The sequence below is a fragment of the Siniperca chuatsi genome, linkage group LG5 (assembly GCF_020085105.1).
Source record: "Siniperca chuatsi isolate FFG_IHB_CAS linkage group LG5, ASM2008510v1, whole genome shotgun sequence".
In the NCBI taxonomy this organism is placed as follows: Eukaryota; Metazoa; Chordata; class Actinopteri; order Centrarchiformes; family Sinipercidae; genus Siniperca; species Siniperca chuatsi.
This window is the reverse complement of record NC_058046.1, coordinates 17,048,774-17,103,476: the sequence shown is the minus strand read 5'-3', so window position 1 is coordinate 17,103,476 and position 54,703 is coordinate 17,048,774. Positions and strand designations below refer to the sequence as shown.

Below are 54,703 nucleotides of genomic sequence, written 5' to 3'. Positions count from 1 at the left end.
TCACTAAATATACATAAACAATTTCCATGTTTGCACTGAGATCCATTCTGGTTTAACCACAGATAGACAATAAATTGGATTATTCTGTCTAACACTCTGTATCAGACATATTCAAATTATTTTCTGTTCACTTAAGACAAACCGGAAGGGACACGTCTTATCCCACACTGCTGAGAGTTATAATCACTGCCAGACAGGAGATTACCTACCCCACAACGAACACACACACACACACACACACACACACACACACACACACACACACACACACACACACACACACACACACACAAGCTCAGCTAAGCCCTCCTACCTATCTAACAGTAGCCAATCGAGGTGATTATTAGGCGAAAGTTGATCAACTGTGGTCCAGCCTCTCCCCCGTGTGGAAAAGCCGAGCACAGAGGTTCCAGTTAACCACTGTTTGTTGATTTCCCTCCGTATCAGTAACCCATTTCCATTTGAGATGATCAATTTCTCTAGGCTTCTGTTCTGTAGATGAACTCACATTTTTTTTATTCTTAAGGCGCACTTTTTTGATACCCCCCCCCCTCCGTGCGCATCTCGAAATCCAATACACACGAGAGTTGGGCTCTGTGGGGTGGATGGAGTGAACTCCCTCACAATATTGACAGCAATGTGTTGTTGGAACAAACAGTAGGTTGTGACTCAAATTCAACCAGAGACATGTCTGCACCACCCCGTTTCCATTGCGCACCCTTGGATATGACTGGTGTGCTCTATGCATGGCACCAACGTGAGACTTAATTATCAAGGGTAGTTGATTATATACATTGCTTATACAGCAAGCGATATAAACATGACACTTCTAAAATAAAGGTTTGAATTTGGTATAATTCATTTATTATTTGATTGCTTTTATGCTAACTATATAAACACCAGATTTGGAGGTCTGAAGTGAAGATGCATTCACTCTATAATGACAGATGTGTTTCCTGCACAAATGATCCGCGTGATTTCGGAACAGTCTGATTGGATGAGAGTGTACCTCTCAGGCACAGGGCCAAATGAAGTCGCCCCCCCAAGGTGTCTCATTCACTTTTCGGATGGGCACGCTGCTCCTCCTCTCTCACACTGACGAAATAACAGTGTGCGTTTGGCAAAATTTAACTTGTTGCTTGCCAGCACTTCACGGTATCTGTCGCTTCGTTCAGAACCGGATCATCCCAGAGTGAGACCCTGCATCTCTGGAGCGTCAAGGAGAAGAGAAAGGCGCGCCAGGGAGATAAGTGCTGTTGCGCCCATTTGGAGTGGAAATTTTTGGGCACTTTCTACGCACGCATGTTAAGCACTGGGACTAACTGGATTTAAAGACATATATCAATATTTGTACATTTTATGGAATAAAACTCCTTTAAACGTAAGTATTTTTCTCTTCTAAGAGTTTGAACTGAACTATGAATTAAGACTATTGCCGTAAACAAGATAATTGGCTATTAATGCAATTGTTGGCTTATTTATTTCTCAATATGCAACATTTTATTATGATATCGAGCAAATGTTTGACAAATAAGACAAATCAGTCTATGTAAGTTAACTTCTCAGTCTCCAAATTATTCAACATGAACGCACCCAGTGATGCCGGGTTGTCCTTAGATAACCTACACTGGTATGTCCCTCTACTGAATTTGGCTATTACTCCACCGTTTTTTAAAATCACGCTTTACAATTTGAAATTAGAATAATCCATAGCATGTTATCCTGTCATAATTTCTGTTGAGCATCCACAAGCAACAGGTGTTTCTGTGAAGAAAAGAGAAAGTCGTAGAAACTGCACCAAAAGTCAAAGTTTTAATCAACTCCTTACTAAATGATAATATCAATATTTTTCGCCCAGTAGCAGATATTTCTGTTTCATAGTAGGGAGCATCTCCGAGCTGCACATAAAGGACCACTGGCTCCAACAATCTGATACCAATTATACGCCTGTGTGATGCTTAAGTGCTGAGCTTTCTTTGAATGACTTTTTTTCCCTAGAAACCCTTCTGCGACTGCCTGTAGTTTAGCACATCATTCTACAAATATGTATATATATATATATATATATATATATATATATATATATATATATATATATATATAACGTAAATCAGAAACAAATATGCACTGGGGGATATAAGATTATTAGTCCTGGATTTTTTCTTCTCTTATTGTCTCCCCAAAGTTTCATTTCATTATTTTCCATTAGGGTGGGTCCGCCGACTCGGGATAGACTTGTGGGAGTGCTGGCATTAAGTCACAATCATACCCACCCTGAAGTATTTTAGATGCTGATCTTTTGCCAGTTTCCAATATATAGTGAGTGTCTCGTTTTTATAGAGAACAGTTTGCTGCTCCCACTGCAACACACCACTTGTGTTTACACAGTGGGGTGGAAGTGAGGGCGGTGGGCTCACTGCTCCTGTCCTTCTGTCTCCATAAACTCTGCAGTTGGAGGAACTCAGGAAGCTTTTCCTCTCACCCCCACCACCCACAATGTCACTGAAAACATGAGCCTGGGTCATTATATATCATTTTTTGCCTCCAAGTCTTATTTTTCATAGGAACAAATAAGGGCTTTTCAAAGTGTCAACATATTTAAAAGAGGGACATCAGTCCATTATTGTCTAGAAAAAAATACTTAAAAATAAAATTTTAGATTATGTAATTCTGGTTGAGTATTAATTTGATTTGATATTTGATATTTTTGCAATGTTTAGATGAGGAACTAATATTTACACCATTGAATTTTTCTGAAACCCATGCATGACAGAAAAGAAGCAGACGACCTATTATGACTCAACAAACGTGGAAAATGTGGATGCACCCAAAAACTAAAATAAATGACATCTAAGACCTTGTATAAGTTGTTTTCTAATGCACCTTTTAAATTTTTCCAACAGATGATACAAAATATAAAGCATATCCTGTGGTTATATTTCCTCTGTGAAGCAGCAGCTGCAACAGGTAAGTTTTGAATGAGTAAATGTTTCTCCCTCTACCTTTCTCTCTTTTTCAGTTACTCCTCTCTCCTTCCCTCCTGCACCCCCATCTCTCTTCATCTTCCTCCCTCTCTCCCTATTCCTCCCTCCTTCTCTTCCTCTGTCCACCTCTGTGTGTTGCACCAAACACAAAGTCATTTGACATGGTCACATTCAGCTGGCGTCCGTGCTCTACAGCTTATCTGCAGCAAACTCAATGATGTGTCAGTGGTGCCTCGCAGCATTACAGTTTCACTCTGTTCTTAAAGTAGCAGACTGTGATAAGCCCCTTCCTGTCTTCTTCCTGTGAAACCTGCAATACTTTACTCAATGGTGAAGGTGACAGTGTTGCCGCTGAGATTTGGATCTCGAGCCCCTCCGGCCCCCCTGGCTCTCCTGGCCCCTAGTCCTGGTCTTGTCTCTGGGTATGGATGGACACCTTTCAATTAGCTCCCAGTCTGAAAATAACAGCTGGTTTCACCCCTCATCCTAATAAGGCCTTCTGTTAAAGCACACACACTCATGCCTCTGGGCTGTCCCACCACTGTTTCCAGAGCATTCCCCACATTGTTCCCTGTGAATGCCCCCCCCCCCCGCAAGGAATAAAAAGGTAAATCTTCTTCCTCTCCACTGGGCTAAGTGCGATTCAGCCTGTTGTCATTCATTTGAGTCTGGCATCCTGTCTGACATCCCCTTTGCTTTGCCTCATCACATAGAAGTGGAGTGAGACTGAGGTACAGTCCACAGCTTTAACTGTGGACAGACCTCAGTGGGGAGGGGGGCATTGTAACTGTTAACCTTGTCTGGTTTATCAGTAGAGTAGTTCTTTACAGTTACAGCATATTCAAGATTAAATTAAACATCCTTGCCCTGTGCTGCAATGTAAGTGTGTAACATTAGTAGTAAGCTACTTTTCAGCTTAGAATAGAGTAGGAGGTCATGAGGAGGGAGATATATTGTCCAGTGTGCAGCATGCTGATGACATATTTTACTTGTTTTGTGTGGGTCTACTTGTCATCATCAGTTAGTTTTCATGTAGGTGAAGGAGGGATTATTTGAGAAGGAACATGCACAGAACTGAGCAGTGGCATTACATGCAGTGATGCAACCATGACGCTACTATTTAACCAATTATCTTTAACTTCATACAAACATGCTGTACATACACTACAGTCAGTGTTAAATGGGTTCCCACACCCATCATTTTAGGGATGAGGTCTGACTTTCCAAAAGCCATTTTCAGGCAATGATGCATGTTTTTTTTCTTCTTTTTTTATTAGGCTGGGTGTAGTTGTCACTCCCTATCAATGTAAATGAGTTGTGCAGTTTATTAGTGACTACTTGCATCTGTTAGAATGAAAGTAAACAGAAGAGACATGTATTTGTCTGGAAGACAAAAAAATGAAGAACAGCAAAAATTAAACAAAAAATACAGTAGTGAATGAATTAACATGAATTGAAAATGAATTTAACCCTTTCACATTTTGCCTTTCAGCCTCCAACACATTATCGATAATCAGACCAGTCACTGGGTCCCTCTCAGGGAAGGTAAATCTTCCCTGCTTCTTCTCCACCATCCCAACTTCAGCACCAGTCATCAGTCCCAATGGAACAGCCATTTATAGCAGAGATTATTTGCGGATCAAATGGACCAAAATAGAAGGAGAAGTAGAATCCACAGTGCTAGTGGCACAGAATGGGGTCATCAAAATAGGTTCCAGCTACAGGAACCGTGTATCAGTGCCCAGTCACCCTGAGGATGTAGGCGACGCCTCACTGACAATGGTCAAGCTGCGTGCCAGTGACGCGGGCACTTATCGCTGTGAGGTCATGTACGGCATTGAGGACACCCAGGATACAGTTAACCTCGATGTTAATGGTAAGAGATTCATGATATGCTTCCCACGTCACATTGGAATCAGACAAAAGACTCTGAAATTGCTTCAACCAAGATACTCCCTGAATGTAGAGGGGGGTTGCTGCAAGGGCTTAATAATAGTGAAATGCGATACAAGCGGTGATAGAAATGTAAACGGTATGAGAGAACTTTGGGCGCCCTTCTGCTTACTTTGATAGCAACAGCTACCCAGTAGTTACGCAGAGTAACCACAGTTTTCAGTTGTTCTTATTTTAGAGGCGATGCACTCTTAGAAAGAGTCAGATGAGACTTTGGGTCCTTGTCCATATCAAGTACTGCAATGTTTTAATTCCAGTGTTCATCCATCTAACCCAATCCGCCATCAGAGCCCAAATATGGATGGTATTCCACATGTTGGTATGGGCAGAACAAAAGCTACAGAATGTTATAACCTCATCCACCCCTGTCATCTTGGGTTGAGCACTGAGCAATAACAGTATTCCCCAATACCCCTCATCAAATTTAGTTAAGTGTTAAATGCGGGGGTTACCAGTCCTCACCTTTTGTCATCATCTACATGTTCTCACTTGTGAAGTATTCTGGGAGATATAACTCATGTTTTGGGGATGTAGAAAACATGGGTGGGGGGTTACTGGGATAATTTTGGTTTTCACTGGTTTACAATCTGCGCAACCTCTTTTCCAACTATCTGCAATGTTAATTAGGACTATCAATCATATTATCTGCGTGTGTTTACTGTCCACAAATATGGGGATTTCAGGCCCATGGCATCATCTGCAGTTATCTTGTTCATTTGTGGTGAACTGTAGAGTATTTCGCTTATCCTTTTGGTTTATTGCAAAGTTCCCCCTTTCCAAAGACTCAATTATTTCACTCATGGTGTGTGCTTTATAAGACATTTGTCATGATTTATTGCACTGAAATTATGCTGATAAATTCCAGATCACTGTGTTCATGTTTATATACAAAACTTAATTATGTTTCAATTTTGGATAGTCATTTTTTTTTTTACAATTTGTTGCCAGGTGTTGTGTTTCACTACCGGTCAAGCACCAGCAGGTACACTTTGGACTACCAGAAAGCCGTCCAAACTTGCCAAAATATTGGAGCAACCATTGCTACATATGATCAGCTGAGAGCAGCCTATGAGGATGGCTTTGATCAATGTGATGCAGGCTGGATTGGCGACCAGACAGTGAGGTTAGCTGCATTTTAATTCTTTGTCGTAAAGTAATTTCTTTTAAACAACCCTGCTGTTCAGTGATATATATTTGACTGTATATATGTATGTAAAATACTTTTGCACAAAGGTAAGATGATATGACCTATGTATTATAATGGCTCTTTGTTTCTGTATCTGTACAGATACCCAATTACAAAGCCAAGGGAGGGCTGCTATGGCAACCTTAAGACTAAACCTGGTGTTAGATCATATGGAACCAGGAAACCCACGGAGACCTATGATGTATACTGTTATGTAGACAAACTTGATGGTAAGTCAGCCTTTTCTAGTTAAGTAAGTAATGAGGTGTCGTTTAGAGGCACTGACACACCCTCTGGCTGAAATGACGAAACCTCCAAATTATCACAGTGCTGAAGCAAATTACTTTTACAGCTTATAAAACTGCTGTGAAATTATTTTATTTGAGTACGACAATAAGTGATCTTTTATATTTTTTGTTGTGCCAAACAATTTCACGCATAGTAGGAAGGGAGTTAGGGTTAGAGAGAAGTTCCTAATAATTTGACTCTACAGCAGGAATCGAAATTCTCCAACATAAAAATTCACCAACAAAATGTGATAATGGGGTTTTTAAATGTCTTTGGCACTGCTTATGGGAAGTCTTCACACTTCACAGCCAACAGTCTTTTTCTGTCTGTTCATTACCCAGCCTGTTGCTGCTGATGGACTCCATTCCACTCGGAGTGTTTTATGAGTGTTAACATCCCTCTTGACACATCTAAACTCCAGTCAGCCATCTGTAGTTGCTCTTCTTATCTGGGATTTGTACAGTGCAGCCCTGCTACAGTACATAATATAAGTTTCAATTCTTTTGGCACAAGTTGCAAATCAATTAATTGTGAATATGAAGAGATCAGTCAGTATTGTTACATTTGTATTTTTACTGTTATGAGCATATGTAGACAATGGTGTCAGGGAACATCACCCCTGCCCCACAGCCACCAGGGACATGCACATACATCTTCCACTTAGCTCTTCAATCTCTCCAAGAGACTATATATGCATCTTTCACCTCACTGTATTCTGGGCCAGTATATGACGGGTAGGTCTGTTCTTCACACACATCAAACACTCTACTTAAGAGTTAATTGCTTTGATTTACTAAGTGTATGTTGGATAATTATTGTGTGTATTAATTGGCGATAGAAAGTAGCATAATAGTAGGCATTTTTTCTGGCATGTTTGCCTTTTTTAAATAGTTTAAAGTAGAGAGTTACCCAAAACATGCGGTGGAGAAAGAGAGGGGTGAGATGACATGCTACAAAGGTCTTCCACTGGAACTGAATTGGGGATATTGTGGTTATATCAGTATGTGTTTTAGACTGCTGGCACACCACAATGGCTTGGATATTCATTAGTATTATAATGTTAATTAATATCATATCAGTTTTCTGCCCTTATATATGTTCTAAGAACACAGACATGTTTGGCTGGTGTGGTCTGACATGCTTTAAAGTTGAATGGAAATGGCTAATGGTTTAAATTAACCATAAAAATTCATCATATATATTTTAAAGAGCAGACAATGTCCAACACAATTACAATGTAAAATAGTGATGTTTGGTTGTTGAAAGTGACTGTTTGTGGAGGATTTCATGTCTCTTGTTTGCTTTAAAGAGGGAAGAGGGATATTTCTGGGTGGAAAGCATCTCCTAATCTCAATGCCATTGTAAATCAATGAGATTAAACCAACATGGGACATTTGAAACGTTACGCCCAAGACTAACTGAAAACATGTAGTCAGTCAGTCATCCTCTCTAGTAATGTTTGGTTTCAATTAAGCTCTTGCTTTTCTGTAGTCTTATTATCCTGTAGGCAAAGACAAGTATTCATAATGTCATAGTGCAGTGACCTTTCTGAAGGTAAGATCCTTAAACAAACTACATGAAGGAAGGAAACATAGAAGGTGTAATCTAGTTCACTCACCCCGAGGGGAAACCTAATGTTCTGAAGTACAGACGCATTCATTGACAGGCCAGGCACATTGTCTGCATTGTTATCCCACCTCAGATTAATATAATGAATGAACTACTGTTGTCCTAAATATGATCGGTGGGAGATGTTTTGGGTCTGTGCCCCGCACAGCTGTGTCAGCTGGTTTTGGGCTATGTCTCTTCTGAAAGGTCAAAATTATCTAAAAATGTGTAGTTTGGGATTACTACAAATGATTTTTAGCTCTGTTTTGAGTTTAAATAATTAATAATGAAATATGAAAGGACTGTCCATCTGTTAGTGATACAGCACTGATTCATGCCAAAGTTTGTGGAATTTGTTAAACAGTGGCTGCTTACTTAGAGTAATCAGATTTTGCTATGATCACTGATGATTTGTTGCCATGTTGCCTTTGAGTTAGTGCTTTTTGTTAAGTCTTCATTGCACTTTGCCATCTGTATTTCAGGTGAAGTGTACTATGCTCCTGTGACCCGTAAAATGACGTTTGAGGAGGCGAGAGGAGAGTGTATGAAGAGGAAAGCTGTCCTGGCAACCCCTGGCCAGCTCCATGCTGCCTGGCGTCATGGTCTGGACAGATGTGACTATGGCTGGCTCTCCGATGGCAGTGCACGACATCCTGTTGCAGTACCCAGAATGCAGTGTGGGGGAGGCCTGCTCGGTGTCAGGACCATGTACCGCTACAGAAACCAGACTGGCTTCCCAGAACCAACTAAGAAGCTTGGAGCTTACTGTTTTAAAGGTAAACTCACCTACAGGGTCTTGTTGTTAGTATTTAGTATATTTACATTATGTAATGGAACAAAGTGGTACCTGCATATGGTGGGTCAAATGGTGTATATGTTCATATTTTGGTTTAGACAGGTAGACAGTGATTGAAGGCACAGACCATTCAGACTGTGAGGAGCTATGATCTCATCTCCTATTAGCCTCTGCCCCCCCACCCTTTGATTTTCTGCTTCTTTGCACTGCTGTACACATTCCCACATCTGAACCAGACCAACATTTTAAAATGTTTACAGCCTGTTTCATCTTTGGTCCATTGTTCTGTTCCTTGTGTCTGTTTTTTTTGCTTTATGATTGTATAGTTTTGATGACAACAAATACATGAGCAAAAGAGAGGGATGATTCTCTTATGAGCATTGCGTGTTATGTGCCAAACTAGTCATACAGATTGCCGTGTCCAGTTGACCTCAGTGCCTCACATTTTAGTTTCCCGCCCATTTCTGTGGCAACAAAATTAGCCAAGTGGAGAGTAAAATCATAATGGTAAACTCTGTTTACTTTAAAAGCAATGGACATGGCAGTTCTTATTCCAATGGGGAGATTAATGACCAATAGTTTGCTTGAGTTTGTGAACAGTCAGTTTCTGTCTGTTTTTTTATCTTTATTACTTCCAGATGGGCTAATCAAGGCACCTTAAGCTATATCTTTAAACAACCTCACAGATGAAACAAACTATAACAGTTTATGTACTTGAATACTACTCAAAATATTCAAATTTTTCATTCTAGATAATATTATCACATTTTTTAAAGGCCACTTTAATTGTTATTCCATGCATAACAAGTCCAAGATAAATCTGAGTAGCCAAGCTGTTGGGGATGTGGAAATTCATCAATTGTGACATCTGTAAACTTTTTCACTTTCTGTGGGCTTGTAGGACATACTTGCATGCATGGAAATGACTCCTTGTTGCCAACCATGGTGATTACTGACCATGGAAAGACAGGAGAATATAGCAATGGATCCCTATAAATAGTGACACTTCATGGTTCACTGGAAGTTAGCAGAATTGGGCTAATCCCTCAAAATGTGAGTGTTCTTTACTAATCAGTATCCCCAGGGCAAAACCAAATGACAGATACACACCATTTAGAGAAGCAGCGAAAGTAACTAATACCACACCTGTCAGCCTTTTTAGACTCACTATCTAACTCCCTTTTCGCCTTTCTCATCTGATTTTCGCTGTCAGAGTTTGTCCTCCGTCATTCTCACTTGTACTTATCAGAGCAGACGTTTGGATAATGGAAAAAGCTACTGGTGAACTTCTAAATTCAGTCATCCTCAGTGACCCCTGACCTGGCCTTTCCATCTTTACAAATGAGAGGTTGAACAGATAAGCTGGCCCCTGCCTAGCCATTTACTGCCCCTGAGCTATGCTAACTGGGGTGATAAGTCCCCATGGAGTTCAGAGGGCACACAAACAGGCCACCCTCACCTCCTGCTCTGTGCATTACATGTCAGCTCTGTTGTATATACGCCCTTGTCTAAGTGCATTTCAAGTACACTTGTTTGTTGGAGTCACTCCATCATTTCCTGCTTTCCCACTCCCAATTATATCTCAAAAATGAAATATTATGTAAACCTACATCAGTCAGACTACACGGAAAGAAAGACAGATTGAAAGGAGGTTGATGCAGAGGGAAAAGGGGGATAATTGGTCTCTGATTGGTCTCTGGATTGGCCCGAAAAAAAACCAAAGTTCTCAGTAACAGCAACAGCTCAAATGCTTCAGTGAGATAATGCACTCCCTCTGAGACCAGGCGATATTTTTCCTGTTAGGGAAAAACGTGTCTCACACCTTACATCAGAGATAGTTTGATGAAGAAAGAGGGCTAGTACGTAATGGTCAACAGCTGGTTTTACATAATCTGTCTGCGCCAGCGACGAAAGCTCTCTAAAGCTGTAACACTGCTTTTTATGGGTGTGAGTAAATGAGAGAGCATGGGAGGACAGAGGGCCAGGGAGGAAGAGGTGCATTCAAGAGAAACATGAAGGAGTTAAAGGGATTTACTCATTAATAAAACCTTAAGAATAAATAGACAAATTCATTAGTGAGCATTTGAAGACCATCACTGAGAGATGAAAAGACGAAATCAGGGACTGCTGCTTAATGACAGGACAAAATATAAGTAAACACTCAGATGAACTGTTGGAGGAGAGAACGGGGTACAAGAGAGAACAAAAATAGTCAGGGTAACTCTAACAAAACCACAACACTAGATTCCTCAAAGTTTATATGCTGTTTAGTTCCTCTGTTACAGTCATGTGAATCCTTTCAGACAGATCAGGAAATGTTTAGAGAAACATTCAAAGTGCACTTGGTTTTTCACAGAAAATAGAACACTTTGAAAATTACCTCATCTGCCATGAGCTGATGACAAATGATCCAATTTCATGGTACAAGAGACAGACTATTAAATGGAAAATGAGCATGATAATATTGGCCTCGCTGATACGTTAAGATAATTGAGTTTATTTGCCAGCAATTCTTGTGCAGATAAAAACTTTGTTTCCACAATTTAGCACTAGTTCCTCTGTTTCTATGAGAACATTGTGTGAATGAATGTTAGTGCAGGTTATAAACAGCATTAAGAGTTAAGAGAGGAAGTTCTTCACACTAAGGGTTCTAGGAAACCTTTAACTCTGGGTACTTTAATGTTAAGTGTCACACTGTTATTGCAGCTGTGGCATATTGCTCCTTGACAGCCATTTGACTCATAAGGCTTGTCTCACAAACTGCCTGCTTCGTATACTTACAAGGTATAAAAAACACTGACACTATAACACTATATCACACTATAACTATAATTATGTTTTATATTTAAAGGAGTAATAGTCAGACAGGTGATTTTTGTATTTTTGTATTTTTGTATTTTTTATTTTGTGTGCTTATGTGTGTTTCTTAGGAAGGAGCAAGGTGATCAACCAGACTTCCTTTGTGGATGTGTCTGTGGTAGGAATCACCACCACCACCATCAGCTCCACTACCTCCATCCCTTTACTGGAGAGTAGCACCACTATGTTAACCCCAATATATGAAACAGAAGAGTCTCCAGACCCTCCAGTTCCTACAAATCCTCCATCTATGTTCTCTACCAGTATGACTCCACCTCGCCCCACTCTAGCAGGTCAAGAAGAAGAGTTAATCACCACAGTCGCACCCACCATCAAAGAGGAACATGAGGACACTGACAATGTAACAGCCGCACCAGACTTTATAACCAATGTGAAATTCGTTCCCCACCATGGTGACACATTCCAAGAACCCCAAGACAAAACAGAAAGCACTGATATCACAGAGTCAGTGTCCAAACCCTTCAGGGAGCCAGACGATCACTCAGTAATTGAGATCAACACAATCCAACCAGATGTCCCCATACCAGACAGCTCTCTCATCACAGAACCCATGTTTGCTCAGGGGATGACTGAGGAAACTATTCTGGATTCTGGGATCACCACAGCGATTGCTTCTGACCTCACTGACACTTCAACAGAATCAACAGAACTGATCAGCGAAGAAGTGTTCAGTGTCTCAGAATCAACACCTTCGACTACTGGGCTTCAATCAACAACACCATTCCCCGATTATGATCTTACCGATGATAAGATTATGACTGATTTTGCTGTAGAAGGACAGCCTCCTTCTCAACCATCCCAACAGGACCTCTCAGTCAGCACTTTTACTATTGATGGAACAATAATCCCCACAGACACCACCTTTATGTGTAACACCCAACCGGGCAGTGAGGTGGAGATCGACACCTCAGCACTGCCAGAGACTACCAGCACTGCAAGACAAACCACACCTCAAATGCAAGATGTAGAGACACTGGCTGTTATGTACAAGCAAGAGACCACATCTGCAGCTGTGACAGCCACCACTGTCCTGATTGACAGTGGAACCTCAGCCGAAGATGTGGCATCGTCAACAAGTGTAAACGTATTTGATGAGCCCACCACTGAGTTGCCAGAGCACAGCAGTGACACCCTGACAAAGGGCGATGACACAGCAACAGAGACTGGCACAGAGTACTTAACATCCCCTCCCATTGCTTCAGCTGTGGTTGACACGACTGTATCAGGTAAGACATACAAACAATAACTTAATAGCTTAATTTGACGTCTTTGTATTCAATGCAAATTATTCTAATTTAAGATTAGTTCAGATTTGGTTGTGCAAATTGGAAATGCTTTACTTGATCTTTATTTGGCCACAGTAATAAAAAAGAAAAAAATATGAAGTGATGTCACAACAATCATGTGGTATACACTGGTATAGCTAAATCTTTCCCCAGCATTGTTTTAGGGTGGTTTATAATAATATTGTTGCGCTACAGTAGCTGGGAGTTGGGGGACACTGTGCTGGGTGCTGAAGTGAGAATGTATAGTGGTGGGAGCAAACTGAGGTCATGTATGGTGACTCTGCTGTTGGCAGTTGGATTTTTGTTTTAAATTTGCATCCAGCCAGCTCAAATCAAAGGTTCAAACAAAAGTATTGTCTTTTTTTACTAAAATATTTATTTATTTTAGTAAATAATGTACTAGTACTCATGTTTGCATGGTGGTCAATTTTAAGTTCTTCCACGATGAAACGAGTTGAAGTGCTTTGTATTCCGGTTCCCTCAGGCTCATGTTTGTGTGTGTTCTCAGTGTGGACTGCAGCTGAAAGACTGCTTAGCCTTTTAGGACCTCCTCAGTCAGTCCAGCTGAGCAGAAGTCTTCCTGATAATGATTTTGACATAGACAAGAGAGAGAAGGTGGGAAAAAGAGATGGAGAGAAAGAGAAAAAAAAGATTGCAGCAGAGAGAGAGTGGGATCAGGATCATATCATAAATAAAATATTTATAAGTTTTAAAACTTAACATAAAACATAGTTTACTAAGGTTGTTATAACCTTAGTATCAAACTTCCTTCTTTGAAATATCAGATAGCCAGTCAAAAGTGTCCAAAGCTTTTGATCAGTGGTTAATACTGTAGCTCTGTATACTAATACTTTAATACTGTATACTCAGCATAAAGACTAGCTAAAAGTTTAATTTAATTTAGATTTTAGATCTCAAACCTTGAGAGTGGGTGATTCTAGATTACTGGTAAATATAAATACATTTTCATGTTTCAGATAAATATCTCTTACAGTGTCCTTTGTGTTTCTACTGTGATTTTTATGGTGACATTATATAATATGTATTTGTTGCTTACTTGGAGGGACACAGGGAAATGATCTGGGAAGGGAAATGTTCCTTTCTGAATTATGTCAATTATGTTATTGTACACTTGAGTTAAATAAATTAGTTTACAGCAAACTGAGAATTTTGAAATACAGCCCATAACTATCTGTTCAACAGCACATGCAATCAGCAGCTGCATAATTTTTTGCTCTCCATCTCAGCTGCTAACATTGCCACAGTGACTCATTCCTTGTCCCTGAAGAGAAGCTCATTTTGGAGTAAAGGGATCTGGTGAATTAGAAAGGATACAAGTGAATGAACAGGTCATTTGGCAGTTTTTGGAATTTGGTCTGGATTTGTGGTACAGTAGGTGCAAAGCCTGCCTTAGAGAGCAGCACTCCAGGTTATACACACTCAAACTGCTGGTGTGTCCATCAGCATTATATGTACTGTGGTCAGTTCAGTTGCCAAGAGTACATACTAAATAGCCTGTATATTTGCGTGTGCATCTACAGCACTGTATGTGAAAGAAACAGATACAAAATCTGTGCCTTTTGCATATTTGTACTGCAAATCATTATGCATTTGCAGTATTTCTCTCCTTGTGTGTGCATGTACCAGCTTACTGACAGCCAGCCTGGCAATCACAGTGTGTTGGCAGTCTACCTGAGTAAGCACAGATTTCTGTCTTCAGCATAGACTGGACACCACCACAAGAGGTGATGTCATTGTTAATGCAAAGTCTCCCCTCTCTGTGAGAACAGCTAGAGGCTGCCTGACCAAAGCGAGTGATCATAGCTACTTTTACTGTTACATCATGTGATGTGGCTCAGCTGAGACACTCAAGCTCTCCTTCTGCCCTCCCAGTTTGTGTGGGAAGACCTTGTTGAAAATATTGTGGCACAGGGAGAAGTGTGTTGTCTGGCTGCATGGTAACAAATTGTACAATAATATTAGGATGTTAAAAAAAATCGGTGTCCCTGTGTTTCTGATTAATTGAAGACAATTACATTTACTGTTTACAAAGTGTTTATATGATATGTTATGACTTGTAATATTGATACTCTGAGGCGTGTCAACCACAAATGTCACAAAACAATGCACAGAACCACCAACAGTACATTCTTACTGTAATAAAATATTTATTTAACTTTCAATTCACTAAGGCTTGCTAAAATGCTTAATTGCATTGAGTTGTTTGACATTTTGGATTATTCACTTTGGCGGAGTGTTAGATGAGCAGACATACTACTCTAATGTCTTTATATTAAATACAAGGCTACAGCGAATGAATCTGTTAGCTTATCTTAGCACAAAGACTGGAAACAGTAGGAAACAGCAAGCCTGGCTTTGTCCAATAATAACAAAATCCACCTACCAGCAACTCTAAAACCCCTAATTAATATGTTATAACTTTGTTTAATTGGTGTAAAAACTGAAGTGTAAAAACTAGTTTGTCGTTTTTTGGGAGATGGGGGGTTATTATCCGGACTACTTCTTGGCCAGGAGCAATAACTTCCTGGAGTCTCCACTGTTGCCTGGCAACCAGTCCCGGCCAAGAAATAGTCTAGCATGTAACCCCCAATAAAGCAACAAATTGTTGTTTTCACGCATAGTTTTTTATGCAGATAAAACAAAAGTGATACAACGTGTTAATTAATGAGCTTTAGAGGTGCCGGTAGGCAGATCTTGTATCCGTTGGACAGTGCCAGGCTTGCTGTTTCCTACTGTTTCCAGTCTTTATGCTAAGATAAGCTAACTGGCTGCTGGGTGTAGCTGGGTGTAGCTGCCAGACAGACATATGAGAGTGGTATCCATCCTCTCTTTTAACCCTCCACCAGAAAGCAAAAATGCGTATTTGCCAAAATGTAGAACTGTTTTCTAGCCTACAGTGTTAGACCTGAACACACTGGTTGTCGGTCATTTGCTGATGTGCTGTGAGAATATCAGTGAAAAGTCGGGCAGAGCATAGGTAATTGCTGTTTCTGTAAAATCTAATGATACACCACAAACCTTAATTTGTGCCATCTTCAATTAACTAACTTAATCCAGTTCTAAAATATACTGTATATATTGATAAATTAGTCACAAATACTGTGTGGGTGATTATAAACTCATTGCTTTATAGTTAATTCAATTCCATAAAGTAGTTTTGATAAAGATGATACTGATTATGACACTAGCTTATTATATTCTCTTATTAGGGGGTTATGTCGATTGGCATAAATAACATTTGGATTAAATAACACATGAAGTTTTAAAAAATCCATCAAAATAAAAAAGGATAGTTAACCAGGTGTCTTTCTGCAGAGCTGAGCTGGTGCAGGTGTTTTTGTTTGCAACCAATAATCTTTCTCAATCACCATTTGTGGCAAACAGAGAGACGGGGGACAAGGGGCGGAGAGAAAGAGAGAGGGGGTGGGGAGGTAGAGAGAAGTAGTAAAGATTGTATACCAAAGGATTTTATGATTTGTGTGTTATAATATTTTCCTCCTCTTTGCTTGTACTCCATTATACAAACACTGGTAAGCAATTAAGGCCAAACAGGATCAAACTGTTCATTTTAGGATTAACCATGGCACTGTTCCATTTGCCACCTGCCTGATGCATAATATTGGATTTGTCAAAAGCTTGACACTATGGCTCACTTTCAAGGCTTTTTTTATTATTTTAGAACATGCCAAACAAAACTGGAATGCATGTTCTTGTAGGGAGGAAAGCCTCATGAGTCAGAGAGATGAAGATGATTTCCAGAGATGAAGGGCTGTTGTTTGGACCAGTCTTCATATGTGACATGTTCCTTTCAACAGGCATGTTATGTGGACATTCAGTGGGTGTCATCAGGGTTTTTTCCTCACACCAATTCTTATTTTTCTTAAAGAGAGAGGCAGGGACTCAACCTCTTTTCTTAGCTTCAAAGGTTATAATTGGCATCTATTAGTTCACTAAATTGAGCTCTAATATAACAGTTTTAATATCTTGATAGTTGGGTTTTGTGTAGTAGTTTAAGGCAACTATCTTTTAGAGGAGGTAGATTATTTCCAGCCAAACAACATCTTGTTTATTTATATAGAGGCAACATAGTCTAGGTGGATGATAATAAAATTGTAATATTCCATGCTGTAAAGGGAATTGAACGCTGCTTCTGTGTTAGACTTAAAATTAAGAACAGACAGCTGCTGACATCTGAAATCACTTAGTCTGTGGACCTCTATTTAGATAATATACAGTGAGTGGACACTGAACACTTCTACAGTATAATGCTATCCGAATTAATAGTCCTACTATAAATGTTACCTTTGTGAAGGTTATAATGTTTAATTAATTAAGAATTAGACATAAATGTTTTGATTCAACTCCTCTAACTGTAGATTGTGATTATGTTGTTTTGGATTGTATTATATGATATGTTGTTAATAAGAATATGTTCTGAAATGTCTTGACAAAACGTTGAACAGTCACAACTATAGTTGCTTATTCTGATATACTACAATTTGTAATTTCTGTGTTGAATGGGTTATCCTCTTTCAGTGAAGACAGGACCGTTTTACCTTCCATGTCATTTATTTTGTAAATAATATTAGTAGTATCTTTAGTAAATCAACAGATGCAGACTTTGTTAACTTTGTTGAAGGACTTTTCTGTCTATGTTCAAGTGGCCTCTTGATAATATTTTCTTTTTACATCAGTTTAGAATATAAATCTTTGAATTATGGTTTGGATGAACTTCAAACACCAGCATGGCCAAGGCTTTCAAATACTGTATGGTGGAGAGATTTACTTGCAGTGTTTAGCAATGTTTGTTTATTCCGAAATTTTTTTAGGTTTAAAATAATCATTTTGTGGGAATACTTGAAGTCTTTGTTTTTTTAATCCACTGACTCATTAGCAGATGTAGCCTAAGAAAAAGTAGTTCATACAGTGTGTTTCAGTGTTTGGACATAGAACTCCCCAATCCAACTTTCAGAGAGAATGTTTCTGATTTTTTTCAATATTCCAAACATTACTTTGTTTAACATATGTATCAGGTTTTAGTTTCATGAGTACACTGGCTGTATGAGAAAGTGGAAGATGCAGAATTGACTGATGATTATACTGGTGATTGATGTATTACAATATTATTGATGTGTGATAAATTCTTTGTACATTGTATTTAGAGTGTTTAAAGGGGTACTTCACTACTTGCAAGAGACAGATAAAAAAAAAGAAAAGATATTCTGACTATTAGTTCCTTTGTGCGACAAGCTCCAATATACTGGATCCTACACTTCCATAGATTATTTTGATAGACCATCTCTGCCTGGTAAACATCCATGTATTTTAAACTCCATGCTCCATTCTTTGTAACACTGGCTTTTGGTTAAAAATGTGTTGTTTCCTAGCCCAAGCCGAGATAACCCTGGTGACATCAGGGTTATTTTCTTAGACTTGACAAAGCTTCCTCCAGAGTGACAGTCCAGAGCCACCAGAGGCCTGTAGTGTTATTAGTATTAAACTAAATTTGATGTGTAAAAATGGTGGAGTTCCCCCATAAAATGAATGTTTAAATGAACCTTTCCCAAAGCTGTAAATAGGCTTGTGTCCTTTCTCAAGTGATGTATTTTGGTGTTTTCCGACTAACAATGACAGCAGCACCTCTTAAGTGTGATGTGTGTGATAGTGTGACTATCTATAATAGAATGTCATACCTACCACTCTCGGGATTTTATAAAAATAAAATGTTAATGTTGTTTCTTAGAGTTTTTCTTAAATCCATAAGCTAAACTTTCAGTTGCTTTGCAATCAAATTGTCCCAGTCTGTCCTTATTTTTTTTTTATTTTCTTCGCAGTTGACAAGGCTCTACAGCCACAAGATTCTCAGTCTCGTGCCATTCCAGTTGTGCCTGACCATCCCACCCCCTCGATAGCCGATGGTGAGCCCATACTGCAGAGTGGAGACCCAGACCTTTTCTCCCAAGCTGCTGCAACCATCACTCCAACTGTTAGCTTTATAAATGGTAAACATGAGATTACACTGGAGCCACAGATTTCAGAAGAAAAAGAGGCCAAAGGTACCCAGATTTTGAAAAATGTGACGACTCTGGGAACAAGTGATGAAATAACCACGGTGTTTAATTATAGTTGGACTGATCTCCCTGTTGATAGCATCACTGAATCTACAGAGGAACCTACAGAAATACTGACCTCTACAGAAATCCCAGATGTTGATGAAAATGACCCTGATACAATCCCAAAAGTTGAATCAACACTTCCTCACATCCCTGAAGTAGATGAGCTGACAACAAAAGATCCCACACAGAAAGACACAATCTCTGTTCCTGCCTCAACAGTGGAGGACACGGCTCCATCAAAAACTACACAAAAAACTGAAGCTGGTCCATCTGCCACAGATGCCACAGTGAGTGATGTCACAGCTACCTCTGCTGACTTTGTTCCTACAGTAACACCAGCTGAACCACAGATCACCAAAGAAACCCAAACAACGAAGGCTGATAAGGAAATCACTGTCATCACCACATCTGTGCAAGAAGAGGTAGGCGAGTCAGGGAGGACTCCCACGTATGTGAAAAGTGACTCCGAAGTGACTCAGACAGAGAAGGCTGAAGACCAATTCCCTGTTACTTCATCAACCAAACTTTACACAGCCAGAGATAAAGCTGAAACCACAGAGGAAACAAAGAGCACATCTGCCACTCCAGCTGCTGAAGACAGCACTCAGTCTAAGTTACAGACTGTGTACACTCCCTCCTCTGATGACATTGATGGGAAAACATCAACAACTAGTGACTCACCGAGCTCCACTCGAGATGTGGAGGGAAAGAAAGAAAGCAAAACCCCAAAAGAATTTGCCTTCAGCACAACGGCTCCTTCAGTACCTAGTAGTTCAGGCTCTCCTGAACAGACAGACAAGACTGCGATAACACCAGCTCTAGATGTAGGCAGCACTGAATCATCAGCATCTGTAGCATCTTCCCTGGCTGAAACTTCAGAGGGTACAGTCACAAGTCAGGGGGGTAGTACAAACAATCAAATGCCTTCCATCTCACCTACTGAGAAAGTTGTGACTGATGCAATGTCTACACCAGAAGAGGAGGGTTCTGGGGTTCAAAGAGTAGACATGTTTACAACCACCCCACCATCATATACCTCTGCATGGACTGTGAAATCATCTTCAAATTTAAGCGCAACAGATCAAGTTATATGGGAGAGTGAAGGAACATCACAAACAGTACAAACAGTAGGCAGAGATAAAACATTAGTTCCTGCCACTGGTGAGTCAGAAAAAACGTCAACACCCACCGCTTTGCATGAGGTGTGGAAACAAGATGAGACAGCAACTCCCCCCTCTCATGAATCCATTGCAACCACTTCTTCCCCATTATACAGTGCTATTGAAATTATCAAGACAACAATGGCCTCATTCACTGAATATTTCAGTCAGTACTCATCACAAAGTGCATCACTATTGACTGAATTAACTGACCAAAAAGTGTATACAAGTGAGGAAACTGCCACTAGTGTCACAGATAAGGAGATTTCAATAGATCAAACTTCCTCACCTGTGGTCACCTCTACTTCTCCAGTCAGTAGCACAGTCAAATCAGATGAGTCTATTTCAACCGCAGTTTCAAGAGTGGAAATCTCAAGTATAACTGAGGCCACAAAACAGATACAAACTCTAACAGTGAGCCCACTAAGTGGCATTACAGAGACAGGTTCATTGCATCCTAGCACTGCTGGACAAATTACAGATGACCAAACATCTGGTATGACATCAACAGGAGCTACTGCAGCAGCTACCATACACAGCACAGATAAAGTTAGAGTTATAGGAACAACACAATATGAAACAGCTCATGGTTCAACCACAGCTGGTACTGTAGCTCCTTCTGCTTTCAGCACTGAGATACCAACATCAGTATCACAAGAAATGTCAGAAATCACAACCACTGAACGGATATCTGTTGCTTCTGAAGTTAGTTCCATTTTCACACCCACAGATGAGGTGAGTTCTGAGGACCAGACAATATCACCTGGAACATCAAAGAGTGGCATTACAGAAAGAACAGTAAAACCATCAGAATCAGAGGTAACATTAAAGACTTCTGTTTCTTCTGACATCAGTGTGACTCCAACTCCCTCTACATTTAGCACAGGAAGTGAAGTGACCAGGAAACAAACAGAAAAACCATCCAGTTCACAGGAACCAGCAGTTAGTGGCATCACTGATATAGTTACAAGCACACTGCCCACTTCAAAAGCAGAGGTGAGTTCTGGAGGTCAAACAACTACATCTTCTGTGTACAGCACTGAGAAACCCACAACATTGTATGAAGGGACAAAAAAAACAGCAGCTCCGGTACAATCAAGCACAACTGCTTCTACTGGCGTGGAAGAGACAGTCTCAATACCAACTTCTACACATGAAGAAAGCTCAGGCAAACAGACAACTGGCAGATCAGGTACAGAGTTTGTAACAACTACAGCCTCCTCATTGTTTAGCACTATGAGATCGCCAGTTGAAGAAAAAGACAGTACTGTCACAGGTCAGACAGAAAGGCTGTCAGACATAACTATGATTGACAAGACCGAGGACAGTTCTGTTTTCACTTCAACAAATGAAGATGGGTCGGGTCAAAAAATCCCAGACATGTCTACTCAGACATCTGTTGTCCCAGAAACATCTTCTCTGTACAGCACTGATACACCAAACACAGCAATGTTGCCTAAAACAACAGAAACTGCTGAAACATATGAGACCAAAACAATGTCACCTTCAGGTGAGCCGTCAGTTTCTTCTGATTCTGATATGACATTAAGCACAATAACAATTTCTCCAAGTTCAGCTCCAGTTATGTCCTCTGCTGTTTCAGACATTGAGGATGAAGTCATTAGCACTGAGCCTTCAATGGTAGAATCCATTTCTTCCTCCAGTGGATCAACCATAAAACTCAAAACAACATCACTCTTCACTTCCACAGATACAGAACGTCCTGGAGACCACGCTATGGATTTCATTGTAGCTTTCACTGTCTCTTCAGTGTCGAGCACAGTGACTCCAGCAGTGACGACAAAACATGAAACTACGAGTGATGCTTCCGAGTCAGCTGTTTATGCAGCTTCATCATTCTACAGTACTGAAAAACCAAAATCAGTGTCACTTGAAACACAAGAGATTGTAATTACAAGTCAAAGAGAGGAAGCATCAGTTACTGCAGACACAAGTTTTACTCTCCCAACAACAGATGAAGAGAGCTCAGGTGAACCAAAAACTGAGATTTCCACTAAGGAGACTTCGAGTGTAACGGCTTCCTCTATATTCAGCAGTGAGAAATTGGAATCTGAAGCATCTGCTGTTGCAATCTCTGCTTTTACAGTAACTTATTCTCCATTCAGTTTTGAAAGATTGACTGAAAAGACAAGTACATTGATGTCCCCAGTCACTCCAGAAACAAGTTCTGAACTCACCTCTACAGATGAAGAGAGTTATCAAAAAACTGCCAAAGAGACTCCCACAGCATCCTCACTGTTTATCACTGAGAAGCTAACAACACTTCCAGTTAAAGAACAAGACAGTGCTGTCACAGGTCAGACAGAGAAGCCCTCGGTTACTTCAATTGCTTATCAGACTGAGAAAAGTTTTGTTCTCACTCCAACCGATGAAAAACGCTCAGGTGACCAAACCCATCAAATGTTCTCTCAGACCTCTTCTGTCACAGCTACGTCTTATCTGTATAGCACTAAAAACCCAAAAGTTATGTCACCTGAAACAACAGAGGGGGGGGAAACAGAAGAGAAAAAAATGTCATCACCTTCAGGAGAACCATCAGTTTTTCCAGTCTCTGACATGATCACATCAAGCTCAATAACACAGTCTGCTATTTCAGCCTCTGATATATCACCAACTATTTCACACATTGAGAATAAAGATGTTAGAAGTGAGCCCTCAATAGTGGCATTGATCCCTTCCTTTAGTGGCTCAACCACAAAACCTGAAACAACATCACTCTTCATCATCACAAACACCGAAAAAGAAACTGAAACAAGTGCAACAAAAAGTCCCTCAGTAACTAATTTTACTGATGAGAAAGTGCAAAGTTCCATTATCACTCCAGCAGATGAAGAAGGCTCAGGTGACCAAACACAAGACATGTACACTCAGACCTTCACTGTCAAAACTAAAATGTCTCTCTATAGCACTGAGGCACTGACAACAAAGTCTTCTGTTTCAGACATTGAGGATGATGGTATTAGTACCGAAACCGCATTGCTGGAGTCCATTCCTTCATTCATTGGATCAACCGCGAAACCTGAAAAAGAATCATTCCTTATTACCACAGATACAGAGAGTTCTGGAGACAGCAATGCCGATGTCACTGAGGAGTCAATCATCACAGCAACTACTGTCTCTTCAATGTTGAGTACAGAGTCACCATCAGTCACAGCATCACGTGAAACTGAAACAAGTGATACTATAAAATCAGCTTTTACTGCAGCTTCATCACTCTACAGTACTGAGAAACCAACATCAATGTCACCTGAAACACAAGAGGCTATAACCACAAGCCAAACTGAGGAAGCATCAGTAACACCAGAGAAAAGTACTACTTTCACAAGAATGGATGAAAAAACAACTGAGCTCTCCAGCGAAGACACTGCAATTCCTACAGCCTCCTCATTGTTTAGCACAGAGGAGCAAACAGAACTGCCAGTTACCGAACAAGACAGTGCTTTCACAAGTCATACAGAAATTCCCTCAGGAACTCCTTTTACTGCAACGATGGAGGAAAGCTCTGCTCTGACTCCAACAGATGAAGATGGCTCAGGTGACCAAACCCAAGACATGTTCACTCAGACCTTCACTGTCACAGCAAAATCGTTTCTCTACAGCACTGAGGCACCAACAGCAAAGTCTCCTGTTACAGCATCTGCTGTTTCAGACATTGAGGATGATGGTATTAGTACCGAAACCGCATTGCTGGAGTCCATTCCTTCATTCATTGGATCAACCACGAAACCTGAAAAAGAATCATTCCTTATTACCACAGATACAGTGAGATCTGGAGACAGCAATGCCGATGTCACTGAGGAGTCAATCATCACAGCAACTACTGTCTCTTCAATGTTGAGTACAGAGTCACCATCAGTCACAGCATCACGTGAAACTGAAACAAGTGATACTATAAAATCAGCTTTTACTGCAGCTTCATCACTCTACAGTACTGAGAAACCAACATCAATGTCACCTGAAACACAAGAGGCTATAACCACAAGCCAAACTGAGGAAGCATCAGTAACACCAGAGAAAAGTACTACTTTCACAAGAATGGATGAAAAAACAACTGAGCTCTCCAGCGAAGACACTGCAGTTCCTACAGCCTCCTCATTGTTTAGCACAGAGGGGAAAACAGAACTGCCAGTTACCGAACAAGACAGTGCTTTCACAAGTCATACAGAAAGTCCCTCAGGAACTCCTTTTACTGCAACGATGGAGGAAAGCTCTGCTCTGACTCCAACAGATGAAGATGGCTCAGGTGACCAAACCCAAGACATGTTCACTCAGACCTTCACTGTCACAGCAAAATCGTTTCTCTACAGCACTGAGGCACCAACAGCAAAGTCTCCTGTTACAGCATCTGCTGTTTCAGACATTGAGGATGACGGTATTCGTACCGAAACCGCATTGTTGGAGTCCTTTCCTTCATTCATTGGATCAACCACGAAACCTGAAAAAGAATCATTCCTTATTACCACAGATACAGAGAGTTCTGGAGACAGCACTACCGATTTCACTGAGGAGTCAATCATCACAGCAACTACTGTCTCTTCAATGTTGAGTACAGAGTCACCATCAGTCACAGCATCACGTGAAACTGAAACAAGTGATACTATAAAATCAGCTTTTACTGCAGCTTCATCACTCTACAGTACTGAGAAACCAACATCAATGTCACCTGAAACACAAGAGGCTGTAACCACAAATCAAACTGAGGAAGAATCAGTAACACCAGAGAATAGTACTACTTTCCCAACAACAGGACAAAAAACAACTGAGCTCTCCAGCGAAGACACTGCAGTTCCTACAGCCTACTCATTGTTTAGCACAGAGGAGCGAATAGAACTGCCAATTACCGAACAAGACAGTGCTTTCACAAATCATACAGAAAGTCCCTCAGGAACTCCTTTTACTGCAACGATGGAGGAAAGCTCTGCTCTGACTCCAACAGATGAAGATGGCTCAGGTGACCAAACCCAAGACATGTTCACTCAGACCTTCACTGTCACAGCAAAATCGTTTCTCTACAGCACTGAGGCACCAACAGCAAAGTCTCCTGTTACAGCATCTGCTGTTTCAGACATTGAGGATGACGGTATTCGTACCGAAACTGCAATGTTGGAGTCCATTTCTTCATTCATTGGATCAACCACGAAACCTGAAAAAGAATCATTCCTTATTACCACAGATACAGAGAGTTCTGGAGACAGCACTGCCGATTTCACTGAGCAGTCAATCATCACAGCAACTACTGTCTCTTCAATGTTGAGTACAGAGTCACCATCAGTCACAGCATCACGTGAAACTGAAACAAGTGATACTATAAAATCAGCTTTTACTGCAGCTTCATCACTCTACAGTACTGAGAAACCAACATCAATGTCACCTGAAACACAAGAGGCTGTAACCACAAGTCAAACTGAGGAAGAATCAGTAACACCAGAGAAAAGTACTACTTTCCCAACAACAGATGAAAAAACAACTGAGATCTCCAGCGAAGACACTGCAGTTCCTACAGCCTCCTCATTGTTTAGCACAGAGGAGCGAACAGAACTGCCAATTACCGAACAAGACAGTGCTTTCACAAGTCATACAGAAAGTCCCTCAGGAACTCCTTTTACTGCAACGATGGAGGAAAGCTCTGCTCTGACTCCAACAGATGAAGATGGCTCAGGTGACCAAACCCAAGACATGTTCACTCAGACCTTCACTGTCACAGCAAAACCGTTTCTCTACAGCACTGAGGCACCAACAGCAAAGTCTCCTGTTACAGCATCTGCTGTTTCAGACATTGAGGATGACGGTATTCGTGCGAAACCGCATTGTTGGAGTCCATTCCTTCATTCATTGGATCAACCACGAAACCTGAAAAAGAATCATTCCTTATTACCACAGATACAGAGAGTTCTGGAGACAGCACTACCGATTTCACTGAGGAGTCAATCATCACAGCAACTACTGTCTCTTCAATGTTGAGTACAGAGTCACCATCAGTCACAGCATCACGTGAAACTGAAACAAGTGATACTATAAAATCAGCTTTTACTGCAGCTTCATCACTCTACAGTACTGAGAGACCAACATCAATGTCACCTGAAACACAAGAGGCTGTAACCACAAGTCAAACTGAGGAAGAATCAGTAACACCAGAGAAAAGTACTACTTTCCCAACAACAGGTCAAAAAAAAACTGAGCTCTCCAGCGAAGACACTGCAGTTCCTACAGCCTCCTCATTGTTTAGCACAGAGGAGCGAACAGAACTGCCAATTACCGAACAAGACAGTGCTTTCACAAATCATACAGAAAGTCCCTCAGGAACTCCTTTTACTGCAACGATGGAGGAAAGCTCTGCTCTGACTCCAACAGATGAAGATGGCTCAGGTGACCAAACCCAAGACATGTTCACTCAGACCTTCACTGTCACAGCAAAATCGTTTCTCTACAGCACTGAGGCACCAACAGCAAAGTCTCCTGTTACAGCATCTGCTGTTTCAGACATTGAGGATGACGGTATTCGTACCGAAACCGCATTGTTGGAGTCCATTCCTTCATTCATTGGATCAACCACGAAACCTGAAAAAGAATCATTCCTTATTACCACAGATACAGAGAGTTCTGGAGACAGCACTACCGATTTCACTGAGGAGTCAATCATCACAGCAACTACTGTCTCTTCAATGTTGAGTACAGAGTCACCATCAGTCACAGCATCACGTGAAACTGAAACAAGTGATACTATAAAATCAGCTTTTACTGCAGCTTCATCACTCTACAGTACTGAGAGACCAACATCAATGTCACCTGAAACACAAGAGGCTGTAACCACAAGTCAAACTGAGGAAGAATCAGTAACACCAGAGAAAAGTACTACTTTCCCAACAACAGGTCAAAAAAAAACTGAGCTCTCCAGCGAAGACACTGCAGTTCCTACAGCCTCCTCATTGTTTAGCACAGAGGAGCGAACAGAACTGCCAATTACCGAACAAGACAGTGCTTTCACAAATCATACAGAAAGTCCTCAGGAACTCCTTTTACTGCAACGATGGAGGAAAGCTCTGCTCTGACTCCAACAGATGAAGATGGCTCAGGTGACCAAACCCAAGACATGTTCACTCAGACCTTCACTGTCACAGCAAAATCGTTTCTCTACAGCACTGAGGCACCAACAGCAAAGTCTCCTGTTACAGCATCTGCTGTTTCAGACATTGAGGATGACGGTATTCGTGCGAAAACGCATTGTTGGAGTCCATTCCTTCATTCATTGGATCAACCACGAAACCTGAAAAAGAATCATTCCTTATTACCACAGATACAGAGAGTTCTGGAGACAGCACTGCCGATTTCACTGAGGAGTCAATCATCACAGCAACTACTGTCTCTTCAATGTTGAGTACAGAGTCACCATCAGTCACAGCATCACGTGAAACTGAAACAAGTGATACTATAAAATCAGCTTTTACTGCAGCTTCATCACTCTACAGTACTGAGAGACCAACATCAATGTCACCTGAAACACAAGAGGCTGTAACCACAAGTCAAACTGAGGAAGAATCAGTAACACCAGAGAAAAGTACTACTTTCCCAACAACAGGACAAAAAACAACTGAGCTCTCCAGCGAAGACACTGCAGTTCCTACAGCCTCCTCATTGTTTAGCACAGAGGAGCGAACAGAACTGCCAATTACCGAACAAGACAGTGCTTTCACAAGTCATACAGAAAGTCCCTCAGGAACTCCTTTTACTGCAACGATGGAGGAAAGCTCTGCTCTGACTCCAACAGATGAAGATGGCTCAGGTGACCAAACCCAAGACATGTTCACTCAGACCTTCACTGTCACAGCAAAACCGTTTCTCTACAGCACTGAGGCACCAACAGCAAAGTCTCCTGTTACAGCATCTGCTGTTTCAGACATTGAGGATGACGGTATTAGTACCGAAACCGCATTGTTGGAGTCCATTCCTTCATTCATTGGATCAACCACGAAACCTGAAAAAGAATCATTCCTTATTACCACAGATACAGAGAGTTCTGGAGACAGCACTGCCGATTTCACTGAGGAGTCAATCATCACAGCAACTACTGTCTCTTCAATGTTGAGTACAGAGTCACCATCAGTCACAGCATCACGTGAAACTGAAACAAGTGATACTATAAAATCAGCTTTTACTGCAGCTTCATCACTCTACAGTACTGAGAAACCAACATCAATGTCACCTGAAACACAAGAGGCTGTAACCACAAGTCAAACTGAGGAAGAATCAGTAACACCAGACAAAAGTACTACTTTCTCAGGTCAAAAAACAACTGAGCTCTCCAGCGAAGACACTGCAATTCCTACAGCCTCCTCATTGTTTAGCACAGAGGGGAAAACAGAACTGCCAGTTACCGAACAAGACAGTGCTTTCACAAGTCATACAGAAATTCCCTCAGGAACTCCTTTTACTGCAACGATGGAGGAAAGCTCTGCTCTGACTCCAACAGATGAAGATGGCTCAGGTGACCAAACCCAAGACATGTCCACTCAGACTTTCACTGTCACAGCAAAATCGTTTCTCTACAGCACTGAGGCACCAACAGCAAAGTCTCCTGTTACAGCATCTGCTGTTTCAGATATTGAGGATGACGGTATTCGTACCGAAACCGCATTGTTGGAGTCCATTCCTTCATTCATTGGATCAACCACGGAACCTGAAAAAGAATCATTCCTTATTACCACAGATACAGAGAGTTCTGGAGACAGCACTGCCGATTTCACTGAGGAGTCAATCATCACAGCAACTACTGTCTCTTCAATGTTGAGTACAGAGTCACCATCAGTCACAGCATCACGTGAAACTGAAACAAGTGATACTATAAAATCAGCTTTTACTGCAGCTTCATCACTCTACAGTACTGAGAATCCAACGTCAATGTCACCTGAAACACAAGAGGCTGTAACCACAAGTCAAACTGAGGAAGAATCAGTAACACCAGAGAAAAGTACTACTTTCCCAACAACAGGACAAAAAACAACTGAGCTCTCCAGCGAAGACACTGCAGTTCCTACAGCCTCCTCATTGTTTAGCACAGAGGAGCGAACAGAACTGCCAGTTACCGAACAAGACAGTGCTTTCACAAGTCATACAGAAATTCCCTCAGGAACTCCTTTTACTGCAACGATGGAGGAAAGCTCTGCTCTGACTCCAACAGATGAAGATGGCTCAGGTGACCAAACCCAAGACATGTTCACTCAGACCTTCATTGTCACAGCAAAATCGTTTCTCTACAGCACTGAGGCACCAACAGCAAAGTCTCCTGTTACAGCATCTGCTGTTTCAGACATTGAGGATGACGGTATTCGTACCGAAACCGCATTGTTGGAGTCCTTTCCTTCATTCATTGGATCAACCACGAAACCTGAAAATGAATCATTCCTTATTACCACAGATACAGAGAGTTCTGGAGACAGCACTACCGATTTCACTGAGGAGTCAATCATCACAGCAACTACTGTCTCTTCAATGTTGAGTACAGAGTCACCATCAGTCACAGCATCACGTGAAACTGAAACAAGTGATACTATAAAATCAGCTTTTACTGCAGCTTCATCACTCTACAGTACTGAGAAACCAACATCAATGTCACCTGAAACACAAGAGGCTGTAACCACAAGTCAAACTGAGGAAGAATCAGTAACACCAGAGAAAAGTACTACTTTCCCAACAACAGGACAAAAACAACTGAGCTCTCCAGCGAAGACACTGCAGTTCCTACAGCCTCCTCATTGTTTAGCACAGAGGAGCGAACAGAACTGCCAGTTACCGAACAAGACAGTGCTTTCACAAGTCATACAGAAATTCCCTCAGGAACTCCTTTTACTGCAACGATGGAGGAAAGCTCTGCTCTGACTCCAACAGATGAAGATGGCTCAGGTGACCAAACCCAAGACATGTCCACTCAGACTTTCACTGTCACAGCAAAATCGTTTCTCTACAGCACTGAGGCACCAACAGCAAAGTCTCCTGTTACAGCATCTGCTGTTTCAGACATTGAGGATGACGGTATTCGTACCGAAACCGCATTGTTGGAGTCCATTCCTTCATTCATTGGATCAACCACGAAACCTGAAAAAGAATCATTCCTTATTACCACAGATACAGAGAGTTCTGGAGACAGCACTGCCGATTTCACTGAGGAGTCAATCATCACAGCAACTACTGTCTCTTCAATGTTGAGTACAGAGTCACCATCAGTCACAGCATCACGTGAAACTGAAACAAGTGATACTATAAAATCAGCTTTTACTGCAGCTTCATCACTCTACAGTACTGAGAAACCAACGTCAATGTCACCTGAAACACAAGAGGCTGTAACCACAAGTCAAACTGAGGAAGAATCAGTAACACCAGAGAAAAGTACTACTTTCCCAACAACAGGTCAAAAAACAACTGAGCTCTCCAGCGAAGACACTGCAGTTCCTACAGCCTCCTCATTGTTTAGCACAGAGGAGCGAACAGAACTGCCAGTTACCAAACAAGACAGTGCTTTCACAAGTCATACAGAAAGTCCCTCAGGAACTCCTTTTACTGCAACGATGGAGGAAAGCTCTGCTCTGACTCCAACAGATGAAGATGGCTCAGGTGACCAAACCCAAGACATGTTCACTCAGACCTTCACTGTCACAGCAAAATCGTTTCTCTACAGCACTGAGGCACCAACAGCAAAGTCTCCTGTTACAGCATCTGCTGTTTCAGACATTGGGGATGACGGTATTCGTACCAAAACCGCATTGTTGGAGTCCATTCCTTCATTCATTGGATCAACCACGGAACCTGAAAAAGAATCATTCCTTATTACCACAGATACAGAGAGTTCTGGAGACAGCACTGCCGATTTCACTGAGGAGTCAATCATCACAGCAACTACTGTCTCTTCAATGTTGAGTACAGAGTCACCATCAGTCACAGCATCACGTGAAACTGAAACAAGTGATACTATAAAATCAGCTTTTACTGCAGCTTCATCACTCTACAGTACTGAGAATCCAACGTCAATGTCCCCTGAAACACAAGAGGCTGTAACCACAAGTCAAACTGAGGAAGAATCAGTAACACCAGAGAAAAGTACTACTTTCCCAACAACAGGACAAAAAACAACTGAGCTCTCCAGCGAAGACACTGCAGTTCCTACAGCCTCCTCATTGTTTAGCACAGAGGAGCGAACAAAACTGCCAGTTACCGAACAAGACAGTGCTTTCACAAGTCATACAGAAATTCCCTCAGGAACTCCTTTTACTGCATCGATGGAGGAAAGCTCTGCTCTGACTCCAACAGATGAAGATGGCTCAGGTGACCAAACCCAAGACATGTCCACTCAGACTTTCACTGTCACAGCAAAATCGTTTCTCTACAGCACTGAGGCACCAACAGCAAAGTCTCCTGTTACAGCATCTGCTGTTTCAGACATTGAGGATGACGGTATTCGTACCGAAACCGCATTGTTGGAGTCCTTTCCTTCATTCATTGGATCAACCACGAAACCTGAAAATGAATCATTCCTTATTACCACAGATACAGAGAGTTCTGGAGACAGCAATGCCGATGTCACTGAGGAGTCAATCATCACAGAAACTACTGTCTCTTCAATGTTGAGTACAGAGTCACCATCAGTCACAGCATCACGTGAAACTGAAACAAGTGATACTATAAAATCAGCTTTTACTGCAGCTTCATCACTCTACAGTACTGAGAAACCAACGTCAATGTCACCTGAAACACAAGAGGCTGTAACCACAAGTCAAACTGAGGAAGAATCAGTAACACCAGAGAAAAGTACTACTTTCCCAACAACAGGTCAAAAAACAACTGAGCTCTCCAGCAAAGGCACTGCAGTTCCTACAGCCTCCTCATTGTTTAGCACAGAGGAGCGAACAGAACTGCCAGTTACCAAACAAGACAGTGCTTTCACAAGTCATACAGAAAGTCCCTCAGGAACTCCTTTTACTGCAACGATGGAGGAACGCTCTGCTCTGACTCCAACAGATGAAGATGGCTCAGGTGACCAAACCCAAGACATGTTCACTCAGACCTTCACTGTCACAGTAAAACCGTTTCTCTACAGCACTGAGGCACCAACAGCAAAGTCTCCTGTTACAGCATCTGCTGTTTCAGACATTGAGGATGACGGTATTCGTACCAAAACCGCATTGTTGGAGTCCATTCCTTCATTCATTGGATCAACCACGAAACCTGAAAAAGAATCATTCCTTATTACCACAGATACAGAGAGTTCTGGAGACAGCAATGCCGATGTCACTGAGGAGTCAATCATCACAGCAACTACTGTCTCTTCAATGTTGAGTACAGAGTCACCATCAGTCACAGCATCACGTGAAACTGAAACAAGTGATACTATAAAATCAGCTTTTACTGCAGCTTCATCACTCTACAGTACTGAGAAACCAACGTCAATGTCACCTGAAACACAAGCGGCTGTAACCACAAGTCAAACTGAGGAAGAATCAGTAACACCAGAGAAAAGTACTACTTTCCCAACAACAGGTCAAAAACAACTGAGCTCTCCAGCGAAGACACTGCAGTTCCTACAGCCTCCTCATTGTTTAGCACAGAGGAGCGAACAGAACTGCCAGTTACCAAACAAGACAGTGCTTTCACAAGTCATACAGAAAGTCCCTCAGGAACTCCTTTTACTGCAACGATGGAGGAAAGCTCTGCTCTGACTCCAACAGATGAAGATGGCTCAGGTGACCAAACCCAAGACATGTTCACTCAGACCTTCACTGTCACAGCAAAATCGTTTCTCTACAGCACTGAGGCACCAACAGCAAAGTCTCCTGTTACAGCATCTGCTGTTTCAGACATTGAGGATGACGGTATTCGTACCAAAACCGCATTGTTGGAGTCCTTTCCTTCATTCATTGGATCAACCACGAAACCTGAAAAAGAATCATTCCTTATTACCACAGATACAGAGAGTTCTGGAGACAGCACTGCCGATTTCACTGAGCAGTCAATCATCACAGCAACTACTGTCTCTTCAATGTTGAGTACAGAGTCACCATCAGTCACAGCATCACGTGGAACTGAAACAAGTGATACTATAAAATCAGCTTTTACTGCAGCTTCATCACTCTACAGTACTGAGAAACCAACATCAATGTCACCTGAAACACAAGAGGCTGTAACCACAAGTCAAACTGAGGAAGAATCAGTAACACCAGAGAAAAGTACTACTTTCCCAACAACAGATGAAAAAACAACTGAGCTCTCCAGCGAAGACACTGCAGTTCCTACAGCTTCCTCATTGTTTAGCACAGAGGGGCAAACAGAACTGCCAGTTACCGAACAAGACAGTGCTTTCACAAGTCATACAGAAATTCCCTCAGGAACTCCTTTTACTGCAACGATGGAGGAAAGCTCTGCTCTGACTCCAACAGATGAAGATGGCTCAGGTGACCAAACCCAAGACATGTCCACTCAGACTTTCACTGTCACAGCAAAATCGTTTCTCTACAGCACTGAGGCACCAACAGCAAAGTCTCCTGTTACAGCATCTGCTGTTTCAGACATTGAGGATGACGGTATTCGTACCGAAACCGCATTGTTGGAGTCCATTCCTTCATTCATTGGATCAACCACGGAACCTGAAAAAGAATCATTCCTTATTACCACAGATACAGAGAGTTCTGGAGACAGCACTGCCGATTTCACTGAGGAGTCAATCATCACAGCAACTACTGTCTCTTCAATGTTGAGTACAGAGTCACCATCAGTCACAGCATCACGTGAAACTGAAACAAGTGATACTATAAAATCAGCTTTTACTGCAGCTTCATCACTCTACAGTACTGAGAAACCAACATCAATGTCACCTGAAACACAAGAGGCTGTAACCACAAGTCAAACTGAGGAAGAATCAGTAACACCAGAGAAAAGTACTACTTTCCCAACAACAGGACAAAAAACAACTGAGCTCTCCAGCGAAGACACTGCAGTTCCTACAGCCTCCTCATTGTTTAGCACAGAGGAGCGAACAGAACTGCCAGTTACCGAACAAGACAGTGCTTTCACAAGTCATACAGAAATTCCCTCAGGAACTCCTTTTACTGCAACGATGGAGGAAAGCTCTGCTCTGACTCCAACAGATGAAGATGGCTCAGGTGACCAAACCCAAGACATGTCCACTCAGACTTTCACTGTCACAGCAAAATCGTTTCTCTACAGCACTGAGGCACCAACAGCAAAGTCTCCTGTTACAGCATCTGCTGTTTCAGACATTGAGGATGACGGTATTCGTACCGAAACCGCATTGTTGGAGTCCTTTCCTTCATTCATTGGATCAACCACGAAACCTGAAAATGAATCATTCCTTATTACCACAGATACAGAGAGTTCTGGAGACAGCACTACCGATTTCACTGAGGAGTCAATCATCACAGCAACTACTGTCTCTTCAATGTTGAGTACAGAGTCACCATCAGTCACAGCATCACGTGAAACTGAAACAAGTGATACTATAAAATCAGCTTTTACTGCAGCTTCATCACTCTACAGTACTGAGAAACCAACATCAATGTCACCTGAAACACAAGAGGCTGTAACCACAAGTCAAACTGAGGAAGAATCAGTAACACCAGAGAAAAGTACTACTTTCCCAACAACAGGTCAAAAACAACTGAGCTCTCCAGCGAAGACACTGCAGTTCCTACAGCCTCCTCATTGTTTAGCACAGAGGAGCGAACAGAACTGCCAGTTACCGAACAAGACAGTGCTTTCACAAGTCATACAGAAATTCCCTCAGGAACTCCTTTTACTGCAACAATGGAGGAAAGCTCTGCTCTGACTCCAACAGATGAAGATGGCTCAGGTGACCAAACCCAAGACATGTTCACTCAGACCTTCACTGTCACAGCAAAATTGTTTCTCTACAGCACTGAGGCACCAACAGCAAAGTCTCCTGTTACAGCATCTGCTGTTTCAGACATTGAGGATGACGGTATTCGTACCAAAACCGCATTGTTGGAGTCCATTCCTTCATTCATTGGCTCAACCACGAAACCTGAAAAGAATCATTCCTTATTACCACAGATACAGAGAGTTCTGGAGACAGCAATGCCGATGTCACTGAGGAGTCAATCATCACAGCAACTACTGTCTCTTCAATGTTGAGTACAGAGTCACCATCAGTCACAGCATCACGTGAAACTGAAACAAGTGATACTATAAAATCAGCTTTTACTGCAGCTTCATCACTCTACAGTACTGAGAATCCAACGTCAATGTCACCTGAAACACAAGAGGCTGTAACCACAAGTCAAACTGAGGAAGAATCAGTAACACCAGAGAAAAGTACTACTTTCCCAACAACAGGACAAAAAACAACTGAGCTCTCCAGCGAAGACACTGCAGTTCCTACAGCCTCCTCATTGTTTAGCACAGAGGAGCGAACAGAACTGCCAGTTACCGAACAAGACAGTGCTTTCACAAGTCATACAGAAATTCCCTCAGGAACTCCTTTTACTGCAACGATGGAGGAAAGCTCTGCTCTGACTCCAACAGATGAAGATGGCTCAGGTGACCAAACCCAAGACATGTCCACTCAGACTTTCACTGTCACAGCAAAATCGTTTCTCTACAGCACTGAGGCACCAACAGCAAAGTCTCCTGTTACAGCATCTGCTGTTTCAGACATTGAGGATGACGGCATTCGTACCGAAACCGCATTGTTGGAGTCCTTTCCTTCATTCATTGGATCAACCACGAAACCTGAAAATGAATCATTCCTTATTACCACAGATACAGAGAGTTCTGGAGACAGCACTACCGATTTCACTGAGGAGTCAATCATCACAGCAACTACTGTCTCTTCAATGTTGAGTACAGAGTCACCATCAGTCACAGCATCACGTGGAACTGAAACAAGTGATACTATAAAATCAGCTTTTACTGCAGCTTCATCACTCTACAGTACTGAGAAACCAACATCAATGTCACCTGAAACACAAGAGGCTGTAACCACAAGTCAAACTGAGGAAGAATCAGTAACACCAGAGAAAAGTACTACTTTCCCAACAACAGATGAAAAAACAACTGAGCTCTCCAGCGAAGACACTGCAGTTCCTACAGCTTCCTCATTGTTTAGCACAGAGGGGCAAACAGAACTGCCAGTTACCGAACAAGACAGTGCTTTCACAAGTCATACAGAAATTCCCTCAGGAACTCCTTTTACTGCAACGATGGAGGAAAGCTCTGCTCTGACTCCAACAGATGAAGATGGCTCAGGTGACCAAACCCAAGACATGTCCACTCAGACTTTCACTGTCACAGCAAAATCGTTTCTCTACAGCACTGAGGCACCAACAGCAAAGTCTCCTGTTACAGCATCTGCTGTTTCAGACATTGAGGATGACGGTATTCGTGCGAAACCGCATTGTTGGAGTCCATTCCTTCATTCATTGGATCAACCACGGAACCTGAAAAAGAATCATTCCTTATTACCACAGATACAGAGAGTTCTGGAGACAGCACTGCCGATTTCACTGAGGAGTCAATCATCACAGCAACTACTGTCTCTTCAATGTTGAGTACAGAGTCACCATCAGTCACAGCATCACGTGAAACTGAAACAAGTGATACTATAAAATCAGCTTTTACTGCAGCTTCATCACTCTACAGTACTGAGAAACCAACATCAATGTCACCTGAAACACAAGAGGCTGTAACCACAAGTCAAACTGAGGAAGAATCAGTAACACCAGAGAAAAGTACTACTTTCCCAACAACAGGACAAAAAACAACTGAGCTCTCCAGCGAAGACACTGCAGTTCCTACAGCCTCCTCATTGTTTAGCACAGAGGAGCGAACAGAACTGCCAGTTACCGAACAAGACAGTGCTTTCACAAGTCATACAGAAATTCCCTCAGGAACTCCTTTTACTGCAACGATGGAGGAAAGCTCTGCTCTGACTCCAACAGATGAAGATGGCTCAGGTGACCAAACCCAAGACATGTCCACTCAGACTTTCACTGTCACAGCAAAATCGTTTCTCTACAGCACTGAGGCACCAACAGCAAAGTCTCCTGTTACAGCATCTGCTGTTTCAGACATTGAGGATGACGGTATTCGTACCGAAACCGCATTGTTGGAGTCCTTTCCTTCATTCATTGGATCAACCACGAAACCTGAAAATGAATCATTCCTTATTACCACAGATACAGAGAGTTCTGGAGACAGCACTACCGATTTCACTGAGGAGTCAATCATCACAGCAACTACTGTCTCTTCAATGTTGAGTACAGAGTCACCATCAGTCACAGCATCACGTGAAACTGAAACAAGTGATACTATAAAATCAGCTTTTACTGCAGCTTCATCACTCTACAGTACTGAGAAACCAACATCAATGTCACCTGAAACACAAGAGGCTGTAACCACAAGTCAAACTGAGGAAGAATCAGTAACACCAGAGAAAAGTACTACTTTCCCAACAACAGGTCAAAAAACAACTGAGCTCTCCAGCGAAGACACTGCAGTTCCTACAGCCTCCTCATTGTTTAGCACAGAGGAGCGAACAGAACTGCCAGTTACCGAACAAGACAGTGCTTTCACAAGTCATACAGAAATTCCCTCAGGAACTCCTTTTACTGCAACAATGGAGGAAAGCTCTGCTCTGACTCCAACAGATGAAGATGGCTCAGGTGACCAAACCCAAGACATGTTCACTCAGACCTTCACTGTCACAGCAAAATTGTTTCTCTACAGCACTGAGGCACCAACAGCAAAGTCTCCTGTTACAGCATCTGCTGTTTCAGACATTGAGGATGACGGTATTCGTACCAAAACCGCATTGTTGGAGTCCATTCCTTCATTCATTGGCTCAACCACGAAACCTGAAAAAGAATCATTCCTTATTACCACAGATACAGAGAGTTCTGGAGACAGCAATGCCGATGTCACTGAGGAGTCAATCATCACAGCAACTACTGTCTCTTCAATGTTGAGTACAGAGTCACCATCAGTCACAGCATCACGTGAAACTGAAACAAGTGATACTATAAAATCAGCTTTTACTGCAGCTTCATCACTCTACAGTACTGAGAAACCAACGTCAATGTCACCTGAAACACAAGCGGCTGTAACCACAAGTCGAACTGAGGAAGAATCAGTAACACCAGAGAAAAGTACTACTTTCCCAACAACAGGTCAAAAAACAACTGAGCTCTCCAGCGAAGACACTGCAGTTCCTACAGCCTCCTCATTGTTTAGCACAGAGGAGCGAACAGAACTGCCAGTTACTGAACAAGACAGTGCTTTCACAAGTCATACAGAAATTCCCTCAGGAACTCCTTTTACTGCAACAATGGAGGAAAGCTCTGCTCTGACTCCAACAGATGAAGATGGCTCAGGTGACCAAACCCAAGACATGTTCACTCAGACCTTCACTGTCACAGCAAAATTGTTTCTCTACAGCACTGAGGCACCAACAGCAAAGTCTCCTGTTACAGCATCTGCTGTTTCACCTGAAACAGAAGACACTGTTACCACAATGCAGGCAACGATAGCACCAGCTACACCAGAAACAATTACTATTATAGATATTTTTTCACAGTCATCTTCTGTGGCTGCATCTTCTATCTCAACCATAGATTATGTCAGTACTACATCATCTGTGCTACCGATTAACGATTTGAATCATAGCACTGGAACAGAATCCACATTTGTCCAATCTGGTCCCTCCGCACTAACTCCTGTGGTTGAAGACTATGAGATGAGTACTGTCCTCTCTTCCACAGATACTGAAAGCTCAGGAGATGAGGTGATGCACAGAACAACTGGTGGAACAATTTACTCAACTGGAGCACCACTGTCCAGCACTCATCGCTTACTCACCGAGCTCTACAGCAAGTCCACAAAGCCAGGAACCACAGCCACCACACCTCTGGAGTTAACACCAGACATTACAATTACACAACAACCTCAAAAGCTATTAAGCACAGAAAAAACATCAACCATCCAAATCTGTGATGAATTTGAAACAAGTTCTGCAATTGCTTTAACGGAGGAAGACATCTCGACTGGGAAAACAACTGAAATTTTAGCAGAGGACTCATCTGCCCTGTCTTCTTTGCCAACTACAGACCAAACAGTGGAACCAAGCAGCTACTCAGCTATAGTGATTGGCAGCTCACAGGAAACTGCTATTACATCTCCAAGCTCCACAAGATCATCCATTCCTATCATTGATGACACTGAGTCTATTGATCAAACCCCTGATTTTACCACCAAAGTTGCTGGTAAAACATTAACTACCATCTCTTCAATGTTCAGCACAGAAAAACCAACAGCAAGTGATATCTCAGAATCTACGGTTATTACAGCTTCTTCTTTGTACAGTACCGAGATACCTATTTCCCTTGACACAGAAAAGAGTACTGAAAACCACACTGTAACTCTTGAAACAGACTCTGTGATCACAACTACTGAAAGCAGTGGAGATCAAACTCCTGATAATATGTTAACCAAGAAACCTCTATCTCCTTCCCCCACCGACATCTCATCATCTTCTGTTCTCAGCACAGAGTCCCCAACTGTCACACCATCAGTACAGCTAGATGAGGAAGTGGACTACAGCATCAACACAGACTTCACATTAATTGAATCCTTACCTACCTTTGTGAGAACAACTGTCAAGCCTACCAGCACTGCTTTTACCACATACTCAAGATCCTTATTCACTGATGAAGTTGGTTCAGCTGATGTTGCCACTAGTCCTGTTTCTTCCATGTTCAGTACAGAGACACCAGTAGCAGTGTTTGCAGAAACAACAAAGAGCACTGCAACAGATGAAACATCAATTACTCATACAAAAGTTCTCACGAAAGCAACAGCAAGCGCAGCTACCACAGTGTCTTCAATGATTAATACAGAGAAGCCATTATTCACAAGAGCATCTCCTGAAACTGAAACACGTGAAGTTTTTAAATCTCATGTAACTGTAGCTTCTTCTTTCTATAGTGCTGAAAAACCAACACCATTGCCACCAAGTGCCTCCAGCGAATCTCAAAGTAAATTCCCATTCTCTACAGCAACAGATGAAAGTCCAATAGCTGAGACTCAGAGCACACTATATCCTGGTGTTAAATCATTAACCCAATCCTCACCACAGTTCATGACAGAGGAGTCTACAGATGCTACCCAATTTTCTGCCACAATTGCATCCACAGATGAAACTCCCCTAGAATCACCAACAGCAGCTGAGCAACCCTCTGTGGAACAAACAGCCTTAGCAACAACCACATTTAGACCATCAATTACATCCACATTTGTTGAGAAAGAAAGTTCAAATGATACAGAATTTACAACTGTCAAACATCATACACTTGAAACCTCTAAACCCATGGCAGTCCCCAATGTCACCACATTTACTTCAAAGGAAACTACTTACTTTGACATGGAGAACTCTGGTTACTCACCTGAAGAGGATGATTTGGAGTCAAGTTCAGATGGATCTGGTGCAGAGGTATCCTTTGAGGCTACCACAAAACCCCAGGATGAATTTACTGTGGCCACAGATGAGACTGAAATAGATGAGACTCAGAGTGCATCTGACATGTTAAGTGCTGCATCCTCAACTCACTCCAGTACACAGCTTACCAAGGAATTCATGTCAACAACCCAATCTCCACACATGTCCCCTACTGTAGCAGCTACAAAACAAATCACTTTGTCATTTAGTGCTGTTGCTGTCACTGAGGAGAGCTCAAGTGACCAAACAACAGATAAGTCCACTGACAAGGTTATTACACAAAAAACGACTGGCACTGCAGCCTTTTCTCTTTATAGCACTGAGAAGCTGACAGCAATGTCTCCTGAAATACACACTTCAACAGTTCAGGGGAGCTCAGCAGATATGACGTCCTCAGTGTCATCTTCAACTGTTTATAAGACAGAGTCTCCTGCTGTCACTTTGGTTACATCTTCAGGTTCATTGGATATTGATGAGAGTTTGGACAATGCTATTAGCAAACAACCCTTACTTTTGGAATCAGTGCCTTCCTCTACAGAAGTAACTGAAAGACCAGCTGCGCCATCTATGAGTAGTACTGCTCCCCCCATAGGTACAAATTCGGTGTATACAGAAGAGGATGGTTCAGGTGACCATGCAGCTGATGTGCTTACTAAAGTGGATGCTACAGTGTCTTCAGTGTTCAGCACAAAGGAACCAACAATAACAGCAACATCTCATGAAAGTGCATCTGCTGATATTACAATGAGTACAGCCTCTTCCCTGTTCAGCACAGAGAATCCTAAAACAACAACATCATCACATGAAAGTGGAACATCTGATATTCCAAAATCTGCTGTAACTTCAGCTTCTTCTCTCTACAGCACTGAGAAGCCAAACATAACCACAGTATATGCTGTATCTGCCCAGTCAGTTAACATTCCTATATCTCCATCAACACCAAGTTCAGCCTTTACTTTGACAGAAGGAGAGAGTTCAGGTGACCAAGCCACTGAGATTGTTACCTCAAAGCCCTCAGTGATGGAGAGCATCACATTCGGAGAAGCAACAGGTGAAACTGAAACCTTTGTTTCAGTCACACCAACCTCTGATGAGCAGGTTTCCTCACAGGAGGGTGAAATTACTCCAGATACAGAAAGCCCCATCACGTCTGAAGTGACAGAGCCTCCTGTTTCGTACACTGGGAAAGATGACGTTAGTGTAGCTGAGCACATAACACAGTCCTCCCCCCATACAGTTGGAGCTTCAATTAGTAGTCACACTACAGTTGACTTCACCACAGTAAGCTCCAGCAGTGAACATAAGCAAGATGGATTCACATTGATGTCCACCCCTATTCCCTCCATTATATATCATAGCGTTGCAGACCAGCAGGTCGTGATCATTACTCCTAGTAGCAGCCAAGCCAAGACTGACCTAACTGAACAAACACCTACTATGGTCCTGCATGTGTCTAAACCGTCAACCAGCACAACCATCATATTCACAGAGGATGCAAAAGATGAAGATGTGCTGTTCTCTGCAGTTACAGATAGTATGAGGGAAGGCAGCCCCAGTCCTGAGCCTCTCACCAAAGATGATACTATCATTAATGCAGATACTATTTCCATAGTTCCCTCTTCTTCGTTTTACCCAAACATCCAGACAGAGGAAGTTGGAGGTGTCACAGCAATTACAATGACACAAAAGTTGGAGGTAACAGAAGATCCAGAGGGTTCAGGGACTGATAGTGCCACCTCCTTTACTCCTACACCAGTAACTTTACATGCAATCTCAGCCACTGATTCATCATTAGCCTCAACATCTTCTGAATATTTACTGTCCACTAGTGAAGAGACAGTCACATCCAAACTACAGGCCACCCCAGATACTACTGTGTCGACAAAGTCAAGCTCTGAAGAAACCTATGATTTAACTACACCACATACAGTTTTCCCTACTGAGACTCAAACCAAACTAGTTCCAGAGCAGGTGAAGGATGATTTTTCAGGTGAGGACACTGCTGATAATGTCACTGAGTCTATCACTGAGATCGCAACCTCTGCATCTTTGCTTTCTCAAACCTCAAGTGAAACAACAGACACAAGCTCAGTCACTCCAGTGTCCAGTAAAGAGTATATGGTCAGCACAGTTGAAAAAGAAAAATCCATGACCTCCTCACCCACAGCCATTGCAGCCACAAGTCATGGCGCAACAGGTGAAACCTTAAGTTCAACCATTTTCACACAAACCACTGTACACACACCGGTGTCCACTGAACTTGGCACTGTGAAACCAACCAGTAAAGAATCTGATGATGAATCTTCAGGTGACGATGACTCTGATGAAGGCTCTGCAGTGGAAACCTCAGAGACAACTTCAGCGTCCTCTGTGGATGAATGGACAGCATCTGAAAAACCAGTGACATCTACAGTCTCTTCACTGTTCAGCACTGAGAAACCAACTGTTGCCCCTGACATCGATGATACGGATGATGAGATTTCAGGTGACCAAAACCAAAGTATGTTCACTGAAGATGTAATTACACCAGTTAAGGCAGAACACTTCTCACCAACCTCACCTAGAACTACCACAGGAGAGGTTTCAACGTCACCAACAAGTGCTTCCTTGGCTCTCTATAGAACAGTGAAACCGTCTGTCACTTCTGTGTCAGACATTACTGATACAGACACTTCAATAAAGCTAGATAAAACTTCTGGTATACTGAAAGCTTCAACAGTAAATGCAGAGCCAGTAACATTTTCAGTTACCTCACCTGAACCTGGCACTGGGGCGACTGAAATATCAGTATCAAGTGCTGCTTCCAGTCTTTATAGCACTAAGAAGCCAACTGTCACATCCTCTCCTGATGTTACTGGGAAGGATAGATCAAGTGGTCACACTCATATGACAGAGCCTATGACACAGACAGCAGCTCCTCTGCACAGTACAATGAAAATGGACCAAATGCTATCCACAACATTAGCTCTTCCCTGCAGCACTGATACATTTTCAGTGGCAAGTAACACAGGTGTGGAGGGCTCTGGGGATGAGATCTCAGATACCACAACTGCATCACTTAAGACAGTGACATCTGAGAGTGAAAAGACTGTAGCCACTCCAGTACCCCCTCTTTTCAGTACAGAGAAACCCACCACAATGAACCAAGAGGATGAAACTCAGACAAGTGAGAAAACAACAGAGGTAGAGAAAGCATCATTGTCAGAAACATTTTCACCCCCTACCGATGAAGCAACGTCAACCCCAACACATGAAGAGAGTACAAGGGACCACATCACCTCTATGTCTACAAAAGAATCCCTTTCTACATCCACAGTGTCTTCTCTACAAAGCACTCCAAAGCCTGCTGTGATGGTTCAGTTTGTCACCACTTTTGACCCAGAACCAGATACAACACCACCTGAGGTGTCCTTCCAACAGGCCAGGTCTGAGATCCCGTTCACTCACCATCCCCACATTGACATCTCCTCAGATAAAACTGTGTTGGCCACAACCAGCCCTATGTTGCCCAGTGAGGAATCAAGCCAGCACTTTGAACCTAGTGATGTGACTCCCCAGACGGGAGTTACACCCATGTCACTGGAAGATAAGACAGCTGAAGCACCAAGCCAAGCACCTGTAACCAAAGAAGTTTCAACTGATGCTGAAGGTAGCACAGACAAAGATAGTGAAGTCCAGAAAACATCTACTGATGCAATAACTTCAGGCCCTACAGATGAAACAGTAGATTCTAAAAGGACAAAGCCTGCAGGGGTTGAATATACAACTCCAAAACTTGCAAAACCCGAAGAAACTGCAGCTGTTGAGATTGCATCTTCTGCGGACTTAAACTCAGTGGAAACATCAGCAGAGAGTTCAAGTGAACAAACTCTAGAGGCAACTACTTCTTCTCTTTCAGTGCAAACAAAAAAGATTCTGACCACAACTGTGTCTTCACCATTCAGCACTGTGACTCCATTGGTGGCTTCCATTTCAGATGTTACTGATCAAGTGGCTTCTGAAGAGTCATCAACAACATCACCCAAAATGGTGACAGGAGAGAGTGAACAGACTGCCACTTCCCCCTCTGCCACTGAAAAATCAACTGCAGCGTTACTTGAGACTTCAACAGATAAAGAAGGTTCCAGTTATGAAAAGACATCATCAGAGAGTGAGGAGATCTTTGGATCAACAGAAACCAGTATTATCATTATAAAAGAAGAAGGTTCAGGTGACAAGACATTTATTACTGTCACTCCAGCTGTTTCATCCCTGTCCAGTACTGTTAAATTGGATATTATCACCAGCACTTTATCATCTGAGATGGCAAACACCCAAACAGATAAGCCAGAATCATCTACATATGAACAAACCTCAGGTCAGAAGTCACCTGAGACCTTCATCACTGAAGCTTATGCAACACAATACCCTGATGTGACCAGCACTGTCGAGTCACCAAAGACATCAACTTCTCTTGAGACAGGATCAACAGATTCTGAAAGCGAAGAGACACAAGATGCAGACCTAACAAGTGCACATCAACCCACTGGTGTTACACATGTGGCAGAAATCTCTACAAACTCAGAGACTGAAGTAGAGTTCACCACAATGACAGCTCAACATATTTCCTTTGAGTCTACTTCAAATGTCCTTTCAGCACCATCACAGCCTGATGTTATGGTCAAATATGTCACAACAGTTTCCCCTGTACAACACCTAACAACTCCTCAGAAGTCATTTGAACAAGCCAGGTCTGAGATCGCACTAACACACCGCCCTCACACTGATCTTTCTTCTCAGGATGTATCACTGACCACAACTCACCCTATGTTTGCAAGTCATGAAACAAGCCAAATTACAGAATCATCAACTGTGGCTGCAGCTGTATCTGCTTTAGTGGAAGATGGGACAGTTGAGCCCACTGTTGTTCAGATTTTAAGTGATGCAAAGATTGAACCACCTCCAGATACATATGTCCAAACAAAACTCCCTGCTTCAGATGACAGGCGTTATGAAGATGTAGATTATCCAAGCCCAGATTATGAAGCAGCAGATTCCAACAAAGTTGAATCAGATCCACAATACAATGAAACCACAATACCAAGAGAAGTAGCAGTGGTGTTCATTAGTACACCACCTGTTGTTTCTCAAACATCTGAGACTGAAATCCAGACTGTATTCAAGATAGATGTAGCCACATCTTCAAAGATGGAGTCCGCTATTGTTGATAGCACCTCTGGGAATGAGGAGGTTGTGGGCAAAAGAGAGAAACTGGACAGTGACATAACTGCACCTCCATCACTCACTGGCGGAGAACCACCACTAAGAGGGGAGGAAACAACTGCACTACCTGACACAGTACTCGATTTGGGGCACACCGTTGTTGGCGAGACTGTTGAAATTCCAGGTACGTTTCTTCAAATGGTTTTCATTGGAATACAACAACATTTGTAAGCTCAGAATAATTTTCCATTTAAAACAACTTTTCTTTTTCTTTTTTCAATCTCTAAACAGAAGTTTACTCATGTTCAGAAAACATTTGTCTGAATGGAGGATCTTGCTACAAGAGTGGCAGCATCTATACATGTAGCTGTGCTCCTGGTTACAGCGGTGATCGCTGTGAAACAGGTAGGATACTGTGTATCAAGAATTCCTCTCACAATATTTCACTGCCTTAACTTTAACCCATTAAGCATCAAATTAAAGTTTTAATATCATAGGGACTAGGAGTTGTTTTGGCTGTCTTTTTCTATTCATTATGTCTGTTTCTTATGTAGATTTTGATGAGTGCCAGTCAAACCCATGCCGCAATGGAGGTACATGTGTTGATGGGCTGGCTTCTTTCACATGCGTGTGCCTACCGAGCTACTCTGGGTTGTATTGTGAGGAGGGTAAGTTTGTGGTTAATTTGATGGATTCTCTACCTAACTTTCTGATTATTCTGGTTCAGATTAATACAAGCTTTTCATTTCATTAGTGTTGTAAATGATTCCAACCATCTAAACTGTCTAGACTCAGCTTAAACTGTTTTAATATGACTTGAGAAAAGTAACAATTTGCATTTGATACTGTGTCAAGACACTTAATGTAATCACTCACCTGAGCCCCTTGGAAATAAACCAGAAAAGTCTAAGGTTTCTCCCAGGCATTAGCTGAATCATAAACACCATATTTATCTCATCACCACAATCACTTTTTACAGTCTGTTTTTAGTAGCCTGAATGTCTGATAATACTTGGCTTACTTCAAACACCATGGAGTTTTAGTTTCCACAAGTTTCAGACACACAGCCAGTTGACACATTTTCAGTGTACCCTATTTCAAACATGTGGTGTACACTTCACTGCAGGTATGCTAGACTTCAAGTCACTTCTTGATATTTCCATCTAGGACCAAACACTTAGACTGGAAATTACACTGAAGTTCCTGAGTACTGAGTTACTCCTGGTAACCAAGCTTATCTACACAAGGCATTTCTGAAATATAGCGGATGAATATATTCTGAAATTCCCATATCCCCACAATTTTACTTTAGTTTCCCAGTTGCACACCACTTTATTCCGAAATGTGTTGAACCCAGGGCATCATCTGCCTTGGCTGATTTCTCTTGACCAATGTCTACACCCTAAATTTTGTCGGGATCACTCATCAGTGAATACCACCCAGATTGTGTACTCAGACACAGCTGCTGTCTTAGAAGGTTTTGCCAGGAGAAAGGGAGAAAAAGTAACTTGAAGAGGAACAACCCTGCTTTTGTCTGTTAATGTTTAAGGAGGGGATTAAGGAGGGGAGGGAGGAACACAACTTGTTTTGCCTTCACATCCTTATAGTGCTGATGTTAGGGGCTAGGAACTAATCCATCACGTTGTTCCTCTTTCATCTTAATTAGAGACAGTAGTCAGTGATAAGAGCAGCCCTGAAAGGTCAGTATACTCAGGTGTTAAGAGTACTGTAAATGATTAGAATAGATTAGATGATGTCATTAATATTAAAGTGGAGAGGTAAATAGATGCATGGATGAAAGTAGCAGCTAAAAGTTTGTCTATTGAAAATGTTGAAATGCTGAAAATGCATTTCATATCAGTTAATCTGTTGCAAATTAGTTTTTCCTGCATACCTCATTCCCTCTCACTTTCTGTCCCATCAGATACAGATACATGTGACTATGGCTGGCATAAGTTTCAGGGCCACTGCTACAAGTACTTCCCCCACAGAAGAAACTGGGACACAGCAGAGAGAGAATGTCGCATGCATGGGGCTCATCTTACCAGCATCCTCTCCCACGAGGAGCAACAGTTTGTCAACCGTAAGTTAAAGATCACAGTTGTAGGTAATTGATCAGAAGTACAGGACTGTATTCAAGTCCTACTTTATGAAACTCACATAAGATTGACGCAGTAAAAGTTCTCATTTAAAACCACATCAAATACACAAATGTAGTTGTACAGTAAATGCAGGAAAATGATTTAGGCATTGAAAATGCCATCGCAATCTCTCTGTTCCGGTTGCACTTTCTGTAACTGAACAGTCCTAAAAAGGACATATGGCAACAGAAAAACATAATATGCTGTGTTTCACTCTACCGTGTATGGCAGGTCTTGGACAGGATTACCAGTGGATCGGCCTGAATGATAAGATGTTTGACAGTGACTTCCGCTGGACTGATGGCAGGCCTATGGTAAGATAGGTTGCTTTCTCACATATTTTTGTCTCAACAAACATGGCACAGAGACAGTGTAAATATTTGGAAAAAATGCTGATGACAGATAGAGTCATCTAGGGAGAGTCATTCTTTTCCGGGTCTGTGGTGACTTTCTCATGACGTACTCTCCCCTGCCTCATATTGCTTCACCCTGGTGGGTGAATGTTCTGGTAATAAATCTGATGTAGAATATGCTGTAAGGCACCACTGAATCCTTTTAATCAGCGCGAGCTGATGTGCACCGTGTTGTACAGATGGATGTCCTCACTTCAAAGATAATCCTCCAGGATTAGAGATAGGAGAAGCATAGAGACAGCCTGGGGGTTAAAAGATAAGCACAGGCTGCCTATGGAGACCCTTGCTCAGCTGAGAGATTGAGGGGTGATGAGGGTGTGTAGAGGGGAGTTTGGCAGGCGTAGACAGGTATGGTCCCCCTATAACCCCCACACACATCAGAAGGGCCGGCCAGCAGGCAGCCACCCAGGGGAAGGGCCACCAGGCAGGCAGACACACAGATGGACAACACCTGTGCTTGGAGAAAAAAATGGATAGAAGCAGCCCAGGAGGTCTGGGTGGGTGGTCACCTCTAATGGATTTAAATTTAATAAATAAGATTAGATTTAAACAACTGTGAAATATTTACATTTGGAAAAATTCAAAGAAAATGTATTAATATTAACAGTAGGGCACTGAAACACCTAAGTTGGTGTATCTTTGGTTGTGTGCTTATGTGTGTGTGGGTGATCAAAGTTTGTTTGAATATTTTGAGGAGGATGCAGGCCTGCTGTGCAGTTGATAGGTCACCCATTTGTTAACTTAAAGTGAGCTGAGCAGGAAGTTGGTGTGTGTTTGTATAATGACAGAGTAGCAGAGCCAGAGGGCATGATTGGAGGAGTGGGGGGTCACAGCTTTGAAGATACTGTTTGAACCTAGAATGTGCTGAAAGATTGCAGGTAGCATCAATTCCTGGTTGAATGCCCCACAGCACTACAGCTGTGTGTATACTGTGTGTGTGTGTGTGTGTGTGTGTGTGGATTTTTGTGCCTGCAGAATTACACATGTAATGTTATGCATGCAGACTGTGTGATGTAATAACATAACACTTGTACCTGTAGCATTTACTGTATACCAATCATGTCTAGTATATGAAGTAATGATTATTGTTGCTCATTAATAATCTTAATAAAAGTGCACTGGACAATACTGTCTTTTAGAAACTTAAAAAAAACCTACCCACTATCATAGCTGGTCATTCTGTGGCTTAATGTGAGGTTAGCAGCACAGTAATGTAGCTGGCTGTTACCTGAACATAGTTTATACAGTGAGCCCATTTTATAAATGTGTTGGTTTCTTTGCCTTGTGTTAGTTATACAAAGCCTGCAAGGGTCCCTCCAAGCTGAACTATGATGAGGTCACTAAATTGCTCAGTTTAAGTTGGCTCCTAGAAAGATACAGTTGCTCCCTCTTGTGGCCATTAATTAAAATCCCAGTGATGGAAACTGCTGCCAAAACAGCACAGGAGCTCTATTTTTGGGATCACTGCTGTGGAAAGAGATAGGTGGTAGTAACAATGCATGTGCTGACTTGGTAACCTTTACCCCATTGGTGTCTTCAGTGTGATGTCATGCACTTTATTAGGCAGACTAAATATACATAATAGATAACTACTGCTCCTAAAATAGGTTATAATGATTTGAAAAAAAAAAAAACTTAAATCAAAGCATCTATATCTATGTTAGGGTTAGAATTTGTGTGTTTTATGACAGGTTTAATAAGATACATTTACATTCAAAGAAAGGTTCTCTAAAGGACACAAAATACATCTTAATGTCTATCTCTTTTTGCTCTGCTCTTATTTCAGCAATATGAAAACTGGAGGCCCAACCAGCCTGACAGCTTCTTCTCTTCTGGCGAGGATTGTGTAGTAATGATATGGCATGAGGACGGCCAGTGGAATGATGTTCCTTGCAACTACCATCTCACCTTCACCTGCAAGAAAGGCACAGGTAAAAAGACTGCTGAGTTGGCACAAATCATCTCTTACTGAATATCAATTTAGAGAGGAGAAAATACTAATCTGACGGAGTCTTCTGTTACTGTAAAATTCCTCACTTTAATGTTATTGTCACTTCTGTTTCTCAGTGGCCTGTAGCCAGCCCCCTCTGGTGGAGAATGCACATACCTTTGGGAAGAAACGTGAGAGATATGAGATCAACTCGCTGGTGAGGTACCAGTGCCGGACAGGGTTTATTCAGAGGCACATCCCAACTATCCGTTGTCGTGGGGATGGACGATGGGATAGCCCTAAAATCTCCTGCATGAATCGTAAGTACAGCAGGTATTACTCTCAATAGATAGACATTGTTCTGCATGTGTCCCACTGTATAAGACTTTGACAAAACTATCATCATTTTAGAGCTAATACATGATTTCTCTCTGACAGCTTCAAGCTATCAGAGGACCTTTATCAGAAGACATCAAGTCAATAGTCTCTATAGCATCAACAACTTCAAGAGATGGCCAGATGAGGCCTTCCGCTTTCAACATCAGCGGGGAAGGAGAAACAGGACTTAACATAAGCGGAAGAGACAGTCATTGCGATGTAACATAGCATGGCTTCCCTGAGACAAGAACACATGGATGATGCTTGTGTGGAAAGAGAAAAGGAATCTCAAAAGAAAACCACAAGAGAAAACTCATCAAAGAAAAGAGGATAACCTGCAGTTTTCTTGCATTTTGGATGACGATGGAATCTTATGAAGTGCCTTTTAAAGAGATGTTGATACATGACTTTTCTTATCAAGGGGCACTGTTTTATAACAATGTCATTATGGACAATATACTTTCAGCTGGCTACTGGAAAAGCAAAAAGTACACTCATCATTATTTTTTAAACTGCAGAAGTTTTTTGTTTGTGCTTATCTTATCAAATAATACATTCATGACTGTTGTCTAATACCTTTGCATACCGACTGTACTATTTAAAATAACCATAAGTGTTCCTTATTCATAGAAAAAGCTGTTGTGAAATTATAGCGCTTATGTTATGTAAAGGAATCCATTATTTTGTCGTGCTGTTTTAAGCTGGACTTCGTTTTAATGATCATGCATGCATATGCATATATACTGAAGTCCTCAAATTTTTAACTATGTTTATTATATGTCAAGAGATCTAAGTTTGGTATCTCAAAACACAAATGGAGGCATCAGTAGCAATGATTGCTCATGCAAAGGACTCACTGTTATTCAGATTCCAGATTAATAATACATCCAAGTTTGGGGAAATTTCACTAAATCACTCAGTTAACTGCTGAAGACCTTCTTTGTGGTGGCAGCTTTTAAAGTACCAAATTACCTTTTATTAGTTTCAGCCTTCACTGGATGTCATCAGTGTCTTCAGTTTATGGATATATTTCTATAGAGAGAATTTTTTAAAGCTTACTGACATTTCTTTTGTATGATATTTTGCATGAGTTCTTTCTAAGTACTTACCAACAAAGCCTTAATCCACTGATGGAAATTGATGTCCATCAATTATTTTAAAATGAAAGAAGGGAAGTGTGGCTCAAGTAGCCTGTATTTTCTGCTCATGTGTGTTCAGTGCATAACTTACAATTCGTTGCTATAGCATGTTTACAATAACTGTTATGCTGTTCATAATTACACAGCAAGAAGTCTTGCTCTCATCTGTTGCTGTTGTGCTGTAGCTTGTGATGGTTTTCTAGGTAATGCTTTTCTTCTGCACACTTAACTTTTCTATTACTGTGGTCAATTGGAATCAGCCATTGAGAGAATGTATTTTGTGAATCACTCAAAAAGACTTGAACGTAACGGCTGTTTAAGTAGAGATGCATATAATTTATTTTCAAGCTGCTCTTGATCTCCTTACTTGTTTTATACTGACAGGTAAAATATGATGCTGTCATCTGGCCCAGCAGTGCTCTTCATATATTATTATTGTATGTTCAACAGGAGACCAGCCACAATCACAGACTGTCTAAAAGGGATGCATTGAAGATGAAAAATTACTTAATGGTACAATGGATTTATACGTCTTTTTACGTCTTTAATGCCAGCAGTGGACCAAAGAATATGGAGGGCCCCATAGGCTGCATTAATGTTGTTCTGTAACATTAACAAAATGTTTTGTGGATGGTTACATGTATCTCCAGCATTTTTAAGTTGGTTTTGTCTGTCTGTGAATGTTTGTGTGTGTGTTTCAGCCTTAATGTGCATATAATATCATTTTATATTTATAACAGTTTGTTTTTTATTTCACAATGTGAATGTCTGGGATGTTTGTGAATTTTTTTAATGAGATCCAACTGTTTTTTTTCCTGCTTTAAATCACCAAAGACATAAAATATATGGATATTATAAAATAATAACATTTAATGTGGACTTTTTTACAGAACGGGAAAGGCATTGGGAACACTGTATGGTGTTTGAGTGAGCTGAGTGTTTGTGCATGTTCTCCTTGTGTTTGTGTAGGTTTTCAGATTTTGTGGTTTCCTCTTAGTTTTCAAAGACATGCAGGTTTGGTGAAATGGAGAGTCTAAATTGTCGATAGTTTGTCTTTCTGTATCCTAGTGTTTTGATGGAGTAACAACAGTTTAACAGTATTTCTTTTTTGCGTGCTTGGAAAGTGTCCCTGTTGTTGGGTCCTCTAACACTAACACATTTTATATGGAGTAGGTAGTGTGGCGGTTTCACCAGCAGGTAGTGCTATCAGACTAAGCCATAAAGTTTTTGTCTGCTCAATACCATGGAAAAGGGTAGATATTTAATTTCCTTTCTGTTCTGTTCTTCAGAACATCATACTAACATCCCATTTTCATTTCATTTCATTAAGTATTGCAGTGTCTTGAATATATATCAGACACTTCTGAAAAACATATCAGACATGCTCTACAAGCCTCTTGGTAGACAGATGGTACATTCATGGGGAGCAGATATAAAGTGGCAATGTGAATTACAGCAAACATATGGAGTAAGAACTGGATCAGGCAAAAGTGACGCATATGCTGAAATGGCTGATGCTGCATAACTGTGGACCTGCATAAATGTACCACACTACAGATTTCTTTTAGTCGATAGCATGGCTGTAGGTGGCTCCTTGAATGTCAAATACTTCTTATGCCTACATGGCGGTGCATAAATGAAGCAGATGAATTCTCTTGGTGTAAAAACAGAAGCTTTTTGAGTAAATTACAATTCACCACTATTCCCAGAGTGCCTCCTTATACAGCAAGGACTTGAAGTTCACATTGACACTGCCTAATAGCACAAAGTACCATTACCATGGTAATAACATCAAGTTGGTCGATGTAATCTTTGTGTAAGTTGGGGTTGCTGCGGTTTTCACTGTGACTGCCCACTCATTAGAGAAGACTTGGCTTGTGATTAAAGACTGCTCCTGGATGCCCCAGCCAGAGTAAAACCTACATTCTTGCCTCATGAATTACAGATGTCTCAGGGGTGATCAGCAGAAAAACCTAGACCTCTCAGCCCAGGTCTCTCTGGCATTTAACAAGCTTTCTAGGTTTGTTTTGGAAAGGAAATGCACCCTGGCTCTTCCTGACAGGCACCTCAGACTCTGTCTAGACTGGTGCAGAGTGTCTATCATTCACTCATTAGCCTGCTATTTTCCTGTCAAATTACTTAATCTGGATATGTGTGAGTGACAAGCGTTTGGAATGTAGCATCCAAACTCCTGCTGAAAGTCAGCACAACATTTGATTGGTTGGAACCACAGAAGCAAACCAAATATTCAGCATTTATCCTTCAAAATCAGCCAACAATGAGACAGTGGTTGTCCACAACAGCAACTGCTCATCAATTTTACTGTCTGCTACCAGCATAAACACACCCAGAAAGAAAGAAAAGCTCACTTTATGCCACAAGTGTGTGGAAACATAAATGTTTTGTGCATTTAGCTTAAGTGTGTAATAATATAGTTTCTCCTCAGATATAATTTGAGAATTTAACATCATTATTATCATTTTCTATGCTGAAAAAAGTGCTAAAAGTTCTGCACAGTCTCTCTTTTTCTTCTGTTGCTAATGGAACTTTTACAATCACACACATTTACATTTGTCTGGCATTTCACTGTTGTATTAACCGAAATCTGACCCCATTCCCATGCATTCCCACAAGCACTCTTTAAGACTGTGATACTGTTCCCTTTGTCTAGTGGTGGGCTGGCAGCCTGGAA

General features: G+C 41.6%; 1 protein-coding gene across 1 annotated transcript; it reads left to right on the top strand.

The window, feature by feature from the left end:
- The first annotated feature begins 1,088 nt into the window (after positions 1-1,088).
- On the top strand, positions 1,089-52,877 carry vcana (versican a). The gene is given in 17 exon segments (XM_044196232.1): positions 1,089-1,381; positions 2,904-2,967; positions 4,477-4,860; positions 5,886-6,060; positions 6,226-6,353; positions 8,502-8,795; positions 11,746-12,921; positions 18,837-26,087; positions 27,522-30,170; positions 36,697-46,194; positions 46,302-46,415; positions 46,565-46,678; positions 47,935-48,093; positions 48,383-48,465; positions 50,351-50,495; positions 50,632-50,814; positions 50,933-52,877. Coding segments are annotated over 16 exon segments (22,599 nt in total). The 5' UTR covers positions 1,089-1,381; the 3' UTR covers positions 51,115-52,877.
- Positions 52,878-54,703: the final 1,826 nt, after the last annotated feature.